Genomic DNA, 72,089 nt, shown 5'->3' with positions numbered 1-72,089 from the left:
AGCAGTGGTCCTATGAGGATATAACGATTTATTCCCTGCTGCTTTAAATTATTTTTAATTCACACATTTCCCTAAAATTTATCAATGATGATGTCATGGCCTCTCATATCTACCATTCCGCTCTAAAGGTATTCTAAACTCCAGAATCAAATTTTCACTTCCTCTCTCTAACCACTCCCCTTTCTTGGCTTACAAGCAAAAAGAAAACGAAACCTAAAGTGTTGTAAAAATATTAGTCAGTCCCCAAAAAACGACCCCTTATCATTTAAAAGTAAACAAATGCTGTCTCTCCCCCAAATAATGGTACAGTTAAAAATTGCAAAGAATTCATTCCTTATCTTGGAAGTCGTAATTTGACCGCTTGGGTGTGGCGGCTGCAAGCAATAAAGCCAATTTGTTGCAACCATTACAAGGACTACAGTTGCCCCCCAAAAAGGAAAAAATTGGCAAGACTCAATTATTTTTTGTGGGGTTTCTCCATTCTGAACACCGTCATTTGAGTTTGCTCTGTTACCCTAACTGTTTAGTTAGGATCCTTACATGCTTTGATATGAGCACACAAAACGTTAAAAAAAGAGGTTATGTTGAGGCAAGGCTGTGTGGCAACAATTCTGTGTCTCAACAAGTTGTTAGCTTATTGTCATTGTTAACCTCTTTCCGCATAGTTAGCCCAAAAAGTCGTCTTTTAACTTGACACACACGACAAGTATGCAGAAATATGTTCTACCAAAGGTTGTTGTGATGTGTGTATGTCTGCGTATTGAGAAGAATAAAAGTGACTTAGTCTGCAACTTTGCCTACTTTTGGCCTAACCTTATGTGTCTTCTCTTTGTAGGTTTGATCTCTTCTTGACTTTAAAAAACATACATAAGTGGGTTACACACATGGAAGGGGAGCTACATGCATGTGTACTGAGCAAAATCAGGTGTCTCCTGCAAAGTTCAGTTGTATAATGCATACTTTTAGGCGGATTCATGTGAAGTAGACGCCCCAATGGGCCATCTACTCTACAGTAGACGCCCCAATGGGCCATCTACTCTACAGTAGACGCCCCAATGGGCCATCTACTCTACAGTAGACGCCCCAATGGGCCATCTACTCTACAGTAGACGCCCCAATGGGCCATCTACTCTATAGTAGACGCCCCAATGGGCCATCTAATCTACAGTAGACGCCCCAATGGGCCATCTAATCTACAGTAGACGCCCCAATGGGCCATCTAATCTACAGTAGACGCCCCAATGGGCCATCTAATCTACAGTAGACGCCCCAATGGGCCATCTACTCTACAGTAGACGCCCCAATGGGCCATCTAATCTACAGTAGACGCCCCAATGGGCCATCTAATCTACAGTAGACGCCCCAATGGGCCATCTAATCTACAGTAGACGCCCAAATGGGCCATATAATCTACAGTAGACGCCCCAATGGGCCATCTACTCTACAGTAGACGCCACAATGGGCCATCTAATCTACAGTAGACGTCCCAATGGGCCATCTAATCTACAGTAGACGCCCCAATGGGCCATCTACTCTACAGTTGACGACCATATGGGCCATCTTATCTACAGTAGACGCCCCAATGGGCCATCTAATCTACAGTAGACGCCCCAATGGGCCATCTACTCTACAGTAGACGCCCCAATGGGCCATCTAATCTACAGTAGACGCCCCAATGGGCCATCTACTCTACAGTAGACGACCCTATGGGCCATCTAATCTACTCTACACTACATCTACTCTGTACTTATAAATTGATATAAATGTTATTTAATAAGCTAAAAACATATTCAAACAGCTGAACTATAAAAAAACTGTCATATGTAAACTGTATATAAATCAGTTGTAATATTTTCCTGCAGACAAGCTTAAAGCTTCGCGGGATATATAAATTGTACATGATAATATATACTTAATAAAAATTAATTTTTTAAAATATTTTGTAGGATTCGTTTTTTCGGGTCGCCCTTATGGACATTGTTTCTATTTTTTTAATGTCTCGGAAAGATTCTCCACAATTTTCTTCATTCAAAACAAATTAAATCACTTCAACATAATTTCCCAGATAATTGCTTAATCACTGTGTAATTTACTTATAATCCATGCCTCGTACCAAGCGTTCGCTAGGTGTTCCCAGAAAAAAGAATCCTCAATGTGCGTTTGTCCCCTCTTGGTGTGTGGAAAAAACAACACACACTCATCCATCCCTCAACAGCATACACTGTATGTCACAAAATTGAAAAATTAATTGGCGTACGTGTCAAAGAGCTCTATGCGATTGTATCCAATTGCAGCGCGAAGAAAAATGCAAAACAAACTCTAACTCAGCACAACATTGTAACGGTCCTACTAGATTGATCAGAGGTTTAGAAGGTGAAGCACAGCTCCAGTTTGCAACCAAACCGAATCATGGAGAGTGGCAATTGGCAATAACTAATAACAACGGGTTAGCCTCCACAGATGATTAGCACCAAGTACGAAGACATTGATTGTCCCACATTTACCCAGACAAAAGAAGTCATCTTTTACTTCATGTCTGAATAAAGAAGCGCAGAAAGCAGAAGAGACATGGTCAAGGGATTTCATCATCTTCTTCGAACAAGATAGGCTATGCAGAAAAATTGCACGAAAGTGAAGTTGAATAAGCAACAGTGAAGTCATAACCAAACGCTCATTGCTATGAACAAAATAAAAGTTATGACAGAAGATTTCATGATGCCAAGCATCAGAATAAGAGTTGCTTTGAAAAGAATTAAGTTTAGCTTACGTTAAGTAGAGAATCATGTTATTGGTAATTGATCACTGATTTAGGTTTTCTTTTAATATGTCCATTATAAACTTCTCAAAAGGTAAAAGACTCTTTGAAGGTCTGCTGTAATTAGTAGTACATTCTTTGTCTTTTTAGAGGCAATGCCACGACGCCTATGATGTAAAGAGCAGTGGTCCTATGAGGATATAACGATTTATTCCCTGCTGCTTTAAATTATTTTTAATTCACACATTTCCCTAAAATTTATCAATGATGATGTCATGGCCTCTCATATCTACCATTCCGCTCTAAAGGTATTCTAAACTCCAGAATCAAATTTTCACTTCCTCTCTCTAACCACTCCCCTTTCTTGGCTTACAAGCAAAAAGAAAACGAAACCTAAAGTGTTGTAAAAATATTAGTCAGTCCCCAAAAAACGACCCCTTATCATTTAAAAGTAAACAAATGCTGTCTCTCCCCCAAATAATGGTACAGTTAAAAATTGCAAAGAATTCATTCCTTATCTTGGAAGTCGTAATTTGACCGCTTGGGTGTGGCGGCTGCAAGCAATAAAGCCAATTTGTTGCAACCATTACAAGGACTACAGTTGCCCCCCAAAAAGGAAAAAATTGGCAAGACTCAATTATTTTTTGTGGGGTTTCTCCATTCTGAACACCGTCATTTGAGTTTGCTCTGTTACCCTAACTGTTTAGTTAGGATCCTTACATGCTTTGATATGAGCACACAAAACGTTAAAAAAAGAGGTTATGTTGAGGCAAGGCTGTGTGGCAACAATTCTGTGTCTCAACAAGTTGTTAGCTTATTGTCATTGTTAACCTCTTTCCGCATAGTTAGCCCAAAAAGTCGTCTTTTAACTTGACACACACGACAAGTATGCAGAAATATGTTCTACCAAAGGTTGTTGTGATGTGTGTATGTCTGCGTATTGAGAAGAATAAAAGTGACTTAGTCTGCAACTTTGCCTACTTTTGGCCTAACCTTATGTGTCTTCTCTTTGTAGGTTTGATCTCTTCTTGACTTTAAAAAACATACATAAGTGGGTTACACACATGGAAGGGGAGCTACATGCATGTGTACTGAGCAAAATCAGGTGTCTCCTGCAAAGTTCAGTTGTATAATGCATACTTTTAGGCGGATTCATGTGAAGTAGACGCCCCAATGGGCCATCTACTCTACAGTAGACGCCCCAATGGGCCATCTACTCTACAGTAGACGCCCCAATGGGCCATCTACTCTACAGTAGACGCCCCAATGGGCCATCTACTCTACAGTAGACGCCCCAATGGGCCATCTACTCTATAGTAGACGCCCCAATGGGCCATCTAATCTACAGTAGACGCCCCAATGGGCCATCTAATCTACAGTAGACGCCCCAATGGGCCATCTAATCTACAGTAGACGCCCCAATGGGCCATCTAATCTACAGTAGACGCCCCAATGGGCCATCTACTCTACAGTAGACGCCCCAATGGGCCATCTAATCTACAGTAGACGCCCCAATGGGCCATCTAATCTACAGTAGACGCCCCAATGGGCCATCTAATCTACAGTAGACGCCCAAATGGGCCATCTAATCTACAGTAGACGCCCCAATGGGCCATCTACTCTACAGTAGACGCCACAATGGGCCATCTAATCTACAGTAGACGTCCCAATGGGCCATCTAATCTACAGTAGACGCCCCAATGGGCCATCTACTCTACAGTTGACGACCATATGGGCCATCTTATCTACAGTAGACGCCCCAATGGGCCATCTAATCTACAGTAGACGCCCCAATGGGCCATCTACTCTACAGTAGACGCCCCAATGGGCCATCTAATCTACAGTAGACGCCCCAATGGGCCATCTACTCTACAGTAGACGACCCTATGGGCCATCTAATCTACTCTACACTACATCTACTCTGTACTTATAAATTGATATAAATGTTATTTAATAAGCTAAAAACATATTCAAACAGCTGAACTATAAAAAAACTGTCATATGTAAACTGTATATAAATCAGTTGTAATATTTTCCTGCAGACAAGCTTAAAGCTTCGCGGGATATATAAATTGTACATGATAATATATACTTAATAAAAATTAATTTTTTAAAATATTTTGTAGGATTCGTTTTTTCGGGTCGCCCTTATGGACATTGTTTCTATTTTTTTAATGTCTCGGAAAGATTCTCCACAATTTTCTTCATTCAAAACAAATTAAATCACTTCAACATAATTTCCCAGATAATTGCTTAATCACTGTGTAATTTACTTATAATCCATGCCTCGTACCAAGCGTTCGCTAGGTGTTCCCAGAAAAAAGAATCCTCAATGTGCGTTTGTCCCCTCTTGGTGTGTGGAAAAAAACAGCACACACTCATCCATCCCTCAGCAGCATAAACTTTATGTCACAACATTAAAAATTTAATTGGCGTACATGTCAAAGGGCTCTCTGCTATTGTATCCACTTCCAGCACGAAGAAAAATAGAAAACAAACTCCAACACAGCACAACATTGTGACGGTCCTACTAGATTGATCAGAGGTTTAGAAGGTAAAGCACAGCTCCAGTATGCAACCAAACCGAATCATGGAGAATGGCAATTAGCAATATCTCATAACAGCGGGGTAGCCTCCACAGATGATTAGCACGAAGTACGAAGACATTGATTGTCCCACATTTACCCAAACAAAATAAGTCGTTTTTACTTCATGTCTGAATAAAGAAGCGCAGAAAGCAGAAGGGACAAGGTCAAGGGATTTCATCATCTTCTTCGAACAAGATGGGCTATGCAGAAAAATTGCACATACGTGAACTTAAAAAAGCAACAGTGAAGTCATAACCAAACGCTCATTGCTATGAACAAAATAAAAGTTATGACAAAAGATTTCATGATGCCAAGCATCAGAATAAGAGCTGCTTTAAATAGAATTAAGTTTAGCTGAGCTTAAGTAGAGAATCATGTTGTTGTTAATTGATCAGTGATTTGGGTTTTCTTTTAATAGGTCCATAATAAACTTTTCGAAAAATAAAATCCCCTACAAATTCTGCTGTAATTAGTAGTACATTGTATGTCCTTTTAGAGGCAATGCCACGACGCCTATGATGTTTGCCGGTAAAGAGCAGTGGCCTATGAGGATATAACGATTTATTCCCTGCTGCTTTAAATTATTTTTAATTCACACATTTCCCTAAAATTTAGCACCGATGGTGTCATGGCCTCTCATATTTACCATTCCGCTATAAAGGTAAAGGTATTCTAAACTCCAGAATCAAATTTTCACTTCCACCCTCTAACCACTCCCCTTCCATGGCTTACAAGCAAACAGAAAACGAAACCTAAAGTGTTGGAAAAATATTTGTCAGTCCCCAGAACAGGACCCCTTATCATTTAAAAGTAAACAAAGGCTGTCTCTCCCCCAAATAATGGTACAGTTAAAAATTGCAAAGTATTCATTCCTTATCTTGAAAGTCGTAATTTGAACGCTTGGGTGTGGCAGCTGCAAGCACTAAAGCCAATTTGTTGCAACAATTACAAGGACTACAGTTTCCCCAAAAATGAACTAAAATTGGCAAGACTCATTTTTTTGTGGGGTTTCTAAATTCTGAACACCGTCATTTGAGTTTGCTCTGTTACCCAAACTGTTTAGATAGGATTCTTACATGCTTTGATATGAGCAAACAAAACCTTGCAAAAAGAGGTTATGTTGAGGCAAGGCTGTGTGGCAAACAATTCTGTGTCTCAACAAGTTGTTAGCTTATTGTCATTGTTAACCTTTTTCCGCGTAGTTAGCCCAAAAAGCCCTCTTTTAACTTGACACACACGACAAGTATGCTGTTGCTGGTAGATGGTTGCCTGCTATATTGTTTCGGTACAATTTGGCTTGTTGAAGTTTTTTTTTTTGTTATATTTTTGCGTTTTTTTCTAAAAAAAGATATATGTTCTACCAAAGGTTGTTGTGATGTGTGTATGTCTGCATATTGATAAGAATAAAAGTGACTAAGTCTGCAACTTTGCCTACTTTAGGCCTAACCTTATATGTCTTCTCTTTGTAGGTTTGATCTCTTCTTGACTTTATAAAAACAAAATCAGGTGTCTCTGGCAAAGTTCAGTTGTATAATGCATACTTTTAGGCGGATTCATGTGAAGTAGACGCCCCAATGGGCCATCTACTCTACAGTAGATTCCCCAATGGGCCATCTACTCTACAGTAGATTCCCCAATGGGCCATCTACTCTACAGTAGAAGCCCCAATGGGCCATCTACTCTACGGTAGACGCCCCAATGGGCCATCTACTCTACGGTAGACGCCCCAATGGGCCATCTACTCTACAGTAGACGACCCAAGTGGACATCTACTCTACAGTAGACGACCCAATTGGCCATCTACTCTATAGTAGACGACCCAATTGGCCATCTACTCTTTAGTAGACGACACAAGGGGCCATCTACTCAGCAGTAGGCGACCCAAGAGTCCTTTTACTCTACAGAAGACGACCCAAGGTGCCATCTACTCTCCAGAAGACGACGCCAGGGGCCATCTACTCTACAGTAGATGACCCAACGGACCATATACTCTACTTTAGACGACCAAAGTGGCCATCTACTCTACAGTAGACGACCCAAGTGGCTATCTACTCTACAGTAGACGACCCAAGTGGCCATCTACTTTACAGTAGACGACCCAAGTGGCCATCTACTTTACAGTAGACGCCCCAATGGGCCATCTACTCTACAGTAGACGCCCCAATGGGCCATCTACTTTACAGTAGACGACCCAAGGGGCCATCTACTCTACTTTAGACGACCAAAGTGGCCATCTACTCTACAGTAGACGCCCCAATGGGCCATCTACTCTACAGTAGACGCCCCAATGGGCCATCTACTCTACAGTAGACGCCCCAATGGGCCATCTACTTTACAGTAGACGCCCCAATGGGCCATCTACTTTACAGTAGACGACCCAAGGGGCCATCTACTCTACTTTAGACGACCAAAGTGGCCATCTACTCTACAGTAGACGACCCAAGTGGCCATCTACTCTTTAGTAGACGACCCAATTGGCCATCTACTCTTTAGTAGACGACACACGGGGCCATCTACTCAGCAGTAGGCGACCCAAGAGTCCGTTTACTCTACAGTAGACGACCCAAGTGGACATCTACTCTACAGTAGACGACCCAATTGGCCATCTACTCTTTAGTAGACGACCCAATGGGCAATCTACTCTACAGTAGGCGACCCAATTGGCCATCTACTCTACAGTAGACGACCCAATTGGCCATCTACTCTGCAGTAGACGCCCCAGTGGGCCATCTACTCTACAGTAGACGACCCAAGTGGACATCTACTCTACAGAAGACGACCCAATGGGCCATCTATTCTACAGTAGACGCCCCAATGGGTCAGCGTAGTAGCGTAGATGGCGTCTTTATATCCGACCAGAAGGGCTCATTGGGGCGTCTACTGAAGAGTAGGTGGCCCATTTGGGCGTCTACTGTAGAGTATTGGCCCATTGGGGAGTCTACTGTAGAGTAGATGGCCCATTGGGGCGTCTACTTTAGAGTAGATGGTCCATTGGGGCGTCTACTTTAGAGTAGATGGCCCATTGGGGCGTCTACTGTAAAGTAGGCGGCCACTTGGGTCGTCTACTGTAGAGTAGATAGCCACTTGGGTCGTCTACTGTAGAGTAGATGGCCACCATGGTCGTCTAAAGTAGAGTAGATGGCCCCTTGGGTCGTCTACTGTAGAGTAGATGGCCACTCGGGTCGTCTACTGTAGAGTAGATGGCCACCATGGTCGTCTAAAGTAGAGTAGATGGCCCCTTGGGTCGTCTAAAGTAGAGTAGATGGCCCCTTGGGTCGTCTACTGTAAAGTAGATGGCCCATTGGGGCGTCTACTGTAGAGTAGATGGCCCATTGGGGCGTCTACTGTAGAGTAGATGGCCCATTGGGGCGTCTACTGTAGAGTAGATGGCCCATTGGAGCGTCTACTGTAGAGTAGATGGCCCATTGGGGCGTCTACTGTAGAGTAGATAACCCATTAGGGCGTCTACTGTAGAGTAGATGGCCCATTGGGGCGTCTACTGTAGAGTAGATGTCCACTTGGGGCGTCTACTGTAGAGTACGCCCCAATGGGCCATCTACTCTACAGTAGACGCCCCAATGGGCCATATATTCTACAGTAGACGCCCCAATGGGCCATCTTCTCTACAGTAGACGCCCCAATGGGCAAATACTCTACAGTAGACGCCCCAATGGGTCATCTACTCTACAGTAGACGCCCCAATGGGTCATCTACTCTACAGTAGACGCCCCAATGGGTCATCTGCTCTACAGTAGAGCCACCTATTCTACAGTAGGCGCCCCAATGGGCCATCTACTCTACAGTAGACGCCCCAATGCGCCATCTACTCTACAGTAGACGCCCCAATGGGCCATGTACTCTACAGTAGACGCCCCAATGGGCCATCTACTCTACAGTAGACGACCCAAGTGGACATCTACTCTACAGTAGACGACCCAAGTGGCAATCTGCTCTACAGTAGACGACCCAAGTGGACATCTACTCTACAGTAGACGACCCAATGGGCCATCTACTCTACAGTAGACGACCCAATTGGCCATCTACTCTACAGTAGACGACCCAATTGGCCATCTACTCTGCAGTAGACGACCCAAGGGGCCATCTACTCTGCAGTAGACGACCCAAGAGGCCATCTACTCTACACTAGACGACCAAAGTGGCCATCTACTTTGCAGTATACGACCCAAGGGGCCATCTACTCTTATTTCTTTGAGTGTATTTTGTTTCATATATTTTTCAATTTGATTGCAAAACTACTATAACCATAGAAAGATATGTTATTTTTATGTGCTTAAACAACATCACTCATCCCTTATACAGTTTGCTGTTTTCATGAGTCTCACATACAAAGAGCTTCTCTCTTCATTCTTAAAAAAATTTTCAACACACACACATCGGCACAAATTGACATCAAATTTGTTAAACACACAACCTAAGGTTATTACCATTCATAATCTTCGGGAGAATATAACAATGAAGGGAGAACTCGATTTTCATTTACAAAAAGGAAACAAAAACGGAACGAAAAGAAGACAAAAACTTAATTTACGAAAGACTTTGCCGTCGGTTAAGTTAATTTAAAGTTAATAAAGGAGCAATTATGTTCGTAAACGTATGGCAATTATATTCTTGGCAAAAGATTAGCAAAGTTTTATACAGGATAAGGGTACAATTGAGAGCATGAAAGTACGGGGAGAAAGGAATTGTGCCCAAAAATGTGTATGATAGAAATTAAGGAAAAATGTCTATGAAGATTTTTTAGATGGGTGCAGCATACCTTTAGACGGGTGTTCGCATGATTCTACCGATATCTTGGGGTATATTTCTTACATATATTGTGACATTTTTTCGCAACTCTTTTTCTGTTCGACTTTCGTCCTAGTTCACACGTCCACTTGTTTTCTCTAGATCGCCTCTCGCTAGCTGGTTAATATACGGTAAACAAGTGTTAGTGTAAAGTGTTATTTGGATGATCTGACAATTGCGTAATGTATACTTTTAGGCAGCGTCTTCCTTCATGCTTGAATTCTTCAGCGTTGTTAAACATTCTCTATTCTGTAGCTCAATTATGGTCGCTTCTTGCTAATTTTTTGTAGTTTTAGCTGTCTATAAAGAGAGAACTACCCTATGGGGCAACTATTGTACAGTAAACGACTCTTTGTGGCACCAAGAGGCAATCACATCTACAATAATCTACTCTGCTGTAAATGACCCTAACTTGTCGAGAGTTGACGGAACGAGGAGATATCATATCTATGGGTTATCTACTCTATAATGGGCGACCCAAGCCGTCTGCATACATATGTATGTATCTACCTTCAAATCTTCCTCCATATCTATCATCAATTCTCCCAACATTCAACCCTCATGAATCCACATTAAATACATCATTTTCGTATCTAATTTTCAAATATTTGCAGCAAATGGATTCCAAACCATGCATTTAATATGGTTAAACTGGAAACTCAAAACGAAGACGTGTAGGAATCCGCAAAACCCCAGTTTATGTTAGCATTGGCAATGTTTTTATCAGCTGCCACAGGTGGGAATGCAACCTCATTTTTATTAGGCTGTGTTTGCATGTAAAAGGGGTCTGTCAGACCGACGACTTCCATGGGTAGTTAATATGACTTTTTGGCCTTAAGCTGAGCGAGGGAAATAACAACAACAATATGTCAGTAAATTGTTACCTCGTTACTGCAGCACCAACCATCATCCTCTATGCCAAGTTGCAATTTATATAGCAGCAGTTGGAACTGTTAGAATCATAGAAATGCATTAGCATGACAGGTATGTTGCTGTTGTGGTACAAACAACTGCTAACGTTGCTGTTGTTGTTGTTATTGTTGCAAAATTAGTTCAGCTGCTGTTTCATTGTTACCGTCCATCTGTTTGCTAGTGACTCCAATATAGTCGGATATATGCTGATGGTTCTTGTTAGTGTGGTTTCTTGTGTTCTTCCATTTAGTCTCTTTTTTGTCACAACAATGCTTGCGTTGTTAGGTTGGGTTTGCTGTTGTTGTTTTATGTCGCCCTTAAAGCACTCATTTTAGTCGCATTGTAAGGGTTGCGGTAATGGCTCTAAGCCATCCATAGAACATTTGGTGTGACATCAACAGACCTAGAGGGTACACACACCACCACATTCATACAATGGGTTACAATGGGGGTATTAGTTAAAAAAGAACTTAGTAGTTTATCTTATCTGTAAAGCATTTCTTGTACAAATCCTACATACATATTTCACTCAGATGTTTTACATGAATCTAATGAACAAGCTATTAATGCGTGGTGCATGCTTTTAGGCGTTCCTAAAAAAAATTTTGCCTATTCTTTCCATTATCAAAGTTTTCATGAATCTCTCTAAGGGCCATCTACTCTACAGCAGACGACCCTAAGGGACATCTACTCTACAGAAGACGACCCTAAGGGCCATCTACTCTACAGCAGACGACCCTAAGGGCCATCTACTCTACAGCAGACGACCCTAATGGCCATCTACTCTACAGTAGACGACCCTATGGGCCATATACTCTACAGTAGACGACCCTATGGGCCATCTACTCTACAGTAGACGACCCTATGGGCCATCTACTCTAAAGTAGACGACCCTATGAGCCATCTACTCTACAGTAGACGACCCTATGGGCCATCTACTCTACAGTAGACGACCCTATGGGTCATCTACTCTACAGTAGACGACCCTATGGGCCATCTACTCTACAGTAGACGACCCTATGGGCCATCTACTCTACAGTAGACGACCTTATGGGCCATCTACTCTACAGTAGACGACCCTATGGGCCATCTACTCTAGAGTACACGACCCTATTGACGACCCTAAGGGCCATCTACTCTACAGTAGCCGACCCTAAGGGCCATCTACTCTACAGTAGACGACCCTAAGGGCCATCTACTCTACAGTAGACGACCCTAAGGGCCATCTACTCTACAGTAGACGACCCTATGGGCCATCTACTCTACAGTAGACGACCCTGTGGGCCATCTACTCTACAGTAGACGACCCTATGGGCCATCTACTCTACAGTAGACGACCCTATGGGCCATCTACTCTACAGTAGACGACCCTATGGGCCATCTACTTTACAGTAGACGACCCTATGGGTCATCTACTCTACAGTAGACGACCCTAAGGGCCATGTACTCTACAGTAGACGACCTTATGGGCAATCTACCCTACAGTAGACGACTCTAAGGGCCATCTACTCTATAGTAGACGACCCTAAGGGCCATCTACTCTACAGTAGACGACCCTATGGGCCATCCACTCTACAGTAGACGACCCTATGGGTCATCTACTCTATAGTAGACGACCCTATGGGCCATCTACTCTACAGTAGACGACCCTATGGGCCATCTACTCTACAGTAGACGACCCTATGGGCCATCTACTCTACAGTAGACGACCTTATGGGCCATCTACTCTACAGTAGACGACCTTATGGGCCATCTACTCTACAGTAGACGACCCTATGGGCCATCTACTCTAGAGTACACGACCCTATTGACGACCCTAAGGGCCATCTACTCTACAGTAGCCGACCCTAAGGGCCATCTACTCTACAGTAGACGACCCTAAGGGCCATCTACTCTACAGTAGACGACCCTATGGGCCATCTACTCTACAGTAGACGACCCTGTGGGCCATCTACTCTACAGTAGACGACCCTATGGGCCATCTACTCTACAGTAGACGACCCTATGGCCATCTACTCTACAGTAGACGACCCTATGGGTCATCTACTCTACAGTAGACGACCCTAAGGGCCATGTACTCTACAGTAGACGACCTTATGGGCAATCTACCCTACAGTAGACGACTCTAAGGGCCATCTACTCTATAGTAGACGACCCTAAGGGCCATCTACTCTACAGTAGACGACCTTAAGAAAAATCTACTCAACTTTAGACGACCCTAAGGCCATCAACTCTACAGTAGACGACCGTAAGGGCCATCTGCTCTACAGTAGACGACCGTAAGGGCCATCTACTCTACAGTAGACGACCCTAAGGGCCTTCTACTCTACAGTAGACGACCCTAAGGGCCATCTACTCTACAGTAGACGACCCTAAGGGCCATCTACTCTACAGTAGACGACCCTAAGGGCCATCTACTCTACAGTAGACGACCCTAAGGGCCATCTACTCTACAGTAGACGACCCTAAGGGCCATCTACTCTACAGTAGACGACCCTAAGGGCCATCTACTCTACAGTAGACGACCCTAAGGGCCATCTACTCTACAGTAGACGACCCTAAGGGCCATCTACTCTACAGTAGACGACCCTATGGGCAATCTACTATACAGTAGACGTCCCTAAGGGCCATCTACTCTACAGTAGACGACCCTATGGGCAATCTACTATACAGTAGACGTCCCTAAGGGCCATCTACTCTACAGTAGACGACCCTAAGGGCCATGTACTCTACAGTAGACGACCTTATGGGCAACCTACTCTACAGTAGACGACTCTAAGGGCCATCTACTCTACAGTATACGACCCTAAGGGCCATTTACTCTACAGTAGACGACCTTAAGAAAAATCTACTCAACTTTAGACGACCCAAAGGCCATCAACTCTACAGTAGACGACCGTAAGGGCCATCTGCTCTACAGTAGACGACCGTAAGGGCTATCTACTCTACAGCAGACGACCGTAAGGGCCATCTACTCTACAGTAGACGACCGTAAGGGCCATCTACTCTACAGTAGACAACCCTAAGGGCAATCTACTGTACAGAAGACGACTCTAAGGGCCATCCACTAAACAATAGACGACCCTAAGGCCCATCTACTATACAGTAGACGACCCTAAGGGCCATCTACTATTCAGTAGACAACCCTAAGGCCATCCACTATACAGTAGGCGACCCTAAGGGTCATCTACTCTACAGTAGACGACCCTAAGGGCCATCTACTCTACAGTAGACGTCCCTAAGGGCCATCTACTCTACAGTAGACGACCCTAAGGGCCATCTACTCTACAGTAGACGGCCCTAAGGGCCATCTACTCTACAGTAGACGACCCTAAGGGCCATCTACTCTACAGTAGACGACCCTAAGGGCCATCTACTCTACAGTAGACGACCCTAAGGGCCATATACTCTACAGTAGACGACCCTAAGGGCCATCTACTCTACAGTAGACGACTCTATGTCCATCTACTCTACAGTAGATTCTATGCCCATCTACTAAGGGCCAGTAGACGACCCTAAGGGCCATCTACTCTACAGTAGACGACCCTAAGGGCCATCTACTCTACAGTAGACGACCCTAAGAGCCATCTACTCTACAGTAGACGACCCTAAGGGCCATCTACTCTACAGTAGACGACCCTAAGAGCCATCTACTCTACAGTAGACGACCCTAAGGGCCATCTACTCTACAGTAGACGACCCTAAGGGCCATCTACTCTACAGTAGACGACCCTAAGGGCCATCTACTCTACAGTAGACGACCCTAAGGGCCATCTACTCTACAGTAGACGACCCTAAGGGCCATCTACTCTACAGTAGACGACCCTAAGGGCCATCTACTCTACAGTAGACGACCCTAAGGGTCATCTACTCTACAGTAGACGACCCTAAGGGCCATCTACTCTACAGTAGACGACCCTAAGGGCCATCTACTCTACAGTAGACGACCCTAAGGGTCATCTACTCTTCAGTAGACGACCCTAAGGGCCATCTACTCTACAGTAGACGACCCTAAGGGCCATCTACTCTACAGTGGACGACACAAGGGGCCATCTACTATACAGTATACGACCCTAAGGGCCATCTACTCTGCAATAGACTTAAGTAGACGACTTCAGGGGTCACCTACTCTAAAGTAGACAACAGTAGACGACCCTAAGGGCCATGTACCCTACAGTAGACGACCCTAAGGGCCATCTACCCATAGGGCCATCTACTCTACAAGAGCCGACTCTGAGAGCCATCTCCTCTACAGTAGACGAACCTTAAGGCCACCTACTCTACAGTAGGTCCATCTACTATACAGTAGATAACCCTAAGGGCGATCTACTCTATAGTAGGCGACCCTAAGGGCGATATACTCTACAGTAAACGACTTTAAGGGCCATCTACGCTATAGTAGACAGACCTAAGGTCGACCCTAAGGGTCATCTACTCTACAGTAGACGACACTAATGGCGATCTACTCTGCAATTGACTTAAGTAGACGACTTCAGGGGTCACCTACTCTAAAGTAGACAACAATATACATATGTCATCTGCAATAAAAAATACCCCATGGGTCACCTACACTAAGACACTATGGGCCATCTTCTTTATAGTAGGCGACTCTAGAAAATACATTTTTCGATGGGAGAACTTTATCCGGAAATTTTCAAATAACTGTATTCCTCGTGTAAACTTTAACAGTTTATTTTTATTGCCCTACCACATAATACATAATTAATGTATATTCTCAATTATTAATTTCATAAATATTAACAACAATAATTATACACAATTATACAGCAGACGACCCTAGGGGCCATATAGTCTACAGTATACGACCCTAAGGGCCATCCACTCTACAGTAGACGACCCTAAGGGCCATCTACTCTACAGTAGACGACCCTAAGGGCCATCTACTCTACAGTAGACGACCCTAAGGGTCATCTACTCTACAGTAGACGACCCTATGGGCAATCTACTATACAGTAGACGTCCCTTAGGGCCACCTACTCTACAGTAGACGACCCTACGGGTCATCTACTCTACAGTAGACGACCCTATGGGCAATCTACTATACAGTAGACGTCCCTAAGGGCCATCTACTCTACAGTAGACGACCCTAAGGGCCATGTACTCTACAGTAGACAACCATATGGGCAATCTACTCTACAGTAGACGACTCTAAGGGCCATCTACTCTACAGTATACGACCCTAAGGGCCATCTACTCTACAGTAGACGACCTTAAGAAAAATCTACTCAACTTTAGACGACCCTAAGGCCATCAACTCTACAGTAGACGACCGTAAGGGCCATCTGCTCTACAGTAGACGACCGTAAGGGCCATCTACTCTACAGCAGACGACCGTAAGAACCATCTACTCTACAGTAGACGACCCTAAGGGCAATCTACTGTACAGAAGACGACTCTAAGGGCCATCTACTTTACAGTAGACGACCATAAGGGCCATCTACTCTACAGTAGACGACCCTTAGGGCCATCCACTAAACAATAGACGACCCTTAGGCCCATCTACTATACAGTAGACGACCCTAAGGGCCATCTACTATTCAGTAGACGACCCTAAGGGCCATCTACTATTCAGTAGACGCCCCTAAGGGCCATCCACTATACAGTAGGCGACCCTAAGGGCCATCTACTCTACAGCAGACGACCCTAAGGGCCATCTACTCTACAGCAGACGACCCTAAGGGCCGTCTACTCTACAGCAGACGACCCTAAGGGCCATCTACTCTACAGTAGACGACCTAAGGGCCATATACTCTACAGTAGACGACCCTAAGGGCCATCTACTCTACAGTAGACGACCCCAAAGGCCATCTACTCTACAGTAGGCGACTCTATGTCCATCTACTCTACAGTATACGACCCTAGGGGCCATCTACTTTATAGCAGACGATCCTAGGTGTCATCTACTTTACTGTAGACGACCCTAGGAGCCATATACTCTACAACAGATGACCTTATAGGCCATCTACTCTGCAGTAGACGACCCTATGTCCATCTACTCTACAGTATACGACCCTACGGGCCATCAATTGTACAGTAGACGAAACTTGCACTCATCTTTAAGAATGGGGCTCTTTTAATCCAAAGTATCTTCTTTCTTCCCCCACTGTTTCTCATACCTCTAATCCACATTCTAGCTGCCGTGAAGTGCGTTCTGGTGTAAAAAGGTAACAAGCTAAAAAAACACCTCGTAACCGGGTTTCAAATATCACACTGCTTATGGAAACAATGAAATTCTTTTCTTCTTTATTGTTGTTTAACTTCTGGTTTGGTGATGGTTAGCGCTGATGATAATGGAGAGAGTTGGTGCTGCTTCCTACCCACATGGGTAGCTGTTAACGGTAGTAGCTGCTTCCATTGTTGCTCTGTTCTTGTTAGCGTTGATTTTAATTCTTCCTCATGAATTTTTTCCATAGTTGTGTGTGTTGTTGTAGCTGGTATTATTTGCAGCTAAAGTTTTTCTTTCCTAGTCAAGAGCGTCTATAAAAATCTACTGCCCATTATTATGTTTTATTTGGTGTGTGTGTGTGAGTAGAAGGATGTTTAGAAGTCAAGTCTGGCATATGACAATGAACTTATAACCTAGATATTTAATCTTGGAGTGAATGTGCTCATGTTGCTCATAGGAACAATTGAAAAAATTTTTAAAGGTTTCAAAATCTGTAAAAGACTGAAGCTATTAATTGAGAGGCATTAAAAACAAGTTTCCCTAACGCAAACAGAAGATATGTAAAATTTAAATTTAGTAATCACCACGTTCATGGCTATGAAAAAATTCCTTACATGTTACCGCTTGAACACAGCTTCAAACAACCTAAAGAGTTTACAAAATTTGTCCAGTATTCAAATGTTGTTTGCTTTTCCTGATGAATAAAGTCCGAAAAAAATTTCCTGAAACAACATTTTCATTTTAGTTGTAATTCGAACGCATTTGACAACCACCACGCAGAACAAAATAACGACAAAAATTCTATAGAAAAAACTGCCAACATTTACAACCAAACACATGTTGCAATATTTTCCGTTTAAAATCTTTTCGAAGCCACTCAAAAAACACCAACAGCTATAATAACTGTAGTACGCTCTGTGGCAATGTGGGCCAGCGGAATCAACTCTCACAAATGACATTTACATATTTTCAGTTATTTTTACTTTGAACTGAGCCAATCTTTTGTATTAATTATTATGAGTCGAAAAAAGCACTACAAGTTTTTTGTTCCAGTTTTTTTATTCTTAAAAATTCCATTATATAAAATTCCACGCTGGAAATCATATTCAATGGTTAAATATGCAAAATAAATAATTTGAATTTACACTCGAATAATCAAAGGTAGGTTTAAAATTTTCTATTCATAGTCTAGTGTTATGTGGGTTGATTGCGTGGGTGGGTTCGTTTTTACGAAGGGTCTAGAATTCATTAAATTTGCAACATACCCGACAACTGTCATGTTTTTATTCCCTTCTCTGTGTTAATTGTTCGGGGTTTTATGACATGCACACAAGCACTGCTTTTGCCGTTATTGTGTATAATTATTGTTGTTAATATTTATGAAATTAATAATTGAGAATATACATTAATTATGTATTATGTGGTAGGGCAATACAAATAAACTGTTAAAGTTTACACGAGGAATACAGTTATTTGAAAATTTCCGGATAAAGTTCTCCCATCGAAAACTGTATTTTCTAGAGTCGCCTACTATAAAGAAGATAGCCCATAATGTCTTAGTGTAGATGACTCTTAGGGTCGTATACTGTAGAGTAGATGGTCCCTTGGGTCGTCCACTGTAGAGTAGATCGCCATTAGTGTCGTCTACTGTAGAGTAGATGACCCTTAGGGTCGTCTACTGTAGAGTAGATCGACCTTAGCTCTGTCTACTATAGAGTAGGTGGCCCTTAAAGTCGTTTACTGTAGAGTAGATCATCCTTAGGGTCGTCTACTATAAAGTAGATCGCCTCTGAGAGCCATCTCCTCTACAGTAGACGAACCTAAAGGCCATCTGCTCTACAGTAGGTCCATCCACTATACAGTAGATAACCCTAATCTACTGTATAGTATATGGACCTACTGTAGAGCAGATGGCCTTTAGGTTCGTCTACTGTAGAGGAGATGGCTCTCAGAGTCGGCTCCTGTAGAGTAAATGGCCCATAGGGTAGTCTTAGGGTCGTCTACTGGAGAGTAGATGACTCTTAGGGTCGTCTACTGGAGAGTAGATGACTCTTAGGGTCGTCTACTGTAGAGTAGATCGACCTTAGGGTCGTCTACTATAGAGTAGATCGCCCTTAGGTTCGTCTACTATAGAGTAGATGGGATTTAGGTTCATCTTCTGTAGAGTAGTTGGCCCATAGTGTCGCCTACTGTAGATTAGATCGACCATAGTGCGGTCTACTGTGGAGTAAATGACCTATAGGGTCGTCTACTGTGGAGTAGATGGACCTTAGGGTCGTCTACTGTGGAGTAGATGGACTTTAGGGTCGTCTACTGTGGAGTAGATGGACTTTAGGGTCGTCTACTGTTGAGCAGATGGACCTACTGTAGAGCAGATGGCCCATAGGGTCGTCTACTGTAGAGTAGATGGCCTTAAGGGTCGCCTATTGTAGATTAGATGACCTATATTGTTGTCTACTGTAGAGTAGATGACCCATATTGTGGTCTACTGTAGAGAAGATGGCCCATAGGGTCGTCTACTGTGGAGTAGATGGCCCACGTAATCGTCTACTGTAGAGTGGATGGCCCATAAGGTCGTCTACTGTTGTGTAGATAACTCATAGATTCGTCTACTGTAGAGTAGATGGTTCCCTAAGTCGTCTACTGTAGAGTAGTTGGTTCTACTGTAGAGAAGATGGCCCATAGCGTAGCGTAATGTAGAGAGTATATGACCCATATTGTCGTCAAATTTAGTGTAGATTGTCCATTTTGTCGTCTTCTTAAGTGTAGGTGGTCCTTAAGCCATCTACTGTAGTGTAGATGGTCCGTAGGATCTGTAAAGTAGATATGGACGCCCAACTGCTGTTGAGTAGTTTTAGTCTTGAGACATCAACTTTTTGACCCCAACGGTCGTCTACTCCAGAACAGTTGGCGCTAAGATCATATACTGTAGAGTAGATAGTCCCTATGGTCGTCAACTGCAGTGCAGATAGTCTGTAGGATGGTCGAATGCAGTATTGATGGCCCTTGGATCAACTTCTATAGAGTCGGTGATCCCTAGGGTCGTAAAGGGCCACTAGAGTAGCATACTGTACATTAGATGGTCCCTGAGGTCGTAAGTCTTCCCTAGGAACGTATAGTATAAAGTAGATGGATCATGGGATCATCTATATAGAGTCGTAAATAGCCCTGATGTTCACCTTCTGTAGACTATATTTTCTCTAAGTTCGTCTACTGTAGAGTACGTTCATTAATGGTCGTAGATATTCCCTGGGATCTTCCACTGTTGAGTGTAGGGCTCTAGTCTCGTCTACTATAGGGTAAATGACCCATTGTATACTTAGTCTACTGAATATCAGATGGTCCGTCCCGCCGTAAGTTGTCTAGTGTAGAGTAGATGACCCCTGGCGTCGCACACTGGTCGAAACCACTGATCTAGCGGCGCGAAAGTCAAAAAATCAAACTATAAAATTGCGAAATATTTCCATTGTATCGATTACAGACACTTTGCAGACAAAGATTTTGTTTTTAAAGTTTGTTGTTGTAAATATTCACTCAGTTATTCACTATCAAATACAAGAGTTTTTGTTGCATCAGACTTTAAAAAAATTTTTGCAAAAAAATTAACTTCATATTTGTTTAAATGTTAAATAAATTCGTAATGAAACAGGACAAGATTTATTTTTAATTAATAACAGAGGGTGAGATTTAAATGATAAAAATTAGTTTGGGGTCTGGAGTTACTTGGTTCTATTGCAATAAATTTTCAAAAAATTCAATTTTTTAGTGTTTTTATGGGTTGTACGCGCTTGTTCCATAGAGTGCATCTTGTAAACTTGGCCGAACTTAGGTTCGATTATTTTTTGGGGAATGAAATTGGACTCTCTGGATACGGAATAACCACATTAGGACTGCAAATATTTGAAATCTTTTGATGACTGCACTTTTAAAATAAACGATTTTGCATGAAATTCATACAAATTTAGCTGTGCATTTGTATGGGAGCTAAATCAAAATATGGACCTATCTTGAGAAATGTTTGTAAGGAGTATTTCTACCTCCGGAGACACTATAATACCATATTATAGCTAAATATGTTATTAAATATGCGATAACAAGTAAAAATTCAACGAATCGCGGGTAACATAAAAGGGGCTAAATCGAAACATAAATCCGTGTGGAAAATGTTTTGTAAGAAGATTTTATACGCAGTGAGAATACGGAATGCAAAATTACGGCCAAGTTGCTTTAAAAATGTGGTCATGATATTCAAAATACCTTAAATTGGGAGGTACGGTTACATGGGGGCTATTTCAAAACGGCCCCTCGGGTCGCCTACTATAAAGTAGATCCCATCATCAATACTCTTTATAAAACCCCCTACTAACCAATTATCTTATCAAGAACAGGTCGCAGGAATTTAGTTGCTACTTATTTCGCGCGACATGCCCTTATTAGTAGGGTCTTTCATAATGAGTATTTTAGCTGGGATGGCATCTGGTATCATTTTATCTTGCGCCCTTGCGGTCGTCAACTATAGAGTAGTGATCTCTAGATGTTTCATAGTGTCGGCTACTGTATAGTAGATTGTCCCTGGGGGTCGTTGTAATCTGCTCCTCAAGAAATACCTTTGTCATTATCCGTGTCCTTACGAATTATTCCTAATAACACAGCGTCTGCTTTCTGTTGTTTCTTTTTAGATAGCAGCCTGGAGCAAAGCCTCAGGCGTTAAACTAATGAACAGTTCCTATGACATACTTGTATTTAATCCATTTTCAATTCTCATATTGTACCAATGTTGTGTATTAACATAAAAATTGGCTGGTTATATGGTGAATTTGGTTTTTTCACTCTTGCTAACCATGAACCTTGTACAAAAGTCAGTATATGTGTATTTGTTTTGTTTGTATTATATTAACCTGTTGTTGTAGTTGGTGTGTATTTTTTAGGTCCATTTCATGTTGTTGGCATTTATTCGAATAAATTAAAAGGAAATTGACAGTAGCTAATATAATGAAAGTCCGTTACTCATCACTGATAGAATGCCACTCACAATCAGAGCCTTGCCGTCGGTGTGTCGACAAACTAGCGACGAGGACAATTTTATGTTGATGAAAAAGTCAGATTTTTATGTTGCATATAAAATACATTTAATTGCATTCTTTTGTAGAAAAAAAGTGTTGCAACCGTCAAACAGAGGATAACAATGATGTGATAATATAAAACACATAAAGAGTTCAGTGGATAATAGGATTATCTGATAATTTTGTTTATTAATCTGATTATAGTTTTACGATATTTTATGTTATTTGATGCATATTTGTTTGTGGTAGAGCAACCTTGGAGTGAACTTTATTTTATGTGTCATGGGAAAGGGATTTTCTCAATATCAAAGGACCGTATATAGGCATAGTCAGGGACGTACGCAGGATTTAATTTCGGGGGGGGGGGGATTATCTTGACCAACAACCATAAAAATTAAAAATGTTGTGTATAGTTACGTAAAGCTATTTTTAAGGGTTTTTAGTTGATTTTATGTATATTCAATATTGCCACAAAGTATATAAATTCAATAGAGAGATAAAAATGTTTTAGATACAAGATTGAAATTTGGAACTGATTATAATATATTAGTCATTGGAAGTTTAGAATTGAAAATGAACCATATCAGACCACGTTCGGTATAGTCTACATACAAAAGTTTTGTCCAAATTCTCCAACAGAATTGAAGCAATAACTAAAAAATCTTTCAAATGAATATTACCCATATAGATCTACGTTTTGGTGTATCCCAGAGTTTTCAACCACATTAGCTCTTATTTGGCATTTTGGGTTCTAAATCCCGCATCGAATAGCTTTCGAAAGATTTTCTATAATTCGAGGCTATTAGCATAGTATTTAAAAATATCGTCAGTAACATGGATTTTGGAAATCCTTTTGGTGGGAGAACTTCCATAAAAAAGAGTGGTGAAAATCCAAAATACAATAGCCAAATCTAAACCGATTTCGATGTAATTTGGCACATTTATTTTTAGACCAAAGTCAGTCAAACATTCCTTATTTCATCGAAATCAAACATATATAAGGCGTTCGGTGCATCAAAAAATCGGGCGAAAATATACATGAAAGCTATATCAAAATCTGTACAGATTTCGATATAATTTGGCATACTTATTTCTAGATCGAATTCAGTCTCACATCCCAAATTTCATCAAAATACGACCTATATAGCGTGTTTGGTGCAGCAAATACGTCAAATCGGACGAAAATATATATGGGAGCTATATCCAAATCTGAACCGATTTCGATATAATTTGGCACACTTATTTCTAGAGCGAGTTCAGTCACACATTCCATACACCATCAAAATCAAACGTATATAGCGTGTTTGCTGCCGCAAATACGTCAAATCGGCCGAATATATATATATATGAGAGCTATATCCAAATCTGAACCGATTTTCACCAAAAGAAATAGCGTTCTTCCAATGGCTAAACAATATATTCCCCAATTTTCAGCTGAATCGGACAAAAATTGCGACCTGTACGTTGCGAACAAAAATACATGGACAGGCGGTAGGGTATAAAAAATTTCAGGAGCCGGGCGTTGCAATCTACGACTCATAGACTCCGAATCCAACTCGCAGTACTGTGTAAGACTACGAAAAAACCCGGTCGAAAAAACATCTCTAAAAAGAGCTCGGCAACATTTGAGCTAAATCCTGAAAAAAATAGGTTAAGTCGTAAAACTCCACCTGATACATCAATGGTTGTTGTTCCCGCTTATTTCTATCTTAATTGTACGACTAGATGTTTATGGACCCGATGACTTTAAAAACATTCCAACGACCAATCACATCTGTCGGCACAGCGGAGACAAACTTACGAAAATTCATAACTTTTGTTTTCTGGAAAACAAGTAAAAAGTAACAGTAGGTTTTACCTACACAGATATACCCTCAGCCTGTGTGAGTTGAGACTTTTATATATATAGACAGATCGAATACGGGCTACATAGCCATTTTTTTTTTTTTTCTATAAATTGTATAGCCAAGAAGTTTCAGAATTTCATCTCTTTTTTTGGACGTATAAACTTTCCAACAATAATTTCAAAACATTTGGGGTGTACAACTTCACGATTGTTGACGTTACGAATACCTGCTTGTGTTGTGCTCAAAAATGTGATTTCGATGAAAATGTGACTTCGACTAAAAATACAATATCGCTCTAGACAAGGAGCTTACACCTGGGAAGTTTTTGTGGATTCTGAAACAGCAATGTTCATAGATGAGAAAAATCCAAAAACAATAAAAAATCGCTGGAGGGAATTTTAAATAAGTTCTCATTTTTAGGTATATTTTAGGTTTTCACGATTTTGGTTGGAAACATCTATTCCTATCGAAATGGGGCTGAAGAAAATGTTGTAACTCTGTTGTAACATTTGTTTGATTTGTTCCTAGGTTTTACCATTTTTGAGATATAGGAGTTCAGGTCACATTTTTAGTTTTTTTGTTAGGTTTTCACGATTTGCTTCAAAACAGAAAGTCTTATCGAAATGGGACTACAGAAAATCGTATAGTTGTGAAATTTCTCCACAAAATTGGGATTCGTAATTTCTTACTCGGTTGTGCCATTTTTGAGAATATTCACGGCTACAACATTGAATAGAATAGAGAATATTGAATAGAGAATATTCACGGCTTGTGGTATCCAAGCAAAAGCGTCAAAACCTAAAAAACCCTAAAATTTCGATTTTTCTGTTTTTTGATTTTCTCATCTAAGCTTCTTTCATTTAAAGTTGATTCAAGAGCACTGTGATATACAAAACAAATAGCAGCAGATTTTAATACAATACCATATAACCAAAGTTTAAGCATTAATTTCGTTGACGGTTGTTTTCAGCTACAAATTTGTTACTGATAGGAAAAAATTCAGATTGGCATCCTATTTATAGCAGATATTATTATTTTTCTCCATTATTTTATTCCACTGTTTAGCAACAAGTTGATATGAAATAGGAATACAAAATTTTGATTAAGGCAGTAAAACAATTTTCTAACTGTTTTTCGAGATATACGGGCCCCCTCTGCGTACGTCGCTGGGCATAGTTATTAATATCGCATCACTAATAGTAGTGAGGTAGTGTCAGCAGCGCAACCAAAAATTTCTTCCATATTTCTTTGCATTTCCATTTTCTGCTTCATCACCCATTTTATCAGCTCTATAATTGGAATGTCTTATTTCATAAGTTCTTCTTAAATCTGACTCTGTGTTTGTCTCTATGTAAATATCTTTATTTAGCTGTAATGCTGGTAGAATTATTATTATGACGTTTTAATTAAAAATGGTTTTCAGAAAAAGAAAAAAAATGATTCAAACGTTAATATTTTTGGAATTACTTTCTACTAATCATTCATCCATTTCTCCGGTTTTCTTTCAATGCACAGCCACAACCAAAAATTGCTCATCATTATGAGCAAAAGTTGTTGCTGCTTTGCATAAATATATATCGGTATTTGTTAACATAAACTGCACCGACAACCAACAGCAGCATCAGGAAGAACCTCAATAAATTCTTATTAACGAATTGCCAAACCAAAACGAAATATCATAATAAATATCTGTCATCGAAACAACAACACAAAAACATCAGCAAAAACAAAGAGAAATTGAAGAACCATAAAAAAAAATTCGAGTAAATAAAATCATAACCAGAGAAAACTATTTGAAGCGAAGGAATCAAACGCAAAGCGGAACTAATATTAAACTATGTACTCCAACTTCAGGGACAATCTACTCCACCAATCGCAAGGACATTTATACAACAAAAGTATTTAGGGGCATATACTCTACAGCAGACGGTCGTCTACGAAAGACGGATATACAGTAGACCATCCTTGAAGACATCTACTCTACAATAGATGGCCATAATGTCCACCTATTTTCTAACTCATTTTTCAGTAACCGACAAAAATCGGTAACAATAATATGACATTAAATTGACAACACTGTTACTATCGGTAGAAATTTCGACTTTTTACTGGTCGCTAACTCTATGAATATCATTTATTACCAAAAATATAGGCATTTAATTTTACTGCAACTCAAAAAATGAATATGAGAATCGCACTACAGAACCCATCTACTCTTTAGTAATCGACATCAGGGCCTTCTAGTCAGAAACGACCCCAGTGCCTTCTATTCTGCAGTAAACGCCCTTTTGGGTAATATCCTCTCTACAGTACACGAACCCACTCTACCGAAGATGACCTCAAGTGCTATCTTCCCTTCAGTGGACAACCATGTGGGCCTTCTACTCTACGATAAGCAACTCTTGTGGTAATCCATTGTGGAGAAGATAGTCCCCTGGGGGGTCGTATACTGTAGATTGGATTGGACTGTATTCTTCTACTGTAGAGTAATGTCCATTAAGATAAATTCGTATTCACTCTAGCGAAGACACAAATCACTCTAGTGGAGACAAAAATCGCTCTGTTAACGCCTTTGCTAACAGCGCATTAGCAGAGCACTGTTAATGTTAAGAGATCTATTCAAAAATGATTTTCTTTGTAAAAGTATATCTTTTTTTAGGGTATTTACGGAAAATTCTGCCAGGACGACATGGGCAACATTGGAAATCTTATCGAGATGGCTATCCTCTGCGCTAATAAAATCTTTAAAAAATATTGCCCGATGTCGCGATATTTACTGTTTTTGGAATAAACCCTGCAATAAAGATAATTATTTTGACAACAGACCCTTTAAGGAAAATTCTGCCAGAACAACATGGGTATACCCTGCACTAATAAAATCGTTACAAAATATTGCCCGATGTCGCGATATTTACTGTTTTTTTTGGGATAAACCCTGCAATAAGGATAATAATTTTGACCACAGATCCTTTAAGGAAAATTCTGGGAGAGCAACATGGATACCATTGGATAGCTTATCGACACAGCTATCACCTGCGCAAGTAAATTCTTTAAAAATATTGCCCGATTTCGCGATATTTACATTTTTGGGGATAAACCCTCCGATATTTCCAGTTTTTTTTTTTTTGGGGGTGACCCTGCCATCAGGACAATTTTTTCGACCACAGATCCTTTAAGGAAAATTCCTTTTCCTTAAAAGATCTGTGGTGAAAATAATTATCCTTATTGCAGGGTTTATCCCAAAAGCAGTAAATATTAAAGGTTTTATTAGCACAGGGGATAGCTGTCTCGCGACATCGGCCAATATTTTTTATTGATTTTATTAGCGCAGGGGATAGCTGTCTCGATAAGTTTTCCAATGGTACACATGTTTTCCTGGCAGAATTTTTCGTAGATATCCTAAAAATATATTTTTTTTACAAAGAAATCCATTTTTTAATAGCTCTGTTAACATTAACAGTGCTCTGCTAACGCGCTGTTAGCAAAAGCGCTTTGTGTCTCCGCTAGAGTGATTTGTGTCTTCGCTAATTAAATATGAATTTATCTTAATTAACATTATAGAGTAGATGTCCCCTTGGGTCGCCTACTGGAGAGTAGATGCCAGTTAGGGTCGTCCACTGCAGAGTAGATTTCCACTGGGTACTGAAAAATGTCCATAGTGTCCATTGGGTAGAGTAGATGAGCTATGGTGTCGTCTTTTGTAGAGTAGATGACCCATACTGTCGTCTACTGTAGAGTAGATGTCCCCTGGTGTCGACTACTGCAGAGTAGATGTCCAATGGGTAAGGAAGAATGCCCATAGTGTCCCCTGGGTAGAATAAATGACTCATAGTGTCGTCTTATGTAGAGTAAATGGCACAAAGGGTTGTCTACTGTATAATAGATGGCCCCAAAAGTTTTGGGGTCGTCTACTGTAGAGTGGGTAGTCCATAGGGTCGTGTACTGTAGAATATATGGTCCTGTGGGGTCTTCTACTGTAGAGTACAGTCTTTGGGGTCGTCTACTGTATAGCAGATGGCCCCTGGGGTAGCGTACGGTCGATAAGATGTTTAATAGGGTCGTCTGCCGTATAGTATATGGTTTTTAGGTTCAACTACTATAAAGTATGGTATCGCTTACTGTAGGGTTGATGACCTCGGGGTCGTCTACTGTAGAGTATATGGCCCTTGGAGTCAGGTGCTTCAAGTAGTTTGGTGGTGGGAATTTTATATTCAGCTGATGAGGATGAATACTCATTGTGCAGCCCGAAGCAATGTTATCCCTATCACCGTAATCCCCGCCATGTTAAAATCGAAGCGGTCCCTCACCACATTGATCTTAGGTGGATGAGACTGTGGTAAACTGCACAAAACCGTGCAATTGCGCCCATACTTATAGGATCCAAAAGGATTTGGAGCAGGTATTCCGCTACATACCGGGTCCAAGATAGAAAAAATTACAGGAAAACGAATGTTAAGTTCCTTTGTCGTCACGATGATATGTTGAGTTTGCAAAGAGTGACTAATGCAAAGTACAATTTGTTACCTATAGGAAGAAGTCCTTTGGCTTTTTCATTTCCTGTTAATATGTCTCTATTATGGAAAAACCTAACGGTTATTTTTCCCACTATCTTCCTAGAGAATAATATTCCTTAGGAACATTTTGATCTAAAAAACCTTTTTTTCAAAGACTTTTATCACATTGGAAATTTTAAGGCCTTAGTTCATCTAGGCGTTTTTACATATATATTTTGAAGACCATTTTAAAGACCTTCTGACTATAGAGGACCTCTTCTATACCTAAACAAGTAAAAAAGCGTTAAGTTCGACCGGGCCGAACTTTTTATACCCTCCACCATAAAATATTCTGAACTAAAACGAATAATTATTTTCTTTCCTGTCCACAATTTTCGGCGGCGATATTTTGTGACCACTGATACCTAAACATAAAAAATGTATTCAATCGGTCGGGAACCTTTTATGGGGCTATATCAAAGTGTGGACCTATGTTTTTGGTGGAGAAGTTTTGTGGCCAATGGGAACCTCAAATGTCGAATTGCAGATAGTTAGGTCAAAAATTGTACCTAAAATCCAAAAAAAAAAAAACGAAAATCTGGAGGTACCGTTATATGGGGGATATACCAAAACATGGACATATATTGACAGTTTGTGACCACTGGGAACCTCAAACGTCAAATTACAAAATGTAGCTACAATCTTAAAAATACCGAAACTCGGGAGGAATCGTTATATGGGGCTGTTCCAAAACGTAGACCTACGTTTACAATTTTTGGAGGAGATATTTTGTGACTATTGGGAACCTCAAATGTTATATTACAGGTAGTTCGGTCAAAAATTGTAGCTAAAATAATCAAAATGCCGAAAATCGTAAAGTACCGATATATGGGGGCTATACCAAAACATGGACCTATGTTGACAGTTTTTAGTGGAGAAGTTTTGGGATTACCAGAAACCTCAACTGTCAAAATACAGGTAGTTCCGTCAAAAATTGTAGCTAAAATCTTCAAAATATCGAAAATCGGGAGGTACCGTTATATAGGGGCTATATGGACCTATGTTGACGGTTTTTAGTGGAGTTATTTTGTGACCACTGGGAACCCCAAACGTAAAATTACAGGTAGTCGGTCAAATAATGTAGCTAAAAATCTCCAAAATACCGAAAATCGGGAGGTACCGTTATATGGGGCCTATACCAAAACATGGACCTATGTTGACGGTGGAGTTATTTTGTGACCACTGGGAACCCCAAACGTGAAATTACAGGTAGTTCGGTCGCAAAATTTAGCCAAAATTCCCAAAATACCGAAAGTCGGGAAGTACTGTTTAGAGATGGGCGCGTGCCTAAAAAATTAGGCACGAACATGCACGAACACGAAACAAACTTTTTATACACATTTACGCACAAACAAGGCGTTTTTCAAGAAGGCACGAACACGCACACTCACGCACGAAATTACAAAAAAAGATATATTCATATACATAGTTGTACAATTATTTGTTCAAAAAATATTCATATATGGGCAATATTTTTGAAAATTTAACATAGTCAAAGCCAAGGTTTAGCCTTTAATAACTCGCGAAATGTGGTTGAATATTATACAACTTAAATGCTTTCGGATAAAATGAAATGTTTTTAGACTTGGCAAAAAATATTGGCCTTACAAATTAATTTGCGGGGAAGCTGTGACTACATTTATGTTAAATAACGGGTAAAAATGGGTTGAAGCCAACGTGTCTTTTTATACCCTCCACCATAGTATGGAGGGTATATTAAGTTTGTCATTCCGTTTGTAACACATCGAAGTAATCATTTGCGACCCTATAAAGTATATATATTCTTGATCAGGATAAAATTCTAAGACGATCTAGCCATGTCCGTCTGTCCGTCTGTCTGTCAGTCTGTCCGTCTGTTGTAATCACTCTAGCGTCCGCAATAATTGAGATAGAGTGCTGAAATTTTGCACCCGAGGGTCTTTTTTCCATAGGCAGGTCAAGTTCGAAGATGGGCTATATCGGTCCACTATTTGGGATAGCCCCCATATAACGGTACCTCCGGATTTGAGGTATTTTGACGTTCTTCGCCACATTTGCAGACCGAATTAGCTATAATTTGGCACTTAGGGTTCCTAGTGATCACCAAACTTATGTCCCAAAGGATATGGGCATAGGTCCATGTTTTGGTATAGTCCCCATATAACGGTACCTCCCGATTTTCGGTATTTTGAGAATTTTAGCTAGAAGTTTTAAACGAACTAGCTGTAATTTGCCATTTGAGGTTCTCAGTGGCCATGAAATATCTCCACCAAACATCGTTAACATAGGTCCATGTTTTGGTACAGCCTCCATATATCGGTACCTCCCGATTTTCGGTATTTTGAGAACTTTAGCTACAAATTTTAACCGAACTAGCTGTAATTTGCCATTTGAGGTTCTCAGTGGCCATGAAATATCTCCACCAAACATCGTTAACATAGGTCCATGTTTTGGTACAGCCTCCATATATCGGTACCTCCCGATTTTCGGTATTTTATGAATTTTAGCTGCAATTTTTAAACGAACTAGCTGTAATTTGCCATTTGAGGTTCTCAGTGGTCATGAAACATCTCCACCAAACATCGTCAACATAGGTCCATGTTTTGGTATAGCCCCCATATAACGGTACCTCCCGATTTTCGGTATTTTGAGAATTTTAGCAACAGTTTTTTGCCGAAATAGCTGTAATTTGACATTTAAAGTTCTCAGTGGTCATAAAACATCTCCAGCGAAACATCGGCAACACAGGTCCATGTTTTGGTATAGCCCCCATATATCGGTATATCCCGATTTTCGGTATTTTGAGAATTTAAGCTTAATAATTTTTAACCGAACTAGCTGTAATGATCGGTATTTTGAGAATTTTACCTACAATTTTGTCTATTCAAAAATAATCGTCAATATAGGTCCATGTTTTGGTATATCCCCCCATATAACTGTACCTCCCGATTTTCGGGAATTTTCAGTGGTCATGAAATTTCTTCACTAAAATTCGTCAACATTGGTCCATTTTTGAGGATCTACATTGTTTTGATGAAACTACCCTCAATTTCACTCTTGGAGTTGCCTGCAGCTTTAAAACTTTTCCGCCAACAAAATTTAAAGATAGGTTGACTCTTTGATATAGCCCCGTTAGTGGTACCTTTCACCTAGCTGAACACATTTTTTTAGATTAGATTAGATAACACTGTGCAACAAAATGGAGGTGAAAGTCTGGGGCACGGAACATTCCTCTTATGAACCCCGAAGGACAGATCCGCCGTGAGTCGAACTTCCGCGTTATGGCGTGATGAAATTTTTGTTAGAGACCCTGTGGGCCATCAGGAATTATTTGTTCACTGTTGCTTAAGTGCTCTACAAAAACAACAAACGAAGATATAATGCTAATTCATGATGGCTTACAGGGTCTCTTGTAAAAACTTCATCACGCCATAATGCGGAAGTTCGACTCACGGCGCATCTGTCCTTCGGGGTTTTTATACCCTCAGCCTTTAGGCTAGAAAGGGTATATGAGGAAAAGTCAAAATTTTTTAGTTTCCATGAAGCCAAGGTTTGCACTATTATAATACGCGAACTATTGTAGTTTACCGGTAACTATGACTATTGCTGGATTAATTTAGATGTTTTTGTACAAAGCTCAAAAATTTAGCAAAAAAATTTAATTTACGTGGTAGTTACGACCGCGTAAAGGAAAAAACATAGGTAAAAACACGTTGAAGCTAAACAGGTTTTTTACATTGCTATTCGATTTCTAATTAAACCATTCAAATGACGGACATCTGTCCAAAGTAAAAGTAGGAGAATACAAAATGAAGATTACACTTCTAATTTATCACTTTCCAAAATTTCCACTGCATCCACCTTTTGTGGATGCTGACATTTTGAAGCCGGATTTCAGGTGTTTTTTGTATTTTTTATGTAACTGGGACGCGCATTCGGATATTTCGAAAAACCAATTATAGGATTAAAGAACTCGCGATTTCGCATAATCTGATATGTATATTGAGTATGTAGCCCACACAGCAGCAGAGTAATCTACTGCCAAAGGCCAAAATTTAGTGTGATATTTTTTCTAAAAAACCTATTTTTTTGGGTACAGTATTTACAATATCGTTTTGAGTGTGCTGGTACCCCGCGATATTTTAGTTTTTCGACGATCCGGATCATATGAATCGCAGATCGTAAAAATCCATCTACTAGAACGGCGGAAATGGCTACTGCAAAAATTGAAAAATTTGCGAAAAATGTTTTTCAAAATATCGCTGACTAATTCGCGTTTTATGTGGATCGTTTCCATTTCAATGAAGAAAGTGAATCATCACTCGCGTTTGTGCGAAAACAGCGGTTTGAAAAATTTAGTGGCATGGGAGCTGTATCCGATTTATCCAAAAAATACTGTGTGATGCTACATCCACGGTTCTTAATGGATTTTATTAAAATATGTTTAGATCGATGTATTTTTTCACGGTTGATAGTGAAATCGGATGCGCATAAAAAGTGTATGCACTTTGTGCAAAATATAAGCGTTATACAGTTTGTTGCACACTAAACTGCAGACGATGCTACATCTTAGCGGCCAAAGTAAATCCTGGCAAATGTGTACAAATTAAAAAAGAAGAATTCGCTGTATTGGTAAACCGCATGCGCATCAAGTGATTTTGAGGATTTCGCGATTTACACGCATTTCAAAATGAACATTACCCGATACAATTTTATTTCAAGATTATACCCCATTTAAAGGAACCCAACATTTATTTGAAAGATATCCGTATCTTCTGCTAGATGTTAGCGTGTTTTCGAGAAGTGATTAGAATAAAAAATGTGATTTATTGCGTGAAATTTAACTAAAATAGAAGTAAAACTCCGACCTATTTTTCCTACATTTTGTTCAACTAACTCACAAAATAAATTTTAATAAATATTTTCTCTTACCAAAATTTTATAAATTTCCTCAATATATTTTTTGTTTTTTTGCTATAATATGCAAACCGCTAAACGGATTTGTATAATTTTGGTTTCATTTGAATCTTCGCGATGTTTAGATTGCGTACATATTTTTTATATATTTGTCAGATGCATAAACAGCTTGAATTTTATTAGAACAAGTTGTAAACTACCAATTGTTTTGGATGCTTTCCTAATTTCCGCGAAAATTTACAACTTTTTCACTAAAGTTATGGGACCTCAGTAAACATATAGTATGTAGGGAGCTCCTAATTAATAGAGTTTCTCAATATAATGATTAGAGTCTTTTAAAGATTTTTTTCTTTTTATCAGAATTGAAACCGCCATAACTTTTGCGCGCAACAACCAAAATTAGTATCTCGAACAGATTTAAGAATGGGATTTTTTTCCCAATCTATGTACCAAAAATCTTTCATGTAGCTAAAAAAATCTTTTTTAATTTTTTTTTTATGGAAAACTAAAAAATTTTGTCCTTTCTTCATATACACTTTCATACGGGCAAAATGTGCCTCATCGAAATAATAGTTTTAGACCCCAAGTATGTTTGGACGAAATGTGTTTCAGACAATTTGGAGTCGATTTAGCAATGTCCGTCCGTCTGTCTGTCTGTCCGTCTGTCTGGCTGGCTGGAGCGCACGATAACTCTCGAATGGATCAATCGATTCGATCCAAAATTTGGCTTTCGTAATATTTTGTCCAAACTTAGTTTAAGTTCGAAGATGGGTTATATCGGTCCACTCCTTCCGGCACCTCCCCCACAAAAGTTCGAAAATGTTCGGAAAATGTGTACGTACGACAACTCTTGAAGGGAGTAACCGATTTGGTCCGTACTTTGCAAATCGTGAAGTGTCTACCAGACTTAGACGAGGTTCCAATATGGACTCAATCGGTCCACTCCTTGGGGTACCTCCCACACAAAATTTGGGATAAGTTCAGTTTAGGACATGCTCTCTAATCGCTTTGATTTTTGTTTTAGCAACTTGTATTAACTGCCCCCCCCCATTCTACGGTGCAAGTCTGATCAAGGGCAAGTCCACACTTCCTGAGCAAATAGCCTGAAAGTTGCAGAAAACCCTATGACACCGTGTGAGGTGGTTGGAGCGCAAGATAACTCTCGAACGGATCTGCCGATTTGGTCCAAATTTGGCCTTAGCAATATTTTGTCTAAACATAGTTTATGTTCGAAGATAAGCCATATCGGTCCACTCCTTCTGGTACCTCCCCCACAAAACTTCAAAAATATACGGAAAAATTGTTCGTACGGTAACTCTTGAAGGGAGTGGCCGAATTAGTCCATACGTTACACATCCTAATATATCTACCAGATACAGATCAGGTTCAAATATGGACTATATTTGTCCACTCCATCCGGTGCTTCCCACATACAATTTCGGATAAGTTCACTTTAAGACCTACTCTCGAATCACTTTGATGTTTGTTGAAGCTACTTGCATTCGCTGACTCACTTACGATGGTAAAATTTTTTTCATGGGCAAGTTCATACTTCTCGAGCAAACAGCCCGAAGTGCAACATATGTAGTGGGTGGAGATCCACTTCCATTCCTTTAAGTATCTCCTCCGCAAAACTTTTGATCTTTAATCTTAATCAACATTTTTGTCGGTTCATACATCCAAAATTTTTAAAACCCCCTAAATACATACGTTTTTGGGAAAAAATTGCTTCAATATACACAGGCTGAGGGTATATCTCTGTCAGCAAAGCTGACTGATACTTTTTTACTTGTTAATATACACACACCAAGGGCTTTCATCTCCAAAAGGAAATATCTCTGCCCCAACATTTGTGCTCACAGTGTAATTTAAGCAATAGTAGGAGGCAGTAGGAGTCTATCCATTGTCGAAAAGTTGTTCCACCTAAAATTGTGAAAGGACCCTAATTATTAAATTTTAATTGAGACTATTTTATGGTGGAGGGTATAAAAAGTTCGGTCCGGCCGAACTTAACGACTTTTTACTTGTTTTGTTTTGTCTCGATTTATGATTAAACCACACTTTGCACGAATTTCCCGTCAAAGTAAAAGTAGAATGCAACTAAATAAAGATCATCTCACTAGTGTATAACTTCTCAAAATTTGATCTGCGTCTACCATTAAATGATGCTGACATTTTGAAGCCAGATTTTAAGAGTTTTTTGAAATTTTCTAATTTCGTTCTGCAAACAGGTTTTTCAAAAAATCGTATATAGGATTGTAGATCTCGAGATTCTGAGTTATTTGATATATGTCTCGTGAATGTAGCCTACACAGCTTCACAGAATCTACATCCAAAAACGAAAATTTTGTGCGAACATTTTTCTAAAAATCATATATTTTTCGGGCCTAATTTTTACAATTGTCATTCGATTTACTCGTACTTGATTGCAAATTTTAGATTTTTACGTTGCGGATCTAATAAATCTTTACTCGAGACATTCCATCTACTAAAACGCAAGATACGAGAAATTCCAAGGTAGGAAAATCACCTAAAATTTTTTCGAAAATATCGCGCATTTTATCGCGTATTCTGGGGGCCGTAGTGCAGCGCCTTCGTTTTTGTGGAAACAGAGATTTAAAAACTTCACTGATAAGGGATTTACATTAATTTTATCTAGGGTTTTGGGTAGGGAAATCCCGCACCGGGAATTCTCGGTTTTTTGGTTCCGGGATTTTCCCGGGAAACAAAATAATATTTCCCGGGAAATCAGGAAATATCATTTTACATTTATCACAAATAATATTGAATCAATGAATAAAGTATGCCCGTCACTAGAATCACAATTCGATTAGATTTTAGAGAATCAATAAATTACAAAATATTTGGAAATAACTTTAATCTACAAAAGTGTCTTTAGGGGAAAAGTTGTGAGAGCTGCACCAAAGTGCGAAAGAATATTTTTTATTTTAAAGTCCCAATTTTGTACCCTCAGCCATTGGGCTAAAGAGGGTCCGGCTTGCTGGCTGGTGCGCACGATAACTTTCGAACGAAGCCACCGATCAGGTCAAAAATTTGGCATTTTTCAATCTTAGTTTTAAGTTCGAAGTTGGACCATATCGGTGGTCCACTACTTCCGAATCGGTCATAATTTTGCGTATGGTAATATTAGTTCCGGGCATAGAACGGGTTCCACACAAAATTGGGAAAAAAATCCCAAAAAAGCCTGCCGATACCAACTACATTGGGTAGTACGTAAGATAGCCGTCGAAGGGGGAAATCTCCCACACTCTATCTTTTAAATGTTTGGCAACATGTTTTGTGTGCGACCCTAGTTAAAACGGTACAATTTTTTTTCTGGGCAAATCCATACTTCCTTAGAAATTGGTTCAAAAACTCAAAAAGTCCCTAGAAACGTCAGAAGTATTGTGTTTGATTCTTTTCTTTAGGTCCGAGGCTGAGTGTATATCTCAGTCAACACAGCTGACTGATACTTTCTTACTTGTTTCAAGCAATCTTAAGCAAAAGAATAAAACATATGATTTTCGAAGTCCATAAAATTAGAATTTCTCATCAATTACTTCATTGTTTGAGCCAAATCACTTTGCATAGAGCGATTTCATTAGCTCTGAGTAATGGGAATGGTCAGTGTGGGCCAAATTCGGGCAACATGTTGCATTTTTCCATATTTTTTCGTTTTTAATCGATAGAGCGAAAACGTGTCATCCATTTTTGAGCCCGCAACTCTTTGAAAATATTGTATTTCATATATGTTACTATGAGAAGATAAAAAAATCACGGAAATATTGATCCACTCTCGTTTTTTTAAATTTCCCGGGAAATCCGGGATTCCCGGGTATGGCGATTTTTTGATTCCCGTTTCCCGGGAATGATAAAAACCGTGAAAACCCAAAACCCTAATTTTATCCCAAAAAGTAGTGTGTGATGCTGCATTCACGGTTCCTGATTGATCGCCTTGAAATAGATATATATCGATGTAGACTTCCGTGATGACACTGAAACCGGATGCGGAACAAAATTTATTGTACCTTGCGCAAATTAGAGATGTTTTATAGTTTTTTTAATGCTTAGATGCAGCCGATGCTACATCTAAGCGTCCAAGTTATTTTTCGAAAAATATATACAAATTAAAGGATATGGTCTTGCTGTACATGAAAATCACATGCGGGCCAAACTATTTTGATAATTACGCTATTTACACATATTTTAATAATGCATATAAGTTAAAGCGGTTTATTTGAACTCTATTTCCGTTTAAGAAGTCTAATGATTTATTTCATCAACCCGATAACTTTCCTAAATGGGAAACCTTCTATGTGAATGTAGATAAAGCAAAATGCGTCCATTTTCTTAAGAGTTTCAAGAAAAATAAAAGAAGTACTCCTATAGAATTTTTCCAATATTTTCAACTCTAGAATGCATGTGAAAACTATTATTCCAAACCAAAATTTGTTTTTTGTAACACAGATGTGTGCTTATTTTGGCTATTATGTCCTAACTACTGTCCCGATGATTATAAGTTTGGTCTCATTTGATTCCCCGTGGAGTCTTTATTTAAAACTGTTATTTTTTCAATTTTTGAAGGGTAAATGGGCCTATATTTTCAAAAAATTCGGATAACATTTAAGATTTTGTAAATTTTTTGTAAATTCCGCGAATGCTGAGCAACATTTTACAAATATAATGCAATCTACTTAATGACGTCACTTCGTGATAATTTTTTAGTGACAATTGTGCTCAATAAAATAATTAGCAATTTAAAAAAAATATTTCTTAAAAGCAGAAGTAAAACCGCGATAACATTTGTCCGCAACAACCAATAATTTGCTCGCGAGCGGATATGTACTGGGGAATTTTTTCTTAACCTATGTACCAAAAATCGTTAATGTAGCACGAAAAGAAAAAAATCAATTTTTTGGAAATGGAATATGAAATAATTGGCAACATTTCCCATATACTCCTAAAATATACATATTGCAAAATTACTTATAAACTAATATTTACATATTCTTATTTAAAAACTTTATTTTCAGATGTGGAAAAAAAAATCTCTCGCTCGTTGCTGAGCTGACGGGTATAGCCAAAATTTTTCTGGCTAATTGTTTTAAAAATTTTAGATTAGACTCTTTCCAAAAGTTTAAAACATCAATTCTTTATCGTCTTTTTGCCAAATATGGATCCAAAAACTCGGAAAATTCTTGTAAATGTGGCATTATAATTTCCTGCTCACTGAACACTCTATGTTCTCACTTCGTATATCAAGTAATATTGCTTTTACATTAGCTATTACGTCATTTATTTTTTCTTTTAATAAAAAAATCATCTCCTTAAATGGCGAAAATAAAAACATCCGTATAAGATGTCCCATTGCTGGTACAAAGCGTTTAAGCAATGTAAACAATTATTGCTTTCAAATCTTGCATGAATTGAGAGTCAATGGAGCAAACTTTCAAAAGTTTTTCAGACCAAACGGCAAAAATGTGCATAGTAGGGTATTTTTAAGAGCTTAATTTTTCGGAACATTCTTTGCATATTTTGAGAAAACCCAATAAAGGTTCTAGCTTTAAGTCAGATATACGATCCAACTAATTCTTTTCTAGCAAAATACTCTTAATCTCATTATGGACTTGGTATATGCTCTTAAGCATAATATCTGTGGAATTCCAACGTATTCTTATATCTTGTTCTAACGTTTTCGACAATTTGTTCTTTAGCTCCGAGTGTTTACAATATCTTACAAGCTTTTTTGAGCAGTCAATCAGTTTTCCCAATTCGGGAAGAGGATGTTTTTCAACAACATCATCCATAACTAAGTTCAAATTATACACGCAGAAAAATTTATGTTAGAAATATGTTTGGATCCAAACAAATATATGTTTGGGACCGGTTGCAAACAAATATATGTCCAATATCCAAACATAATATGTTTGGGTCCAAACAAATATATGTTTGCAACATTTTGTAACATATCTCAATTTGATATGTTTGGGTAAAACATATTTTTTATGTTACAACATTTTTTTCGTGGGTGGAGAGAGGATGTTTGTCAACGAGAGTAATAACAGTGCTCTCGCGGCTGTGGAATGCTGTTTTATAATGAAGAGTTGTGTGTATTGTATAGTAGAAGACGTAGAAGCGAAGAACGGGGCTTTGGTGGCATGTATGCGTCAAACTTGTGTGTTTCTTGTTTTGTTGTTGTTAACCAACTTAGCAGGAGAAGAAGAAAAGAAAAAAATATATGAATTATATTTTTTTCTTTCTTCAGTGTTTTAGATGCCTTTGTAGAGTCAAGACGGTAAAGTGAGTAAATAAATCAGTGTTTTGTGTTTTTTAAAGAAATTGTGCTTTTTAGAAAATTAAATGCCCAATACATTTTATAATTGAATCGGAAAGTTGAATGGAATTATTTTATTGGACAAAGAAGAAATCACATTTAATATTGGTAATTACATACATACTTATGTATATTTGAAATATGTCATATCCATATTTATTTATTACATTACATAATCATTTGATTCCAGATGCCGATTCCCCGCTGATGATTTCAACTATGAGGACAATTTGTTTTATTTCACAACTAAGGAGAAGCGTTCAACTACGTTTCTATATATTTTTCCTTTTTAAAAGTGTGACTATTTACAAATTATTTCAATTATTTCAATTATTTCAATTTCAATTATTTTTCTTTTATTAAAGTGTGTTATGTATTTCTTTGGAATTTTGTATGTACCTATGTGTTTGTTATTCTTTTGCCTTTCAATAAACAACCTCAACATTTGTGTGTATACTATAGAGATAGCCAGTGAGTTCCTACTGAGAGCAAGTGAGCACACATTTTAAAGTGTTTTACATTGAATTTTACGCTCCCTTGCTCTCAGTAAGCGCCCACTAGTGCATGTGTTTGTTTTTTGTGCCTTTTGGGTTTGGATTTTTTTGCACCCAAACATAAAATTGTTTCCACCCAAACATATCTTTGTTTGCACCCAAACATATATATGTTTGCACCCAAACATATATTTGTTTCCGCCCAAACATATATTTGTTTGCAGACCCAAACATATATTATGTTTGGGACTGTTGCAAACATATATATGTTTGCTGCAAAATATGTTTGGGACATATGTTAGAGAGGCCGTTTTTTTTTGCGTGTAGCAAACGCAAGGTATACGTTTAAATCATTTAAAATCCGAAACAACGTTGGAACCATTGTCGGTTACAAATGCAGGATTTCCCAACTTGTCTTCAATATCAAATTTAGCAAGATAAACAACTGATTTTCAAAAATAGTATATTGCGCTAACCCGCTGAGTTGTTTTTGTATTTGTTTGGTCGTGTCGTGCAAAATCGTGCCTTGAAAAAAAGCACGATCACGCACGGACAAAAATTTATTCCGGCACGACACGAACTACTCACGACACGACACGCGCCCACCTCTAGTACTGTTATATGGGGGCTATACCAAAAAGTTATCCGATATAGCCCATCTTCGACCTGCCTATGGAAAAAAGACACTCGGGTGCAAAAATATAGCGCTCTAGCTCAATTATTGCGAACGCTAGATTGATTACAACAGACGGACAGACAGACGGATATGGCTAGATCGTCTTAGAATTTTATCCTGATCAAGAACATATACTTTATATGGTCGCAAATGATTAGTTCGATGTGTTACAAAAAGAAAAACAAACTTAATATACCCTCCATACTATGGTGGAGGGTACAAAAATAACCTTCAGAGACATTTAGAAGGTCCTCGAGAGTTCTTTATATAAAGAAGATCCTCAAGAGGTATTCTATCAATGAAGATATTTTAGTGGTTGTCGTTCTTTAGAAGAGCCTTTAGATATCTTCAATGTATAAAAACCCTGTAGAGGTTTTGCATATGCAACCCGAATGTTTTATTAAAATAATCTAAAATGTGAGTAATATAACAATCTCATTTTGTAAGCCACGGAAGTTCTTAAGGAACTGTTCTGGCTAAGAAGTAACCATCTTTTAATAAAATACCAACCCATTTAAATTTCATCACCTTTATACGACAATTAGTTGTAGTATGTTCTTTTCCAATTATTTCTAAAATGTCCTACTTTGAGGGAAAAACCCCGTTGCGAAATCAAGCACGTATGTTGTCATTTTCGAAACGACCCGTTGTTATTTTTTTCAACAACGGCTGTTGGTAAATTTTACACGAACGTGCTCAAATTGACACCGAGACGTGGTCAACTTTCGGTACCAACAACGGCCGTGCTTAATTTGTCCACCGATGTGCTCAAAATGACAACGTTGCGTTTTTAATATTGGTAATGGCAGCCGATTACACACGAGTAAAAAATGACAACGGTGGTGCATGATTCATACACGGTCGTTGTCAATTTGACAACGGACGTGTATGAATTATACACCACCACCTGCATAAATCATGCACCACCGTTGTTACTTTGTACACCGACGTGCATGAATCATACACGGTCGTTGTCATTTTAACAACGACCGTGTATGAATCATGCCCGTTGTTATTTTTTTACTCGTGTGCAATCGGCTGCATATTTACCATTTTTTTGTGTTATTGAAAGAGAAAGGACGCATTGTGCAAAAAATTTATTGAAAATGAATAATATTCAAGAAATTAATTAGCAAGAGCCTCAAAATATCATTGGTGAATTGCTAGAAATCGATGGCAATATTGTTGTGGTTCGCGATACAAGCCATTGCAGCAGTCAAGATGCGGAATACAATGAGGACGATTATATGTTAATGGAGTTCTTAAAAGGAAAAAGGAATAAATATGGAGTCGCTTTTTGAAAACTTAAAATGTAAGTAAATAAAAATGAAGTTTTCAGTTAATCAGTGTAATTAACTAAGAATATTCTTTTTTGTTCTTTTAGCATCACATGTAATATTTCGCAGTTTGCAGTACTTGAAAAAAGAAGATTTAAAGGAAGCAGTGCCACCTTGGGACTGCGTGTTGAATTCAGAGAAAAGCTCTTTGCTTGGAAAAAACGAGAGGTACGTATTATTTGTATTACAGTGTTGAACTCAGTATTAATATTGTCATAACAATAGCTCGGGATTGATGACGAAACTATGTCAGTTTCATCTAAAATAGGTGAATGGTGGAAACGCAACGAGACACCTGCAAGTACTCCTGGTAGTCCCGGTACTCCCGACACTACAGTTTCGAACTGCTCAAAAGCCAAAGGAATTCTGTCAGAGGTAAAGTAAGAGTAATATTTGTGTAGGCATAGTTAATGTAGTTTTTTATTTAATATAGGATCTAAAGGAATTGTTAACACATACCTCGAAGGGGAAACTAGGGCTTGAATGTAGTAGTGCTAATAAGAAATTAAGTGACGAGCAAAGAGATGATATAATTAATATAATTATTGAAGATATTTTAACCAACAATGTCACTCTTTACGCTCAAGACTATATGCGCATATTGGACGAAATTTGTTCCGTTTTTCCTCTTGAAAACGAAATAAGGGTAAGATTAACAATATAAATAACGTATCTGATTATGTAGTTTCTTAACTTATAAAACGTCTTTATTTTTAGGATTATTATTACATTTCAAGAAAAGGAAAGAACAACGCAAGCGGAAAACTTTATGCCAAGTATAGAAACAAGAAGTCCAAAAAATAAAGCTTTTGAGTTCAGAGCCTAGCACAAGCAAAGCAGCAACTCACACGTCTCCTAATTTTTGCAACAAAGATGTTCCCGAAGTTGATGAATCAGTTGAAAATTCATTGAAAGCTAAGGATACTAAGAGAATGTAATGATTGGGGATCGATCTGCGAAAATGGAAAAGATCTTTTAACATACGGCAAAGAGATATAAAAAATTTAAGTAGCCATACATTTCGTCTAGAATGGCCGAAGTTGTCCGATGCAAGAGCTTCGTATGAAGTTGGTTCTCTGAAGGGGGATACAACTTTTTAAATACCAATTTTAGATTTTATTACTTACCCATTTCACGTATATCTTATGAATAATGGAAAAGTTTATTTCAGAGTTAAGTTAATTTAATCTGTTTCTATACATTGAATATATGTAATTCGAATTGTTTTGTCAAATCAAATACATATGGGGAATTCCAAGTGAAATCGGACAGTTCGGAGAAAAGTAATTTTTGATTTCAATTGTTTTTGGTTCAATTTATGCTACTAGCCAACAGAACATTTTAGTATATTTTAAAATTATTTTTTGACCAACGGTGCAGAGATATCGCCTATTGAAATTATCGAATTTTTAAAGAACTATGTTCAAATAAATACTCATAACTTCTTTAATATTGGTCCAAATGGGACCATCTTTTTTTTGATTTGTTTGTTTTTTATCAGCTATCGAAAGAAATATTTAAAAGAAAAATGCACAGTGGGCTTCAATGCAATTTTCGGGATTTAATATTTAAAATCAATTTTTAAACATGATTGCACCCTTCGATTTTTTCAAAAACAAATTATGTTAAACTACGTTCAATTACAAAAATTTTAAGCCCCAAGTGGTAATGGGATTCAGACGATTACTATTTTTTCTGAATTTTTTAAAATTTGTCAATACAATTTTTCCTTTGTACCTTTGTCCAAAATTTATTATTTTATTAAAAAAATTAAAAGTTTAATTTATAAATATTTGTTTTGATTTTATATTTATGAATTTATCTCAAACATCTTAAAAACTGCGTCATTTTTCGATTTTGAAAATGCATCAGCGAAAATTCCATTAAAGTCCACTGTGGATTTTTTTCTATTTTTTATGATAAATATATAATATATAATAATGATAAATATGTACTCTTAACTTCAAAAATACAGGAAATACAAATTTTGGACAAAGGTATTAAGGAAAAATTGTATTTACAAATTTTAAAAAATTCAGAAAAAATAGTAATCGTCCGAATCCCATTACCACATAGGGCTTAAAATTTTTGGAATTGAACGTAGTTTAACATAATTTTTTTTTGAAAAAATCGAAGGGTGCAATCATGTTTAAAAATTGATTTTAAATATTAAATCCCGAAAATTGCATTGAAGCCCACTGTGCATTTTTCTTTTAAATATTTCCTTCGATAGCTGATAAAAAAACAAACAAATCAAAAAAAAGATGGTCCCATTTGGACCAATATTAAAGAAGTTATGAGTATTTATTTGAACATAGTTCTTTAAAAATTCGATAATTTCAATAGGCGATATCTCTGTACCGTTGGTCAAAAAATAATTTTAAAATATACTAAAATGTTCTGTTGACTAGTAGCATAAATTGAACCAAAAACAATTGAAATCAAAAATTACTTTTCTCCGAACTGTCCGATTTCACTTGGAATTCCCCATATATACTTTATATGGCCGAAAATGATTAGTTCGATGTGTTACAAACAGAAAAACAAATTTAATATACCCTCCATACTATGGTGGAGGGTATAAAAAAAACCTTCAGAGATATTTTATGTTTAGAAGGTCCTCGAGAGTTCTTTATATAAAGAAGATCCTCAAGAGGTATTCTATCAATGAAGATATTTTAGTGGTTTTCATTTTTTAGAAGAGCCTTTAGATATCTTCAATGCATAAAAACCCTGTAGAGGTTTTGCATATGCAACCCGAATGTTTTATTAAAATAATCTAAAATGTGAGTAATATAACAATCTCATTTTGTAAGCCACGGAAGTTCTTAAGGAACTGTTCTGACTAAGAAGTAACCATCTTTTTATAAAATACCAACCCATTTAAATTTCATCACCTTTATACGACAATTAGTTGTAGTATGTTTTTTTCAATTAATTCTAAAATGTCCTATTAAATGAAAAACTTGTTCTAAGGAAAACTTAAATATATTTCCATGTCCAATGAAATGCGGTCCTATGCTTTCCATCCTCTCATGGCTCTCTGCCTCTGAATTTAATTTCATTGAAACAAATATAAATCTAGCAATGCTTAACCACACAAAAGGTCATTAAAATCTGCTCATGTGAAGAAATATATGACCATGACCATATATCACCTACGCACACATGGACAAAAAGTCACTTGCACATGACTTACTTGCTCTCATACATACATTAACATGTATGTATATATCATCAGGACATAACTCCCCAGCAAAATGTTCGATGCCAAAGATGCTATTCAAGAATGGGTGCAAGTGAAATGGAATGTCATTTTTTTAGCATCTTCACTCATTCTTTTTACAAGAGCGTGACCCCAAAAAGATGCAATTCATTTTCAGATCCTAAGCATGTCATCTTTGCTCACTCGGTGGAATGACATCACCAACAATTCTTTGGCATGGCATCTTAACCGATTGCCTAGAATAGCATTTTCACTAATGTTTAGCATGTCATTTTCACCAACCCTTTGACATGAAATTTTCACGTCTTGTTCGGAAAATGGAAAATGATGTATTGAAATATGATTTTCATGATTTTTTATTAATTCATAGGAATTTGTGAAATAACTATTATTTAACTATCATCAAAAAGATTACATCCTATTTGCAGTTTGTTGTTGTAATGTTTGTATGTCAGTTGTAAGAATTTCGATGGTTTGTAACCACAAAGCTACATACTTAAGTTAGGTTTGGTTTAGTAGGTTTGGTAGAGCAGTTGAAAAGGTGCAGCGTGTCGTGCGGGTCTGTGCTGCATGATAGGCAGATGTTATGCACGGTGTCATCAATTCTTGCCCTATAGGAATTTACGATCTCAATGCCGACTGCAGCGGTTGGAATTCAGGAGAGGTATAGGTTAGACAGTTCCGGAAATATCTCCCCCACCTTGTACAACTCCCTGTTTCACTCTACGGATCTCGGACTTCTTATAACACACACATATAATTTTATAATATAATCCAACGTTTCAAACTTGGCCGGAGCGGCGTAGTCTGCTCGATGACCTCAAACAGCGTGGAGTGCTTGACAGTATCAAAGGGTTTTGATAAGAAAAGCGCCATCATCACAGTTCTATCGCACGGCTGGCTCTGATTAAGTCCTCGACTAATATGTGTGGAGATGGCGTACAGCGCAGTTGTTGTGCTGCTTACGGATCCCATGCTATTGATCGGCAACTGGACAGTTATTTCTGATGCTGGAGAGGATTAAAGCCCCAAAAGTCTTTGCTACGGGCGATAAAAGCGAAATCGGTCTGTACAATTCACATTTGCTGGCATCCTTGCCAGGGTTCATTAGCTGGGAAATTTGCAGACTTCGGGAACGATGTGGGTGCTAGCGACATGTTGAGATCTTTAGTGAGATACTCGACTTCCGGTCGTCCAGCTGTTGGAGTTTTAGCACCGCCACTGCTCGCAACAGAGTTAACCTCATCCGCAACTGATTTTGATTCATCTTACAAGAGGTTTTTTACTTTCCATCACCAGTGCATTTCGACATGGACTCCAACTGCAAATTACTATTTCGTGAATTTTATTTTACAACACTTGTAAATGAATACTCTTTTTTGTTTTGTAGGGATCTACAAATCGATTTGCTTATAAGGTTTTGTAGAGCAGGGTTCTCTAGACCAGGTAAGGAAACTTTTATAATACCAAAGTGTTCAGTCCTACTATATTTTTAGCTCAATGATTGGAATTTCCTAGCATAATAAATCTTATATAGCTTTAAACTTATTTGGGTAAATAAAATAAAATTTACATGTCTTTACAAAAAAACACAAACTGCAACTCTATTGGATCGATAAAATGGGTTTGAATGCTGATGAAAATATCGGATCTTTCACGACTTCCTTTGAATGGGTTCAAATCAGCGTTGCCGACAGTTTTTGGTCGGAAATCGTCAAAAAAATCGTCAAATCGTCAACAAAATTTGGAAAATCGTCATCATGATCCACAACTAGGTTTGGTTACCGTTTAATGCAATTTTTTAGCCGATAGGTTTGTCAATGAGACCGACAACATAAAATATACAACCCACAGCAATAAATATAAGCCAATCTCACTTAAAGGGTTGTCCCTAGTTGGGCAGACCACAAAAACTCATTTTCTTGAATTGTTTTCAAAGAAACTACCATTTTTTTAAGTTCGTTCATCAAGAAAGAAAGAGCACATCTTATACAACTTTTGGTATTTTTGTTGTTGAAAAATATTGCAAAGTCTTGTGGTAAATGGCTATCTGCGAAACCCTTTTTTATAAAAGCGTTTTGCGATGCCAATGATGACTCCAAAACGAATGGGTCGATTATCGCACATTTTAAGAACCTATTAATCTTACCTTAAGGCGAAACAGAATTTTACTGCTAAACCTAAATAACGACGGGACGTACACAAATATTTTACCAACCTACCAAAACAACGCTCTCTGAGCGTCCGTATTACCCAAATACGTTGAGTCCCAAATCACATTTAAACCAGAAAATCCGCGACCGAAACTTACTTAAATGTTTTCATTAGTAAAACAAATAATTTTCCTTTGCAATGAATTTATTTCATGTTTTGTTGGGCTTTTGTTTTTTAAATACAAAACACACACACATACAAATAATAACGTTCTGTCAAAGTTAAACTTTTTCAACTTACAAAAAGTATACGCTCGACGTATTTCGGTTGTTCTCATAAGAATACATGTGTTCTACTTTTTTCACCACACACGCCCTGGGTATACGTCCGTATATAGGTATGGGCCTTAAACAAACTTTTTTATAAAAAAAAAATTTAACTGTCAAAGTCAAAATTTGGATTTTAACAAAAAAATTGACCGTTTTTTTTTTTTTTTTTGTCAAAAAATCTGGCAATTTTTTTTTTAAACTGTCTCGCTTAAGGGCAGCCTTTTATTTATTTTATAAGCTCACCAAACCATGTGAAGATCAGTCAATTCGGTTTCGAGCTATCGTTGGCACCGACTTCAAAAATGCCATTTCGAAAAAAACGCGTTCAAAGTATCAAGAAATTGTTCCCTCAAACTTCGCTTGCTTGACAGTGTGACCGTCCATGTTTGTCGGTGCACGTACATTTGGTTGATGGGCAGTCGAAAATCGACAAAAACTCTCATTAAAGAGGCATGGGTCGGAAGTATTATATTTCGAAAAATTTTAAAGGAGGATTTTCATTCATTAACAATCCTACATGAAAATGTTCAGCTGATGTAAATCCAATATGAGACAAAAACTATGAAAATACCTCTATTCCAGATATGTATGTATGTGCCTAAATAAAGCCATTCCGTCTCGAATTTGTTTAAAAACATTAAAATAGCCCATGAAACCGAGTTTGGAATATTGCTTTCCTTAAAGACTTTCGTGAAATTCTGGTCAAAATATAGTTATCATGTTTTGACGATAAATCGTCAAATTCGGCAACACTGGTTCAAATGCCGATGAAAAGATCGGATCTTTCACGACTTCATTTAAACCAATGCAAAAGATCCAGTGAAATCATGGCATCTCATGGAACCACTTCCATAAAATTTTGCTGGGTCACCAGGATAAATTGTAAATTTGCAAATACTCAATAAATTTTGCTTCAGTTCTATAATGGATGGATGATATGTGAGAAATTAAAAGAAGAAAAATAATTGTTCATTATTTTTCACTTAGATATGTGAAGGACATTGGAAACAACCATTACAGACCACAACAATTTCTGAGAATTTTGTTAATTCCCATTTAAAATTTTTTTTTAAAATATTTCACTCATCAAAAAAAATTATTATTTTTGAGCAATGTGGACAAATTTGAATAATTTGCCATTCACCATAAAATGAAATTTAATGAATTGTGAATTATGTAGTTATAGTTTTAAGTACATTGAATTATCACCCTAGCGTTAAGTATATGAATTATTATATTTAGCACTGAACTATTGTTATTGAATAAGTATCCTAATTCTAAGCGGTTACTTTCGTCATTTCCCTATTTTGAATTGTTAAAACTTAACGAAGTAACCTAGGCTAAGCTTTAACCTTTTAGAAATTGCACACTTACTTTTACTTTCAAATCAACAAGCAAACGGTGAGCATCCTCTTCTCTACTCTCTTTTATTTGTCTCTTCTCTTTTTCCCAATAAAACAGAAACCTACGTTTTATAACGTTTTTCGAAATCTTTTCTTTTTATTTCATGCTATAAACATCATCATTAAAACAATATTATCTCCCTTTGGTTGAGAAATAATATTGTCACAACAACTACAATAATACAGTCCACTTAAAGGTTTTGGATTCCTCTTGGTTGTCTTTCCCTATCCTGGTTTGGAATCCCCCTCTCCACTCAGTCAGTTTTATTCATGGTCCTCCGTAACCGTTCACAAAGAAGCAGTGATCTTTTGTTATAAACAGCAACAACTATGAGGTAACTTCATCATACTTCTCGTACATACATTTATACCTGCGGTTCGGTAAGTGATACAACTTTTTTATTATTCTCCCCATAAGTGAAGTGATAGCCAAGCACAAAACATAGTGAAAAAAAATCAGTGAAAAAAAAAATATACATATATATGTACATACATCCCAAACGAGCGAAAATCAATAACTCATAAAATTAACGAAAAGAATTGCAATATTTTACAAGAATATATATGTACATACATACATACCTGCATGTTCAAGTGACTTGTGTTTGGCTAAGCATAAAAAAATAACATATTAAACTAACAACAACAAGGCATACATCAGAAAAAATATTACAGTGAGTGCAAAAAGAAAGTGTCAAACTTAGAAAATTAAAGCTGCAAATTGGTGGAAGTTGTGTAACAGTGTTTGTGTGTGAGTGGGAAAAAATCTGTCCGTCCGCATAAAAGTGACGTAATATAAAGAATATATATCGTGCCATTATTGTCTGTCTGCAAAGTAGCGGTGCCTATGTACAAAAGAGGTCAGTGAACCCGACATTTAAAATAAGTGCAAAAGAAGAGGAAGAAGAAGAACGGCGTTCCAAAAGTACATGAAGAAGAAAGTGGGAAATCGAATACTGCAATAAATAGTAAATCTATTCACATTTATTTACACGATACATAGATGCACATAAATAAATACACATATTTTACACAATATATGCGAAACAACACACACATACACACACGTACACACATAAAATTCTAAATTTTTTTAACAATTTCCATTTTCCATTTAAAAATAAAACGTTATTTGCACCCAATAATTACACTCATTTCACATTAAATCACCTTATACATTCTTTTCGAACTCACTGTAGTAATACAACATATACGGTCTTTTGACGCTCACTACACAACATAACAAAAAGAAAATATAAAACGAAAGGAAGATAACAAGAAATATCAACAACAAAATTCATCATTACCCATCAAACACACAGCATATACCCATCATATATACACACAAGCATACATATCTACATTAATAGCGGCAAACAGCTAAAGCAATAGCTGGATATTCTAACTACGTTGAGAGGCGCCAATCCAGCGCTGTAGTTAGAATAGAGAAACACAAAAAATAAGAGAAAACTAATTTCTCGTTGAATAAGGGGAAATAACCCACACAACCAAAATTAAAATTTTTAAAACATTTCATGATTTTTTCAACGCATATATTTTAACTAATAATACTCAACTAACCCGCATGTGTAGTATAGTACATACATTCATATATACATAAATATTTTTGATTCTTATCTGGGTTGCCATAAAATACAAAAAACATCTCGTTTTTTGTGGTAAGTGAAAACAAATATTTTCAAACATTTAAAAATTTATGTCTGTGCGAAAAAGTGGTTAGTAAATTCGTTGGCGAATTTACTACCCTTTTTTGATAAATTCTTGCGAAAATTACGACATTTTGGTCGAATTTTTAAATATTGTAACTTTTTTATGGGATTTTGATCCGAAAATTTTTTCTACAATTCCGATTACACGAATTGAGCAAGCTATTTGTTATCAAGCTTTAACCCATAGCTTATAACATTAGAGTTGCCAGTTGTTCTGTTCACTCATTTTTGGTCGAATTTATTAAAAATTTTTGGTCGAACTTTTTTATTGAATTTTTGATTCAGCTCCACGTCAAACATTTATTATAAGTGGAAAGCAACAAATCGTACTACGTGCGATAGAGTTGCCACTGTTCTTTATCATCCCAATTTGTTCTACTATTTTTTTTGGTCGGCTTACTTTATTGACTTTTTGAGTCAAAACATTTTCAAATCCAAAATTTTCGGGAAAATTTATTAAGATTTGAGAAACTCACTCATAATATTTGGGAAAAGTTGCCAGTTTTATCTGAACTTATTTTGGTCGATTTTGAATATTTGGTCATTTGATTATTTTTGGTCAAATTTTTTTTAATAAGGCTCTAGTTGGCGGGAAATTTTATTACAATCTGATTGTGTTACCCCGAAAAGAGTTGCCAATTCGTCGGATTGTCTCAATTTGGACGTTTAACTAGTTTCTCGAATTTGGTCATTTTTTTAAATAATTATTTTCTGTTGATAATCTGAATGATCCCTTCATCATTCTGATATTTTTTGTTAAATTTTGGTAAAGTTGTTCAGAATTGTCAGAGTTTAAAAAGTTATTTGAACATTTTTGGAAATTGTGCCTTTGACTATTTTTTGGTCGAATTTTTTGGTATTAATAATTCACTAATTTCTATAGCAATCGCCATTGTTTTTTTCTAATTTTTGAGCTGATATACCCAAGCAAGTCGCACATTGCAAAAATTGGTCGAATTTGTTATTTTTCGGTTTTGACTCATTTTTAATTTGGTCGTGTATATGCATATTTGAAGCAAGTTTTCCGCATTTTTCTTCAATAGATTGGTTTTCCTGCAACTTAGAATTCATTTATTGTGCAAAATTTCGCTTCAAGTTCACAAAAATAACAATTTGGTCGATTTAGCTATTTGGTCGGATTTACAATTTTTCCATTAAATACAAAGTTGCTCGGATTTTTAATTTGGGAGAATATTTTTTGAGTATTTAAAGTCGTCTTATTAGAAGTTCAGCTAATTTCAACAAAGTTGCTTTGGATAATTGTCCCCGCTCTTTTCATTCTTAAAGGTTATATAGTCACCCTTTAAAACTATTGCTTTGGTTTCGTAGTCACCCCTTAAAACTACTACTCTTTCTATTAGCAACTCCCCCTTTTCTTTTGTTCGAAAAAAGCTTAATTTGTTGATTTTAGCACTCTATTCAAAATGAGTTTAAACGCTTCTACATCCGAAGGCTCAAATAGCCAAATTTCAGACGGCGCTCGCCCTTCAGTCAGTTCCGCACACACATGTCCAGAGCAAAGTAAGTTCTTGTTTGAATGTGACCTTCTGCTCAATTTTTGTACTCAATTCGAGGCTAGTGACATTACTGATCAAACTGATACCGTTTTAGAGGTTAAATTGGAGGATTTAGAAAAACGATGGCAACGTGTTCAAAATGCCTATGAGAATTTAATACTTTCCCCAAAAGCGGCTGGTATCAAAGATTTCAAAGAGAATGCTATGGTAAATTTAAATGCAACCACCGAGGCCTACTATACTGCTAGATCACAGATTTTAGATATACTTAGGATATCAGGTGCAAATAATGTAAAAGCAAGGCAGAGTATTGTCCCTCCTCATTTTTCGCAAGCTATAAATCAAGCCCCCGTTACAAAGTCAAGCGTCTGTATCAAAGTGCCACCTTGCGATACTGAGGTATTTAAAGGAGGGTACGAAGAATGGCCGTCTTTCCGTGATATGTTCACGGCGGTCTACGCGGATCATCCCGAATTGTCTCAGGCTCAAAAACTGTATCATCTTAGGAATAAAACCAGAGGTCCTGCCGGTGCGATAGTCAAAAGATATCCGTTGTGTGACGATAATTTCAAATTGGCATGGGATGCTCTGAAGGCTAGGTATGAAAATAGGCGTGTTTTGGTCGACAATCAGCTTAAAATCCTATTTAATATCCCAGTTGCCACAAATGAAAGTAGCGAATCACTTCAGAAAATACATTCTACCGTTTCCGATTGCCTCAGTACTTTGAAAACTCTCAATGTTAATGTTGAAAGTTGGGACCCCATATTGATTCACCTTATTTCTACAAAATTGCCAGACGAAACCCTATCTCATTGGGAGCAATCTCTGAAGTCCCACAGAGAGTTGCCAACTTGGGCTCAATTAGATGAGTTCCTTGTAAATCGATTTGAAGTAGTTGAGAGAATTTCTAGCATTCGTACCACCAAACAAAATAACTCTGCCCCTTCTCAGAATTGTAATAGATTCCAAAATCAGCCGTCTCAGAATAGATCAATCACGTTATGTCCACTTTGTAATGGGAATCACGCAATAAGAGAATGTCAAGAGTTTCGACAACTTACCTCCCATCAGCGTTTAAGTTTTGTATTCAAAAATAAACTTTGCTCGAATTGTCTTTCCCCGTCTCACATCAAAATCAACTGCAAAAGTATCAATACTTGCATTATTTGCCACAAATCACATCATAGTCTTCTGCACGTCAACGATTCTTCTTCTCACGAAGATGGTACTGAAAATAAGTACAATCCCAATAAATCGTCTTCTAAATTCTCCCCAAAACAAAATTACTCGTCTCCTCAAGAAAAGCCATCAACGTCAAATAAAAAAGGCTCCAATGTTCAAGCTAATTTCTCTGCCAATAATGACATGATTCTCCTAAGAACGGCTCTAGTGCAAATTGAACATCTTGGGGAACTGTTCACTGTGCGAGCGTTAATTGACTCTGGGTCTCAAAGAACATTTTTATCTGAAAAAATCAGAAATCTTCTCAAAATTCCCACCATTCGAAGCCATTTTGAAATTTCTGGAGTTGGAGGTCAACAACAAGTTTCTGATAAAGAGTGTGAGTTGACTATTGTCTCTAAAAAGTGTGATGTTCGATTCTCTATATCTGCTATTATCCTTCCCAAGGTAACAAAGCCAGTGCCGGCTCTTTCCTTTGAAATTGCACACCCATCTGATCTCAAAGAACTAGATTTGGCAGATCCACACTTTAATAAGTCCTCACAAATAGACCTCATACTTGGTAATGACGCCGACAGATTTATAAATCTTGAAGGCATTAAAAAGAATATTTGTGGCAATACTTCCGCTTATAAAACTATATTCGGTTGGGTTTTAAGTGGACCCATTAAAACCGAAAGTGTTCAACTCTTCTCCACTACAATAATTGAAAAAAATGAACCTCCAATAAGCGAATTGCTAAGGAAGTTTTGGGAACTAGAAGAAGTTCCAAATGTACCAAAAGTCTCCACAGCAGACCAGTTCTGTGAAAAATTTTATAATAAAACCACTTCACGTTCACCTGATGGGCGTTACATTGTTCGGCTTCCTTTTAAGAAGGAATTTGCTGACTCAATTTATCTCGGCTCGTCTCGTCTCATTGCATTGGCACAATATGCTCGAATGGAAAAAACTTTATCTCATGATCTTGACTTACGTACCGAATACAGCTCGGTTTTAAACGAATATGTCGCGTTAGATCATGTAGAAGAATGCTCGTCTCGAGAAGTCTGTATTGATAACAAATACAACTCCTATTATCTTCCTCATCACGCTGTTGTTCGCCCCGAACACAAATCAACGAAAGTACGAATTGTTTTTAATGCATCTCGCAAAACAAAGTCCGGTTATTCGTTAAATGATGTTCTCCATACCGGCCCAACTCTCCAAACAGATTTAACGTCTGTAATTTTAAATTGGAGAAAGTACCCTTATGTCTTTAGTGGAGACATCCAAAAAATGTACAGACAAATACTCGTACATCCTCATGATAGACCCTATCAGCGCATTTTATTCCGTCAAGATGACGAAGGCCACATAAAAGATTACCAACTTAAGACTGTAACGTTTGGTGTGAATTGTGCGCCGTTTTTGGCGATCCGTACACTTTTGCAATTGGCAAAAGATTCCGAAGACCAATATCCTGATGTGGCAAAAATTTTACGGCAAGAAACTTATGTCGACGATATTCTCTCTGGCAGTTTCTCAATTGAAGAAGCTATTCAAAAGCAAAACGATCTTATTAATGTTCTTAAAAGTGCTGGTTTTCCTCTGAAAAAACTTACCGCTAATGACCAAAAAATTTTGGCTAATATTGACACCGAAGATTTATATGATTGCGATTTCCTCCGCTTACATGAATCAAGTTCGACCAAAACATTAGGTATGAAATGGAATGCATTCTCAGATCAGTTCTCATATTCGCTTGGCTCACTTTCGACGAACTCCTCTATGACTAAACGCATGGTTCTATCGGCTGTTGCACAGTTATTCGATCCTGCAGGGTGGATTGCCCCAATTATTATTCGGTCGAAAGTTTTAATGCAACAGTTATGGTTAGAAGGTATTGATTGGGACGATAATTTAAGTCCAGAGTCTCAATCGAAATGGAACAATCTCGTCTCCGATTTCCAAAATATATCATCGATTACTATTCCTAGGTGGATTCAGTATCATCCGACTGATTGTGTGGAAATCCACGGATTTTCAGATGCGTCTCAAGCCGCATATTGCGCATGTGTGTATGTTAGATGCCAGAATAACAAATCTGTAGTGTTCTCCAATTTGCTAGTTGCAAAAAGCAAGGTTGCTCCTCTTCAACCTGTCTGTTTACCAAGACTTGAGCTCAGTGGAGCAGTTCTTCTCGCAAAGTTGGTTAATTATGTGATTTCTACTTTCGATTTTAACTTCACAAGTATAACTTTATGGACAGACTCAACAATTGTTTTAGGTTGGATGTCAAAACCTCCTTGGTCATGGGAAACTTTTGTTGCCAATCGCACGGCTCAGATTCTGGAATTAGTTCCAAATGGTGTGTGGCGTCATGTACCCACGCATGACAATCCAGCCGATCTTGGCACCAGAGGATGTAGACCTCAAGATTTAGTGACAAATCCTTTATGGTTTAATGGTCCCAAATGGCTAACAAACCCCCATTCTGAATGGCCCAAGAAAAATCCAATAGCTATCCCAGATATGGGAAAACGTGCAAACGTACAAGCTATGGTAGCCGTTGAAGAAGATACCGATTTATTGAAACCATTTTCCACTTATCATAGAGCTCTGAGAGTATTCTCATATGTATATCGGTTCTACAACAACTGTTTAAGCAGGAGTAGAAATTCCCCCAAAATTATTTCCCCGCAGTTTTCACACTCTGAAACTTTTTCGGCCAAATATGGACTGATATATTTTTATCAGCGCAAATTTTATGAGCAAGAATGTAAGGATTTGGAAGACGGCAAAGATATTTCACTCAAAAGCCCTTTAAAATCCCTTAATCCGTTTTTAGATCACAACAACATTTTGCGTGTTAATGGTAGATTGGCCAACGCAGATCTTCCCTATAATGAACGACATCCCATGATAGTTTCTGGAAATTCTCGCTTCTCTCGGTTGTATTTATTACATTTACACTTATGTCTGGCTCATGCAGAGTGTAATCAAATGTGCAGGATGGTCCAAAACGAATTTTATATATCTCGTCTCAAACCTAGAGTGAAAAGCATCATTCATAAGTGCAAAACATGCATCATTTTCAAAAAGAGACCTTGTACCCAGATTATGGCCCCATTACCTCCAGAAAGATGCGCTTTGACTCCCCCTTTTCATATAACTGGTATTGATTTTGCAGGCCCCTTTGAAATTAAGAGTTCCACTTTGAGAAATGCTCCCATTCTAAAAGGTTACGTTTGCTTATTTGTGTGTTTTGCAACCAAAGCTATCCACTTAGAGCCATGCACTGAACTCTCATCTGCGGCTTTCGAGGCGTCCTTTGCTCGATTCGTTGGGAGGCGAGGACTACCCTTTCGGATAGTATCTGATAATGGGAAGAATTTCATTGGTGCTAGCAGAAAGTTGCTTAGAGAATTTTCGCATTTTATTAAAGCTGTTCCCAGTGAGATTGCTGGCAAATATTCTACTCACGGGTTTGAATGGCGTTTTATTCCACCACATGCACCTCATATGGGTGGCTTGTGGGAATCAGCTGTAAAAAGCTTTAAGCACCATTTTAAACGGATAGCAGGAGCACACAGATTTACGTTTGAACAATTTGCGACCGTTTTAGCTCGTATCGAAGGTGTTCTCAATTCTCGCCCCATTTCTGCTGTCTCTGAAGATCCTTCTGACATTACCGCCTTAACTCCAGGACATTTTCTTAGAGGTTCCCCAATTATGGCACTACCCGAACCAATATCAGAAAATCTATCTCTTGTAAATAGGTGGATTAAACTAAAAGCTATTCATCAGCAATTCGCAAGAAGATGGAAAGAGGATTACTTAAAATCTCTACATAAACGCTACAAATGGAAAAACTCCACTCCCAATTTAAAACCTGACGATCTAGTTGTCGTAATGGACGATTTACTACCACCGAGCGAATGGCGGTTAGGTAGAATCGTAACAACACATTCTGGTAGTGATAGTCACGTGAGAGTGGCTGAAATTAAAACAGCTTCTGGTATAATTAAAAGACCAATTGTCAAACTTTGCTACTTACCTCTTCTCGATTCAGATACGTAACGTTATAGTGCTCATTTCATATACCACCCTTCTCATCTCTACTCAAACTCGTGTCATTCTCTACTCAAGTTGTCTCATTCTCTAACTCTTCTCACTTGCTACTCTAAAATACTTTTCTCAAGCTCGTCTCATACGTCACTTTGAAGAACGAGTAATATATGCGCTCAATGAATTATCTCGTCTTATACTCGTTTACTACACATGCACATTATCATTTCCATTTCCACCATGCCATTACACTTTACTAACAATGTTTTACATTGTAGGTCTCGTCGCAACTCTAGCACTCGGGAACTGTACCAGTGTGTCATATGTGATAGAAGCCATGCCTTGCGCTTCTGTCCAGAGTTCGTTCTGATGCGAGTGGAAGACCGAAGGAAGGTAGTCCGAGACAATGATTATTGTATGAACTGCCTCGCCCGAAGCCATCAGGTGCGAAGATGCCACTCTAAAGTTGTTTGCAAGAAGTGTGGCAGCCAGCACCACTCAATGCTGCACCCAGAGCCCTCTTCCACTGCCATCGTTCGCCATGAAGACTCCCAAGAGCTGTCACGAGCAACGATACACGAGCGAGTCGTACCGCCCAACTCCCCAAGCCGACACAGAAGGCAAACCCGCTCAGGACATCAACCTAGGCAGCAACATAGACCAAGACAGCGCCAAAATTGTCAACAACAACACCATCGGTCGAAACGCCAGCAACAAAAACGCCACCGTCAGCAACCGAAACGTGAACAAACACAGCGTCAACAATCCCAACCGCAACATCATCCACGCTCAAGCGGCCGCCAGCAAAATTACCGTCACCACAATCCACAGCCCAATCGCCCACAAAACAACCACCAGCAGCGCCCACGTAACAATCGTCAAGCTCACCAGTCTCAATCACGCAACATGCAGCTAAAGGCGCCAAGAAGCAGTGTCCTTATGCCAGATCAGTTGGTGTTATCCCAGGCAATCAAATCGTTGGCTGAAGTCATGTGCGTCGCCTCATCAGTTGCACAAGTGCAAGGCCGGCGCCATGGACAAATTTGAATAATTTGCCATTCACCATAAAATGAAATTTAATGAATTGTGAATTATGTAGTTATAGTTTTAAGTACATTGAATTATCACCCTAGCGTTAAGTATATGAATTATTATATTTAGCACTGAACTATTGTTATTGAATAAGTATCCTAATTCTAAGCGGTTACTTTCGTCATTTCCCTATTTTGAATTGTTAAAACTTAACGAAGTAACCTAGGCTAAGCTTTAACCTTTTAGAAATTGCACACTTACTTTTACTTTCAAATCAACAAGCAAACGGTGAGCATCCTCTTCTCTACTCTCTTTTATTTGTCTCTTCTCTTTTTCCCAATAAAACAGAAACCTACGTTTTATAACGTTTTTCGAAATCTTTTCTTTTTATTTCATGCTATAAACATCATCATTAAAACAATATTATCTCCCTTTGGTTGAGAAATAATATTGTCACAACAACTACAATAATACAGTCCACTTAAAGGTTTTGGATTCCTCTTGGTTGTCTTTCCCTATCCTGGTTTGGAATCCCCCTCTCCACTCAGTCAGTTTTATTCACAATGTAACGCAAAGTGGTTAAGTATGTTTTTCTTGGAAAAGAAAAGACCAACAAAAGTCATACATAATATTTTATATTAAATTGTTATTAAGTTGTATATGTATCCACTCAGACATTCCATTCATTTAATAAAAAAATGTTTTCCCAATATATTTTTTCACAAAAAAGTACTGCAAACAAAATCCTTTAAATAAAAACGCTTATAATTTTCATCTGACTTGAACATGAAATCAAATAAAACTTCTAGTCATGGTTTGTTGCGGTTTTTTTGTCGAAAACGCGGTTGAAGTCTTATCGAAGTTCTGAACTAAGAAGAAGCAGAATAAGAGGATGCAGTTTCAAGTGGTTTCTTTCGGACTCAAATAAAATCAATTTTTTTTTTTTCATGAGAAAAGGAAGGTATTTTTACAAACAGATCAATAAAATATTCATAATGGTAAGAAATTTCAGTAACTTTCGCAATCAAAAATATTGGAAAAAAAATAAATATTGAAAACTTCAAACAGACTATTTGTTCGATACACACCAGCAGCATTTGCGTTATTTATTAAATTTACACATGACCGCCATTTTCCCCACTTTACAAAATAAACACTACAATACCCAAAAATGTTCTCTCACACCTCTTAATTTGTGTGGACAGCATCCTGAAAATCTGTTGTGTTTTCAATTTAATAACCACGTTGAAACAAGATCTGAAAACGGGCCACACAACTGTTGGCCATTTTACAAAGCCTCGTCATCAATGAATTTGTTGACTTAATCTTCAATGTTTGTTTTCGACTGCGGTGAACGGTAAAAGCAAATGGAGCAAAGAAAGCAAAAGCTTAAAACAGTTGACCCACGAATTCTTTTGCATCAGTCATATGAATTGAAAGGATTGAAGTGGAACACGAAAGTGAAAAAAAAACAATTCGACATTATTCATGAATTTCAATTGATGACAGCCAAACCAAAAAATTCAAAAGCCTTTTCAAGAGAAAACATCACATTCGGATGAAAGGGAAGGAATAAGAGAAACTAGTGAGCCAAGGCTATAGTCGGGGCCGACTATGTGCTGCCCTACACCACTACCCCTGTGCATAAGCACCTACGCCAACCTGCTTTATACCATTGTAAAGATGGGATTTTCTACTTTCATAGTCAGACTTTGCTTTTGGAACGTCCCCAACCAAAGCTGTGATATTCTATTCAATTCTTCTATTCTCTTCTATTCTATTCTACGACCATTATTTCGATGCGTTACAAACTTTTTGGTCTATAAGGTATAAAAATTCATTAACCTGAATCTTAAACTACAACTATATATGCTATTTTATCAAGAGAATACCATTTGTAAGACTTGAAAGTCTTTTAACAATTAAAAAAAAGTATCAGTCGGCTTTGCCGACAGATATGTACCCTTACACTATATGAATTGAAACTTTCATCTACGGAAAAATCGAATTTATTTAGGGTCTTCTCAGAATTTTATTGTCCTTTTTAGACATTTGGATTAGGTTAAACTTCAAAAGTATTGTGGAGGAGGTAATTGAAGGAATGGACCGACATAGTCCATTATGGAAGTGGATCCTATTTTGGGAGTCATATCTTTTCGATAGATATCGCTCCCACTAGCCATTTCAGTGTTCAGTCTCCCTTGTCCCTTTCAGGGATGCTGGCGGAACAATTATTGTCATTTCAGTGAGTCATCGTATAACATTTAGACCAGTATACTAGGAAGCATGGACTTGTCCACGGAAAACATAATATCGCTGTAAGCAGGACCACAATGAACAGCATCGGTATACATTTCCCAAGGATCTTCAAACAGACCCTAGGCTGCACTTAGACATAAATGTTGAACTTTTGTGGGGTAGTAGCCTATCGGGGAGGACGGATATGGGCCATTTTAGAAGTTCAAGAGATATCATGCATACCATTTAAGTAATTTTTTTTAAATATTGGGGGAATTGCCGGAGGTTGTGGACCGGCATTGCTCAGTGAAACTAAGTTTGGACAAAATATGACGAATTATAGAGTTATCGTGCACTTCAGCCACTACGAGTACATAAGGTGAAATAGAAGTTTTACACCTTTCGGACTATTTTCTCAAGAAGTATGTACCTGTCCCTGAAAAAAACTGATACCGTGTAATAGAGGCAGCGAAAGCAAGTTGCTTCAACAAAAACCAAAGTGATTCGGGAGCAGGTCTTAAAGTGAATTTAGTGGACAGATAGATAGATAGAGTGGACAAAGCTAGTCCATATTCGAACCTGATCTATATCTGGTACATGTATTAGGATGTGTAAAGTATGGACCAAATCGGTTACTCTCTCGTGCGTACAAATTTTCCGAAGATTTCCGAACTTTCGTGGGGAAGGTACCTGAAGCAGTGGGCCGATATGGCTTATCTTCAAACTGAAACTAAGTTTGGACAAAATATTATGAAAGTCAAATTTTGATCCGAATCGACAGATCGTTTCGAGAGTTATCTTTCGCTCCAACCACTACATAGTAATCATAGGGTTTTTTGCACCTTTCAGGCTATTTTGTCAGGAAGTATGTATTTACTAAACTCTAGAAGAACGTCATAAGGTCGTGCGCACAAATTTTCCGAAGATTTCCGAACTTTCGTGGGGGAGGTACCTGAAGCAGTGGACTGATATGGCTTATCTTCAAACTTAAACTAAGTTTGGACAAAATATTACGAAAGTCAAATTTTGGGCCGAATCGACAGATCCGTTCGAGAGTTATCCTGCGCTCCAACCACTACACACGGTATCATAGGGTTTTCTTGAACCTTTCAGGCTATTTTGTCAGGAAGTATGGACTTGCCCCTAATGAAACTTGTGCCGTCGAATTGGGGGCAGTGAATACAAGTTGCTACAGTTGCTAAACTGAACTTATCCGGAATTTTGTGTGGTAGGTACCCGAAGAAGTGGACCGTTTGAGTCCATATTGGAACGTCTTCTAAGTCTGGTAGAAATTTCGAAAGTTATCGTGCGCAAAAATTTTCCGAACATTATCGAACTTTTGTGGGGGAGGTACCGAAGAAGTGTACCGAAGAACTGTAGAAGAGCGTCATAAGGTCGTCTAAGTATAGAAGGCCCTTAAGATGTCTTCTAACTATAAGAAGTCCCTTTTGGAGACCCATTAGACATAGGAGACCCTTTAGATGTCTTCTTTGAAGGTCGTCGATCTAAAAAGACCCTTCTATCTATAGATACCCTTTATAAGTCTTCTAACTATAGAAATTTTTAAGGAAATCGTCTATGCATACAGGTGGTCTTCGAACTGCAAAAGAACGCTTTTAGGTATTCTATCTATAGAAGATACATTGGAGGTCTTCCGTCCATAGAAAACTAATCGGACATCTTCTATCCACAGAAAATTATTTTGAGGTTTTCTATCCATAGATCTTCTTTTTATAGGAGACCTTTTGGAAGTCTTCTGCCTATAGATGTCCTTTTTATACCCTCAACATTTATGCTATCGAGGGTATATACACTTTCATACGGACAAAATGTGCCTCATGTATAAGTTAGATACTTTGTCCCTCAATTTCCCCTGCTCGATCAATCACGGATGCTGATTGGCGCACTGGCATCTCCTCTACAATTCCCTCTGCGGATACCGTAGTGTGCGGATCGCCGCTGGGCATCGGTTGTTGACGGTTTGCTCACTTTGTTACACTCTTAATCTCACTGGAATAATTGTAATTGTATTAGTATATGACATGGGATCCTCTGCGATCACTTAGAACCTCTGCGTTCACTTGTCATCTAGCACTTGTCGAAGAATAACGTCTACGCGTTATTACAAAAAGGCCTCTGTCGCCACTACCACCGATTACAAAAGGTAATCTTTGTTGTAAGAAAAGAAATCATCACAAATAAACTTCAATTATATTTATATTAAGAATAAATACTGGTTGTTTTTATTTCTCTTATTCTTTTCTCCCTCCACTGCTCATCAACATACGGTAATCCTGAGTTATCGAAGAAACCTATGGATTTCCCATCCCTCACCTAAACATTTGGTCGCATCGAGCCAGATAGACGCCAGTATTGTTGTTGCTCCCTCTCTCTTGAACGAGAATTGAAGCTTTTGTTGTTACTTTGCACGGAGAAATCATTGGATCGTCTCACGTCACATATAATTGATATTATTACAACAACAAATCAGCATACTAACACCAGGTACGTAAACTCAGATTTCCATAAAAAGTGAGCTACCGCGAGTGTTAGTATTTTTATTTGGTTTTAAAGTAAAAAAAAAAAAAAAAAAAAAAAATATATTGTGGTCGAATTTCAATCTCCCTACACGAGTGAATTAAATTCGTTGCACAATTATTACTAATACAGTCCACACACAAATTTGGTTTAAATCGTTGTTGTACTGATCATCCGACGTCGCGTTGATCATACAAATCATAATCCGTGTTGTTGTTATTATTGTTCGATTTTCTCTAACTTATTAGTTCTCACCATAACAACAAACACACTCCTTCCAATCGCATTTTATTGTCGTCAAAAGAAAGTTCATATTGGTCGACGCATATTAGCACTTCTTGTGTTAATACTTGCTTTCACCACTACGAAACATTTTAGTTGTTCCTAAATATGCAAATACGTTGTCGTTGTACTGATCACCCTACGTCGCGTTGATCATACAAAGAAAGCATTCGGTGTTGTTACTTTGTAAAATTCGAATTGTGGCTCTTCTCAATCTGAGAACTTGCAAATATATTTGTAATATTTGCAGTAACAACATCGTCAGCTTCCAATAACTCATGATCTCGAGTTGTTAAATTATTACACACATTGATCCTAACTCTCATTACATCGATCTTTCTATTTGTTGATCATTTGAAAATTTGTTACTTTTGTTGTTATTCCCCAAGGTTTTTTCTAACAAGACCTTTTTGTTGAGAATTTGCATTGGCAAATTTACAATAACAACACACAATACATATTGTTATAGTCACACATTGTCGTTTGATTTTAGTTGGTTGGTACGATCCCCTCCATCCAAAAAAATATTTGGCGTTGTTATTCCCCCTCGGTTTACATAAAACCCTTTGAAAATTTGCACAGCCAAATTTACAATAACAACACACCATCCAAATTCTCTCTGCATTTGATTTCGTCGTTGTATAGATCGTCCATCACCAACCAAACACATTCGTTTTTCTATTCTCCTACCTTTTTCGGTCAGGTATTTATTCTAATTTGAGAAATTACATTGTAATTCTACCAACAATGTACATATCTCTTCCCGCCTTTTTGAAGCGTCTTTTTTAGTTACGTTGTAAAAATACCAACAAAATTCTGCTCATCAGCACCACACACTGCTTGGTCGTTTGCAACGTCTGTTCTTCAGTGGGAGCTGCACTGTTCACACATAGCCATTTCTCTGCTAGCGTCGCTTGTGTGGTTAGCACAGTGGGGTAAAAAAGTACAAATAGTACAGTGGGGTAAAAGCACAACAAGTTTTTTTAATAATTAATCTTGGAAATTATTTTTCGATAATTTTTGGAAATATAATTAATTGGCAGTAGGGGTTTTGGAATTTTTGGACAAATTCACCCTACACTCGGCATTTATTGCACATATTACTAGCAGAGAACATACGTGAAAAATAATTGTTTTTCGACATTTTTATATTGTTTTTGGCAATATTCGTTAAACATTTTGGAAAATTGTTCGACTCTTCGTAGGGGTTTCGGTATTTTTGAACAAATACACCCTACTTTTGGCATACTTGCACCAACGTGTCAACCAAATAAGATATATTTCTGACAAATTATTTTATCTGCTCTGATTTATTGGGCAAACATTACTTTTTCAGACAAATAACTTATTTGTCGTCGAATTTTGGACAAATACACCTTACCAGTGGTATAACTCACCTTGATGTACACCATACACATGGTAGCACCATATACATTCTTGTATATTTGAAAATTTTTTGGCCAAATTAAAGTAGTTTTTGTTCGCCCTGAGGAAGTTTCTTCAAATTTTCTCTTTTTTCGCCCTACTTTAATTTCAAATATAATTACACTTTGCTAAGATTCTGTTGTCTTATTAGAATTTTGGAGGTTTTGTGTGGAAATTTCTTATTTCCTGTGAGCTATAGCCATTTGTTCTTCAACTTGAATTTCATTTCTTCACCTCTCCTTGTTGTTTGTTGCAAATTCAATTGCAGATTTAACTTACAAAATGTCTGTCACCCCGCTTACTCGGTTTATTAGAGCTTCAGACATCGTTTTGAAACGTGTGGCTTCCTTTGAACAGAAAAGTGAAACCAAATATAACATACATTCTCTAGAAATCCACAATTCTGAGCTTCAAAAATTGTGGAACAAAGTTCATTGCACTTACGAGGAGTGTAAAAACTGCCTCACGACATCCGAGACTGCACAGACTGATGGTATTGATGTCGTTGAGGAAAAGTACGCCACATCCTACATTGCTTACCTTCGGTGCATTAGCACAATTAGTCGGCATCTTGAGCGCCTTAAAACTCTTGGTAGTGAAACTCCTTCACCTGCTGTAGCTCCTGCAATCTCACCACCTCCACCAAATGAATTGTTGTTCGTTTCAAAGGAAACACCATCTCCCAGTTTGCTTTCTAGCGAGTCTTTGGCCCCTGTTTCTGTGCAGTCTACTCCTCTTGGTGTAATTGTCCCAACAGAAACTTCCTCCACCACAACGTGTAGTACCCAGACTGACGACATCACCTTTTATTCTGAACAGTCTTCATCGGGTTTGCTATTGAGGGAGTCTATCCCTTTGCAGGTTGATGCTTCACATGTCTGTCCTTCACCTCCTCAAATCACCACCACCACAAATTGTTCTGCTGCCCCTATTGCAAACCACTCCAAGTCAACTGTCGATACCCATTATCTGCCTTTGCCTCCTATCGACATTGATGTTTTTGCAGGTGGATTTATGTCATGGCCCACGTTTAGGGATTTATTCACCACCCTTTTCGTTGAGAAATCGCGTCTGTCGGACGTTGAGCGCCTTTGCTATTTGTTGCAGAAAACCACCGGTGAGGCTCGCGAAATCGTCTCGTCATTTCCACTCACCAATTCTAGTTTCCCCTTAGCGTGGAAAGCATTGTCGGATACGTATGACAATAAACGTATTGTGGTGAATAGTCACATCCAGCAATTGCTCAATCTCCCTTCCTTGGATAAAGAAACTTGTTCTGGTTTGAAAACCATCCAGCGTGGGATTAATGGTTGTCTTGCTGCAATGACCGTCTATGACGTCATCACGGATCATTGGGATCCAATAGTAGTTTGTATTTGTTTGCAGCGTTTGCCAAAATTAACTTTGACTCTGTGGGAGCAAAGCCTGAAAAATAAGTCTTCTTTGCCTTCATGGAAAGACTTAGAAGCTTTCCTCATAGAGAGGATACAAACATTGACTTGTATTCAAAACTTGTACGGATATCAGGTCACAAAGAAAGTTGTCTCATCTCGCTCCTCCAATAAAGTGTTGTCGGTACATAAATCTAACGATGTATCACATCCTCGATCTACAAATTTGCTGACAAGTACTTGCCCAATTTGTTCTGGCCACAGCCACGTGCTTCGTCTCTGCCCGCAGTTTATTAAACTATCATTTGAGGACAAATTCTCGATTGTGAAAAAGCATAATTATTGCATAAATTGCTTATGTCGTGGTCATGCTGTTAAGAAATGTAACAGCAAATATAGTTGCAACTTGTGCAAACAACGGCACCATAGCCTTCTCCACCGACCACATGTTAGAAGAGCTCCGGCCACATCAAAACTGTCTCCGTCTTTTACTGATGTCAAAAGTCGAGATCGCATTTGTGTTTTGTCGCAGCCCCGACATTCTGCAGGCATTTCTACATTGCCCTGCACTTCTCCGGCTTTTACAAATTTCAAAAGTCGAGAGTCTAAGTGTACTATGTCGAAGTGTACTATGTCGACCCGCTCTCCTAACAGACGCCAAAGCAATCATACAGACACTGATACTTTGAGCAATAGTAAAGTTCTTGCTTCGCCATCTGTGAATTCCCCTCCGGCTTTTACATATGTCAAAAGTCGAGTATTAGCATCAACTCTGACGAAATCATCTCCGGCTTTTACGATGGTCAAAAGTCGAGTGTTTAGCCCTTCTTTGTCGCGCTCAAATACCTCTCCGGCTTTTACCAAGGTCAAAAGTCGAATATTTAGTCCTTCTTTGTCGCTTCCAACCTCCTCTCCGGCTTTTACTGATATCAAATGTCGAGAACTTCGATTGTTGGATCGGTCTTCGGACAACACCAAACTCCTCCGTAGATAATAGTGTGCTTTTGGGAACCGCCAAACATAGTTGTGAGTTCGTTACGTGGCCAAAAATCTATTTCGGGTACCTCCTCACCGGTTCGGTTCCTCTTGCCGCTAGTACGTAATCTCGCACCTTACATTGAAATCGACCACTATAGTTAATTGTTGAAACAACTCGGTAGAATTATATCTTGCAAGCTAAAATTGAATTGTTCAATGACTCGTCTCCATATCCTTGAATCGAGCGAATATCGGAGTCGATCATTTCTTAATTACTCGTTATAGAAATCGCTAATTTCCAATTTGAACTATAGCTCAATTGAAATCTGAATTTACGTTCATAAATCCTATTATTAACACATTTGTACAATATTATAAATCTTTATCGTAATTATTCCTAGCTTTATTTGTTGATCCACGCTTACGTGTATCAAGGTGGGCGGCAATGTATAAGTTAGATACTTTGTCCCTCAATTTCCCCTGCTCGATCAATCACGGATGCTGATTGGCGCACTGGCATCTCCTCTACAATTCCCTCTGCGGATACCGTAGTGTGCGGATCGCCGCTGGGCATCGGTTGTTGACGGTTTGCTCACTTTGTTACACTCTTAATCTCACTGGAATAATTGTAATTGTATTAGTATATGACATGGGATCCTCTGCGATCACTTAGAACCTCTGCGTTCACTTGTCATCTAGCACTTGTCGAAGAATAACGTCTACGCGTTATTACAAAAAGGCCTCTGTCGCCACTACCACCGATTACAAAAGGTAATCTTTGTTGTAAGAAAAGAAATCATCACAAATAAACTTCAATTATATTTATATTAAGAATAAATACTGGTTGTTTTTATTTCTCTTATTCTTTTCTCCCTCCACTGCTCATCAACATACGGTAATCCTGAGTTATCGAAGAAACCTATGGATTTCCCATCCCTCACCTAAACATTTGGTCGCATCGAGCCAGATAGACGCCAGTATTGTTGTTGCTCCCTCTCTCTTGAACGAGAATTGAAGCTTTTGTTGTTACTTTGCACGGAGAAATCATTGGATCGTCTCACGTCACATATAATTGATATTATTACAACAACAAATCAGCATACTAACACCAGGTACGTAAACTCAGATTTCCATAAAAAGTGAGCTACCGCGAGTGTTAGTATTTTTATTTGGTTTGAAAGTAAAAAAAAAAAAAAAAAAAAAAAAAAATATATTGTGGTCGAATTTCAATCTCCCTACACGAGTGAATTAAATTCGTTGCACAATTATTACTTATACAGTCCACACACAAATTTGGTTTAAATCGTTGTTGTACTGATCATCCGACGTCGCGTTGATCATACAAATCATAATCCGTGTTGTTGTTATTATTGTTCGATTTTCTCTAACTTATTAGTTCTCACCATAACAACAAACACACTCCTTCCAATCGCATTTTATTGTCGTCAAAAGAAAGTTCATATTGGTCGACGCATATTAGCACTTCTTGTGTTAATACTTGCTTTCACCACTACGAAACATTTTAGTTGTTCCTAAATATGCAAATACGTTGTCGTTGTACTGATCACCCTACGTCGCGTTGATCATACAAAGAAAGCATTCGGTGTTGTTACTTTGTAAAATTCGAATTGTGGCTCTTCTCAATCTGAGAACTTGCAAATATATTTGTAATATTTGCAGTAACAACATCGTCAGCTTCCAATAACTCATGATCTCGAGTTGTTAAATTATTACACACATTGATCCTAACTCTCATTACATCGATCTTTCTATTTGTTGATCATTTGAAAATTTGTTACTTTTGTTGTTATTCCCCAAGGTTTTTTCTAACAAGACCTTTTTGTTGAGAATTTGCATTGGCAAATTTACAATAACAACACACAATACATATTGTTATAGTCACACATTGTCGTTTGATTTTAGTTGGTTGGTACGATCCCCTCCATCCAAAAAAATATTTGGCGTTGTTATTCCCCCTCGGTTTACATAAAACCCTTTGAAAATTTGCACAGCCAAATTTACAATAACAACACACCATCCAAATTCTCTCTGCATTTGATTTCGTCGTTGTATAGATCGTCCATCACCAACCAAACACATTCGTTTTTCTATTCTCCTACCTTTTTCGGTCAGGTATTTATTCTAATTTGAGAAATTACATTGTAATTCTACCAACAATGTACATATCTCTTCCCGCCTTTTTGAAGCGTCTTTTTTAGTTACGTTGTAAAAATACCAACAAAATTCTGCTCATCAGCACCACACACTGCTTGGTCGTTTGCAACGTCTGTTCTTCAGTGGGAGCTGCACTGTTCACACATAGCCATTTCTCTGCTAGCGTCGCTTGTGTGGTTAGCACAGTGGGGTAAAAAAGTACAAATAGTACAGTGGGGTAAAAGCACAACAAGTTTTTTTAATAATTAATCTTGGAAATTATTTTTCGATAATTTTTGGAAATATAATTAATTGGCAGTAGGGGTTTTGGAATTTTTGGACAAATTCACCCTACACTCGGCATTTATTGCACATATTACTAGCAGAGAACATACGTGAAAAATAATTGTTTTTCGACATTTTTATATTGTTTTTGGCAATATTCGTTAAACATTTTGGAAAATTGTTCGACTCTTCGTAGGGGTTTCGGTATTTTTGAACAAATACACCCTACTTTTGGCATACTTGCACCAACGTGTCAACCAAATAAGATATATTTCTGACAAATTATTTTATCTGCTCTGATTTATTGGGCAAACATTACTTTTTCAGACAAATAACTTATTTGTCGTCGAATTTTGGACAAATACACCTTACCAGTGGTATAACTCACCTTGATGTACACCATACACATGGTAGCACCATATACATTCTTGTATATTTGAAAATTTTTTGGCCAAATTAAAGTAGTTTTTGTTCGCCCTGAGGAAGTTTCTTCAAATTTTCTCTTTTTTCGCCCTACTTTAATTTCAAATATAATTACACTTTGCTAAGATTCTGTTGTCTTATTAGAATTTTGGAGGTTTTGTGTGGAAATTTCTTATTTCCTGTGAGCTATAGCCATTTGTTCTTCAACTTGAATTTCATTTCTTCACCTCTCCTTGTTGTTTGTTGCAAATTCAATTGCAGATTTAACTTACAAAATGTCTGTCACCCCGCTTACTCGGTTTATTAGAGCTTCAGACATCGTTTTGAAACGTGTGGCTTCCTTTGAACAGAAAAGTGAAACCAAATATAACATACATTCTCTAGAAATCCACAATTCTGAGCTTCAAAAATTGTGGAACAAAGTTCATTGCACTTACGAGGAGTGTAAAAACTGCCTCACGACATCCGAGACTGCACAGACTGATGGTATTGATGTCGTTGAGGAAAAGTACGCCACATCCTACATTGCTTACCTTCGGTGCATTAGCACAATTAGTCGGCATCTTGAGCGCCTTAAAACTCTTGGTAGTGAAACTCCTTCACCTGCTGTAGCTCCTGCAATCTCACCACCTCCACCAAATGAATTGTTGTTCGTTTCAAAGGAAACACCATCTCCCAGTTTGCTTTCTAGCGAGTCTTTGGCCCCTGTTTCTGTGCAGTCTACTCCTCTTGGTGTAATTGTCCCAACAGAAACTTCCTCCACCACAACGTGTAGTACCCAGACTGACGACATCACCTTTTATTCTGAACAGTCTTCATCGGGTTTGCTATTGAGGGAGTCTATCCCTTTGCAGGTTGATGCTTCACATGTCTGTCCTTCACCTCCTCAAATCACCACCACCACAAATTGTTCTGCTGCCCCTATTGCAAACCACTCCAAGTCAACTGTCGATACCCATTATCTGCCTTTGCCTCCTATCGACATTGATGTTTTTGCAGGTGGATTTATGTCATGGCCCACGTTTAGGGATTTATTCACCACCCTTTTCGTTGAGAAATCGCGTCTGTCGGACGTTGAGCGCCTTTGCTATTTGTTGCAGAAAACCACCGGTGAGGCTCGCGAAATCGTCTCGTCATTTCCACTCACCAATTCTAGTTTCCCCTTAGCGTGGAAAGCATTGTCGGATACGTATGACAATAAACGTATTGTGGTGAATAGTCACATCCAGCAATTGCTCAATCTCCCTTCCTTGGATAAAGAAACTTGTTCTGGTTTGAAAACCATCCAGCGTGGGATTAAT

At 38.2% G+C, this 72,089-nt stretch overlaps 2 protein-coding genes across 2 annotated transcripts in view; both read left to right on the top strand.

Annotated features, from left to right (window-relative positions):
• The first annotated feature begins 49,925 nt into the window (after positions 1-49,925).
• On the top strand, positions 49,926-59,451 carry LOC141400784 (uncharacterized). Its single transcript, XM_073980282.1, has 2 exons — positions 49,926-49,941; positions 58,321-59,451. Exon 2 carries the CDS (start codon positions 58,412-58,414, stop codon positions 59,087-59,089), a length of 678 nt encoding a protein of 225 aa, XP_073836383.1. The 5' UTR covers positions 49,926-49,941; positions 58,321-58,411; the 3' UTR covers positions 59,090-59,451.
• Positions 59,452-63,159: 3,708 nt separating this feature from the next.
• The window catches only part of LOC141400776 (uncharacterized), a 10,829-nt gene continuing 1,899 nt past the window's right edge, over positions 63,160-72,089 (top strand). The window contains exon 1 of the mRNA XM_073980269.1: positions 63,160-72,089. This exon is cut by the window's right edge and continues 1,899 nt beyond it. Coding sequence (XP_073836370.1) covers positions 71,064-72,089 — 1,026 coding nt within the window. The 5' untranslated portion in view covers positions 63,160-71,063.

Source organism: Musca autumnalis, unplaced genomic scaffold (genome assembly GCF_047663935.1).
Source record: "Musca autumnalis isolate F117 unplaced genomic scaffold, ASM4766393v1 scaffold_1, whole genome shotgun sequence".
In the NCBI taxonomy this organism is placed as follows: Eukaryota; Metazoa; Arthropoda; class Insecta; order Diptera; family Muscidae; genus Musca; species Musca autumnalis.
Note: the sequence above shows the minus strand (reverse complement) of the source record. Positions and strands in the feature narration are given on the sequence as shown.

Bases quoted from the DNA above. Each gene is read 5' to 3' on its own strand.
- LOC141400784 (XM_073980282.1), top strand. From the start codon at position 58,412: ATGCGAGTGGAAGACCGAAGGAAGGTAGTCCGAGACAATGATTATTGT.